This window comes from Pleurodeles waltl, chromosome 3_1 (assembly GCF_031143425.1).
Source record: "Pleurodeles waltl isolate 20211129_DDA chromosome 3_1, aPleWal1.hap1.20221129, whole genome shotgun sequence".
Classification (NCBI taxonomy): Eukaryota; Metazoa; Chordata; class Amphibia; order Caudata; family Salamandridae; genus Pleurodeles; species Pleurodeles waltl.
In genome coordinates, this window is record NC_090440.1 from 84,682,939 (window position 1) to 84,755,027 (window position 72,089).

The following is a 72,089-nucleotide window of genomic DNA, read 5'->3' on the forward strand; positions in this document are numbered from 1 at the left end:
ATTCCCAACATCAGCTGTACACATTACCAATGCCAACATCCATATCGTGCCATAACATTGCTATGCATAGGATATGCTACATGTCAACTACATTTAAGTGGATGTGAAAGATCAGAGACTGGGGCAGGTCCAGATTGTCAAGTGTGCTGCCAGTGCCATCAGAACACCCACAGCCAGTGAAAAGTCTCACCATGAGAATGGATGAAGCCAGAGGGTTGAATAGGACAAGAAGGTGGCAATTCACTATTTGGCCTAAAACAAGACTAGAGGAGATGATGCAGAGAAGTCCAATAACTTAATACTATACATGTGACATGCAGATGGGCCATAGGCCTGGGAGACTGCCCATCTGAAAGACTGGAGCAATAAACACAAAACAAGATCACAATGTGAATTCATCACAAGGCAGGCATGTCACATCACTAATGCCACAACACAGACACACTAATTGTACCTTGTTTAATTGCAGAGGAAGATGGATCTCCTGCGGATATGCCTGTCCCAGAATACCTGATGACATGGATGACGAGCTGATAAACATTCCCCAGGAGACCATCCAAGAGGTCCTTGGAACTCTCCAGACCCCACCTTCAGTCACAAGGAGGAGCACAGAACAAGCAGCCATCGCAGAGGATCCACCCAACACCCCAATTGCAAGACCTGCCAGCTCCAATACAGCTGAGGACTCAGACGACACTGGCACCAGCTTTGAGAGAACTGTAGTTGGAGTACAGCGGGAGCTGGACAAGGAGGTGCGGGTGGGGATGCAAACTATGGCAGCCAGCCTAGAGGGGGTGCGTTCGTGCATGATGTCATCTGCAGATCAGGCAGCAGGTATGCAAGCCCTAACATCTATCAAGGAACTGCAAAAAACACAGAAGGAAATCAGCACAGCTGTAATACAGTTGACCCAACACCTACAACAGCAATCCTGTCAATGCGTGCACAAATGCAACATTGAACCCCTCAGGGCTGACCTGGCTGCCTACCATTGTGATGTGGCTGCTATTCTCAAGAACCAGCAGATACTCCTTGCTGTAGTACTGCCCTTAAGACCTTCACAGGGAGCAGCGACCGGGATGTCTGACTCCACATCTTCTAACAGTGAGGTGTGTGTGGCCCCTTCACAACCACCACCAACAAGGACAGAGGAGACAAAACACACATCAGAAGAAGAAGACATGGAACAGATCAGCTTCACACGGAAAAGTACCCGGAAGCACTAGTCCCTGCCAACTATTACCAAGGTCCTGCGCTTTGTAACATGCCAGTCTTACAACAACTCTACTTAATGACTCTTCTGCTTACCACTGTATATCTTGTCAGCCTGCCCAGTGATTGTCTCTCTCTTACTCATTGGCAAATCCTGTCCCTCTGCACTGTCTGAAACATCACCCCAGCATGTCAAAAGCATTTCCTTAACCCCTTGTGTAGGATCACAATGTAAGATGTCACTATAATGGACTCACAATCATGGACAATGTACATAAAGCACTACAGCACTTTTCAATAAATAGCACTTACACAACAAATCTGTCTCTGGGTAATGTGACATATCAACTGTGTAGTAAATAACTGAAATGTGCCTACTGTCAAATTACGTAGCTTGTCAATACAACTGTCCTGATATTATGTAGTCAGCTAATTCTGCACAGTGCCCATCATTGCATCATACTCTGCCCTTCCTGAGGGACATATCTGATGAAGTGAGAAACCATACACCATCATGCTGTGTTGGACAGAATAATGCTTCCTCAAGGGATATCTAACTCATCAAAAAGTGGCCTCAAAATGTTGTCACCATGCAATATTAACACATATAACAGTGCACACAAATCTAAGCAAACACTACAAAAATGAATGAATGAAGCTGTCTGAGTTTACATACAAATAGGTAATCATGCTGAACTGTGTCACAAATGACGTATGTGAGTCATGAAGACAAGAATACAAGAGTGCTTACGAGAACTCATCTTATAAGGGTGTCCTTGATCATCACACTGCAGTCAGACCTAAAACTGTTCCCCCAATACCAAGTCTGGAAGCACTGTTTGTGACTTAGAAAACATACTTATCGACAGAAACACATTGGGATCCATATTAACTGTGATTGGTGGTTGCAACGAATGGTGGAAACTTTGCAAGGTAGCTCAGGGGTAGCTGCCAATCTTACAGCTCAGTTGGGATTTGTTTGTAGCATAGGACACAAATGTAATAGAACAACATTCATGTACACTAATTCCAAGCCCATGATCAAGTAGCATTTAACACATACTGTTAAGGTTTAACTATATATTTATTAAATGCTAATCACAGAAAAGGAAGCTGAGGGAAAAGTCTTACCTACCCTAATCTACCCTGACTACTCATTACCCACAACTGTCCCTAACTAACCTAAGCTAAACTTACTTATCACATGTAACGAAACATTCTAAACATCCACCCCACACCCCCCTTATGAGACGGTACACATGGAGGACAACACATACTAACCTAAACACATACTATACTATCCCAAACAAATATATATTATTTTGTATTTTTTTTTTTATATTATTATTTTTTTTTTAAACATACAAGAACCCCAACATAACCATCCACCCACCCACCCATACACGAAATAAGTAAAAATAGAAAGAATCAGGACCCCCACCCACTAACACTAACTAAACTAACAGCCTATACTAACCTAACACTAAGCCCCCTAAGCCCACTAAGTATGAGAACAAGGAAAGAGGAGGGAGGAGAGGGAATCATGTCCATTGTTACATCAGTCTAGAGGTTGGCCCTCCGGAGGGTCCTCTTTATGGACTTCACATGCCTGTTAATGAGGCGAACATCCCGGCTCAGATGGCTTAACTTTCGCAACACAGGGTCCATCTTCCGTTCCATGTTGTGGAATGCTGCAGGGTCAACTGATGGAGCTGGGGGCAGTCTGGGTACCGGTGGAGGAGGTCTGTGCGTGTGTGGAGCCAAGGCCAGTGGTCTGTCCTGCACCTGCAGCAATGCTGGGGCCTGGAAGTACGGCAGATGTAGGGACAACAGTCCCAGCTGTGGGTGGGGCCACCTGGCTTGAAGTGGTGGTTGTGCTGGTGGTGGCTGTGGTGGGCAAAGTAGGGCCACCCTGTGGGAAGGCCCTCCATGCCCCGGAGGCCCGTTCATGGTGGTATCGATGGGCCATCCTCCTGAACCCCGACTCTACCAGCAGGATGTGCTGGTATCTCATGGCCCGCCGCTGGAACTCACGGACCTGGTCTGGAGTCATGTTTGGAGCTGTGAAGACAAATGCAAATAATCTACATTAGGAACTGCATTGTGTGAAATGGAACAAGAAGTCAATCAGACAATACATCTACAGAACTTGTAACAGCTCATATCACAATACAGATCATTGAACGTCCCTGAGTAAGTACATGGCAGGCCAGCCTACAAAGGTCACATCACACATAGCACATCCAAAACCTACAAGATGGGTAACAACTGGCATGACTTGCCATCTGAGTTCTGCCAGTTATCAGCTAACAATCATGCTGCATATCCTCCACCAATAACTGGGCTACAAATGTCAGTGTACGGAATGCAAAACTAAAGCCACATGGTCTGCAAGTTGTAACAGGTATGGTACCCATGTGCCATACCTGAGTGTGTATACTAGGTTCCGACCAAACAGTCACTTATTCACATGTATGTGTAACATACTGGTAGCATCAGTCCTAGGTACCCTATTCACAAACCCATGCCTGTGTTTGAGGGTGGGGGTGTGGATAAACAACTAACAACATGGACATCGAGGAGTGTATAGAAAACTCCACACGTGTTTGGCTCTGCACACACACCACAGGTAAGGTCTATCAACAATTAGGAGTCTGCAAACCCTAGACCAATCATAGCGCCACACATGTCAGGAAATGCAGAGCTTGGTACACAACATATACTTCCAGTAAGGCATGACTTACATCGGACACAGAGTTGCAAGAACACCCATGATCATGATTAGCATGCACACCTAGGCCATTGCACTCAAGTTCCACATACTTGTAGCACTACATGTGGAAGTACATGCTGCTAGGAAGTTCTACCTACAGTTTAATAAGTACCTTGGTAAATAGGGAAGCAGAAGTCTGTTGGAAAGCAATTTGCTGTACCAATCTGGGAGAATGTGGGTCTGACAGGCTGACTAAATCTGAGCTGACTTCCTGTGCGACTCTTGTTGATACAAGTGTCATCCACATGACTCACCCCAGTACTCACTGTGGTGCCTACAGGAATGGCCTACAATCCCTAGATAATACAATAGGATACGCATTGGCCAACTCAAAACATTTGAGAAACTAAAATCCCACTCATGAAACAAGACAAATAATTGGCCAACGCATCACACCTTGCTCTGTGTTCAACACACAGGAGTCCATCACACATAACCAGCAAACACAACACATAACATACATATCAACACTTAGTGGAGTGGTCTGGGTCCTCAAATGTAGCCACCTCTCCCACAGTGTATGGTGCCGGTCCACCTGTAAGGCATGCAAGGAAGAAATGTGCTCAAAATCTGTGCACTGACCAACGATTTCAAAGACATATACAATGTGTAGGCTGAATAAGGAAATGGCAGCCATTCAGACATGATGATACTGCATCTGATATATCATGGCCAACTTGTACATAGCATGGGTCTCCTGTGACAGTTACACACATATCTGCACACATGCAGGGCCCTAACTATCATGTGGTGGCAAACATGGCACGTCATTAGTGACCAGAAAAAAATATGGAGCGTAATCGTCTCATCATGTGCATCAGAGAGAGACATCCAAAGCCTGGTTACTAGAGGACTGCATTACCAGTCAAACAGCCTATGTGGCCATGACACATTTATTACACATAGGTACAATGTACAGAGGGACAGGGACTTTTGTAAGCCCTCATGTTGTTACAGTTTCTTCATTTGATGTGGCCCAGCTATGGTGATTAGCACCAACCATGGAGATGTGAACCCATGTGCATACCTTTGGACTGCCATCCCTAATTGGAATGTGGCACAACTAACTCCAAAAACCATTCTAAGATGTTAGCTGAGGGCACCTTACACCTTTTCACAATGTTTTCAAATCCAGATCTGACATGTATCCAAAAAGATGAAGCACCACAATAATCCTTAACATTCATAGAACTTCCGTGAACGCTTTCCTTTCACACTCACCAGACTCACATGAGACATATGTCTGGGCCACTTTGCTATCATCAATTGACGTGAAGCCAGCACTCATTTGCTGCATCATGTAGTGATTCTAAAGTCAGTCTAGCTATTGCGTCAACAAAGTTAGCCAATATGTTAGTACATCTATACTTCTCTGGCAAATGTGGCCTACATAGACATGATTGGCTCCTATTTTGTTTGGTTGTCTGACACAAAGGCAGTACCAATTTACTTAATGAAAAAGTATCCTTCCCATAGTGCATCAATTACCCTGTATGCTTCCCCAACATTACACACAGTCAGCAAGTTAGCTGGCAGATATTGTACAAATCATTTGATGTCACTACAGAGCATTTAATTGTGCACATTTACATGATTAGTACTCACCAACAGGGCCACCAATCATGATTCCCAGGTGGTCCAAGAGATCCTGCTCCCTGGTGATGAGGTCAGCCCACCGGTGCTTCAGCTGGTGGTCACTCCTCTGGCTGGCATACACACGCTGCAGGTGATGCAGCACCTTTCCCCACCGGATTCTGCGTGCCTCAGTGTGATACCCCTGTATCACCCTGCCCCCTGCCTCGATCATCAGTGGCAAGAAATGGCACACAAGCCATAGGAAGCCCCCCAACTCCTCTCCATCCTGCCAAGACGTGGCCTACCAGACATTGTACAAATGAGAAAGGGAATAGGGGTTAAAGAAATAGAAAGGGGGAAAGTAGGTGTACAAATACAGGAGAAAAGTAAACTTAACCACTAAAAGAACCCAACTATCCCCAAACTAGCACTACCCACAACAGACTCCCACAAACAACAAACACACTAGAAAACTGGACAAATGTACACAAAACACAGTAGGACAGTATACACCAACAATATTTATTTCACAAATTGACAATAGAGACAGCACACAGGACACAAAAGCACAAAATCAACAGACACCACTCTCAACACAGCCCCACAGTCTAGAAGAATAACAGACTGCAAAGTGAAAGTGAAAGTACACCCACTGTACATGATCTGTAAACAGGATATCCTATTACATCACTTCCTGAATAAAATGTCCGCCCTTTTTCGCGTTATGCCTCATATTTTTTTCACGCATACAGTTTGTTCGTCATAATTTTCGACGCACAGGAGTGAAAATTAGCCCTCATCCAAATAATAGTAAATAGTCTGTGCAATTATCTGGATGCTGCCTAATTTTCACCCCTGTGCATCAAAATAATGACACAAATTCTGTATTGGTGTTCAAAAAATGACGCATAACGCTGGCAACGTCAAAATTTCAGTGCATGAACTGGTTTGGGGCATTTTTTCTGTTTTTATGTTATGTTACATTTGGGACACATCAGAGATAGGCTGATGGCACCCACTATGGAGTTGATGGTGTATGTTCACATGTGTGACATCATACTGCAGCGGACCATGACCCGCTACTTCTTTCACAGTATTTTGACGGTTGGCTGACACACTAGATGGCCGTATGTGTGGCCTACATATATGTATTGCACAAATTTGGCATGTTTGGCATCAGGAGAGGATAGCAATGTGACGCACATATGTACAATACCTAAATGCCGATGGCTCAATGTCTGTGCTGTGGCAACTAATGTATTTGTTGACCAAGTGTGTGTGCATCACATGATGCATTATTGCACATATGCTTGTATGAATGTGAAGTCCATGTGTCCAAACCTTAGATGCAAGTCATAGTGGAACTGAGAGAGGACATGTGTTAGTCATACACGTAGCAACATTCGTTATGTGAACTTCCAAGATTTAGGGTAACGTAGACACCACATATGACAAAGCATGCACCAGATAGATGGCAGACGCTTCATGTCAATGGTCCACATTTTCAACATCCTGTGTCCTAGATTTTTGGTAACAGCTTCCTAGGCACTTGTTGGTGAATCCCACAGTGAGTCATACACATGCATTGAGGAAGTGGGTGCCATGTTGTTTGCCCAGACAGACAAAGGTGAACCACAAATGTATGATGACGCCACAGTTGAGGTCATATAACTGAGCCACAACTTTCAAGTGGCTGTGGTGGACCAGCAGACGAGGCAGCACGTGCTCACATATTTCCAGTGATCAATTGCACATAGGTGTCTTGTTCATGTGTGTGGTCCAATCTTGAGCCTGTATATTTTTGGGGGAGTAATTTGTCAAAGTTAGGTCCAGGAATCATCATGAGTCAGTGGCAGCTATTCCTGTATCTACTGAGTATCCTTATTTGATCAATGTGAGTAAAGTGGATGTGGACATAAGAACCTACATGGGGATGGTCCCACCCTGTCACTAAAGACGTGTAATGAGGCAGTCAACAGGGCAACCTTGGTGTGCTGAGTGAGATATTGTCTCAGGTGGAATGTTCTGGCAGGTGTCATTACAACATTTGTACACAGGTTAGCCTCTGCAATTCCCACTGCATCTGGGAACATCATAGCCTCTGTGCTGATTATTCTCGCAGCTATTCACCACACACGGCCCATCAATATGTCGTGAGCAATGTAATTCTGTGTGTGAACTGTCAGGGTCCTAACGTGTGGATTTTTCATGGACATTATCAGAGGTTGCTGGTTCTGCTGAAGGCCCCGTACCCAATCCCTGCATACAGCCCTGGGACACTGTCAAACTTTGTCATTCATGCATAAATGAGACCCAGACAAGGGATAGGCCATGGATTTTGGTTTTCACAGAGGATTTAACTCATATGGTACAGTTAAAAGGCAGATGATGCTATACAATGTATTTGGGTATGCATTGAAGAAGCACATGCCCAAATACCCTCTGATGAATGAGAGGTTTGCTAACTCAAGTGTGGTACATATGTAGCCACAGGGATACTTTAGTAGTCAGGCTGACAGGATGCAGGGTGAATCAGGATCCAGCAATTTGACAAGTTACATAATCAGTGGTCTGACTAAGACTGTTTGGAGGACGAACTAGACAGTTGACATGTCAACCTGTGTGTTTTTGAAGGTGGCAAATGAACCCAAGGGCTGTGTTACACTGCTTAATTAGCATCAATGCTTAACGGTGTATTTGACAAAATGGCAACTCCTATGCTGTTCCAGGCATCAGCAGGGGCAGTGCTTGTTGAAAAGGGTGGTGTGCATGGAGGTGATCACAGGTGTGGGCTGCATCTGTTTCTCACAAGTCCTGTAGGTGAGATTTGCATTCTAATGGCCAACAGACATTTTCACATGGGAAGCAATCTACAGGTGCTAACAGGGCTTGAAAACTAGAAGCAAGTGTATTAATTGACCTGACGTCCATGCAGTCAGATGTTCTATGACAATGGTATACCATAGGAAAGGGTGTAGTACACTGGATTGCTATTGACAAGCTGTGTGTGTAGAGGAGGGAATATCAGGGTACACATCTTACTATTCCAGGGACCTCTTCAGACAGGTGGGTTGTGACCAGGTGCATGGGTGTGTCAGGAGTTAGGAAATGGGCTGACATGTACATGGAATTTCATGTGCGCAATGCTGCTCATATGTGTGGCACTTGTGCTGTCTATGTACTGCTTCTATGGAACTCTGGTCACAGATAGTCCTTGCAAATATTGGATGCAGTTGGACTTACTGCTGTCAAGGGTCTGGTCAGACATTCCTGTTACTGATGCAAAAGCACATCCACTGCTTCATGTATGAGACTTGTTTTCCCCTTATTGAGTGATGGTGTCTTAGTTGTGAGCCATATGCTGCGATGAACCATGATTTCAACATGTATGTGTGAAATGGGTGTGGTCCTCTGCTATTGCCCTTCAAAGGTGAAATGTACAGGATATATTTCATTTATAGTGTGTGTGTATGTGACCATTATATGATATGCATCACATTTGCTCTGGGATTTTCAGTGTCCTAATCGGTATATCAGCAATACTCCATGAGGCAACACTCTTATTCTGATAGTTAGAGATGAAGGTGTGCAAAAATGAATAGCCAAACGATGGTATGGTGATTATTATAGGTGCTCATTTAAACTAGTTCTTAAAGTGGTGATGGTGATTATATTTAAAAGCTATTTTTCACGATATGTTGCCGCATGCGTAAACCAGCGGCCGTGTTCTGTTGTTCCCCCTCATGTTGCAGGCCACCATCCTTCTCTTCCTCCTCTTCAGGAAGGTGTGGCTCGGGTTCCAGGAGGGGAATGTTCCTTTTTATGCAAATGTTGTGCAGAATAGCACATGTTAGGATGATCTTACAGACCATCTCCGGGCAATATAGGAGGCTACCACCAGTGATGTCGAGGCACCGGAACCTTGACTTGAGGATGCCGAAGGTCCTCTCGACTATGTTACGTGTCCTCCTATGTGCGTCATTGTAGGCACGCTCTGCTGCAGTACTCGGGTAGCCAATAGGTGTCATTATCCATGGCTGGATGCCATACCCCTGATCAGCTGCAAGAGAAAATGAATGGGATCATGTTGATGTAGCTAGCCCTATTGACATCACCTTTCATGGCAGTAGTTGTCTTGTGTTGTCTGTGACTCTTTTGTGTCATTATGTCGCATCCTAGGCTTGTAGGATGTACCATCTGCATTGTGTTGTTTCCTTGGCTGAACGAGTGTTTGGCTGCTAACCGGTTGTCAGCAGAATGTTTTGGGATTTGCAGTACAGTGTGCCCTCCCTAGTATTGTGACTTGTGCTACAGGTGGCCCTGTGTCTTCACTGGGGGTGAGATGATAGTTCCATACTCAGGTTAAGATTGACAGTGTTGTTAACACGTTCATATCAATGTACCCTAGACTTATGCAATGGATTAATGTAAACATCATTGAGACACTTAGGCCCATATTTATACTTTTTTAGCGCCGCGTTTGCGCCGCTTTTTGACGCAAAAACAGCGCAAACTTAAAAAATACAATTGTATTTTGCAAGTTTGCGCTGCTTTTGCGTCAAAAAATGCCGCAAATGCGGCGCTAAAAAAGTATAAATATGGGCCTTACAATTTGCAAGGTGACATTTAGGCAACCCACTCCAAACGTTGTGATCTTTGACGTTTTAACATTAGACTGTACACTAATTTCAGATGTGTGACAGGTTCAATGGTGACCTAAGAAACATGGCTAGCGGTGTCACAACTTCAGTGTGTTCCTGTCGACATGTTGCTGTTGTGGTGAATGTGTTGTGTGTCCTAGAGGGTTGCTATGCAGTGTGTATATAAGTAGGTTTCTGTACTTACCAACAAGTAGTCCATTGCCATAACGTCCATCCTGGAAGTGTTGATTGATGGTGCTGTCACGGAAGATGAATGAGTCATGGACACTCCCAGGATATTTAGCCACGATGTTGGTGATCATTCCTTGGTGATCGACAATGGCATGCACATTGATGGAATGTGTGTGCTTCCTGTTGCGGTAGAGGTGTTCAGTTGCAGCAGGTGGCACAAGGCGTACATGTGTGAATTTGATTGCACCAAGGACATGTGGGAAGCCACTAATGAGGTAGAACCCCTGTTTTGTTTCCTGCTGCTTCTGCAGTGTGTTAGGGAAGCAGATGTGCAATGATGGCATCCAGTACTTTGGGCAAAAAGGCAGAGAATGATGGCTGTGATATTCCAGCAACCAGGGCACCAGTTGTTTGAAAAGAGCCACTTGCCAGCATGTGAAGTACAGCAAGCAGCTTGGTTTCTGTTGGGATGGTGCGGGGTGTCAGCAAAGTGGGTGCCAACTGCGGCTCAATGTTGCGCAGCAGCTGCTGAATGGCCTGCCAGTTAAACCTGTACCTCTGGATGATGTTGTGTTCCCTGACGCCATGAAGGGTTGTTCTGGGGCAGAATATCCTCTCCTGCCTTCTGCGCTGCCTTTGGGGTCCCTGCTGGTATTGTGGTAGCTGCTGTTGTAGCTGCTGGGCTCTGCGCCTGCGTGCACGCTGGATAAGAATCACCTCCATGTCTCCCTTTTGCTGCTCTGCTGTTGCTTCTGTGTGTTCTGATTAAATACAGGTGTGTTTGCCCCATTTTAATGCCTGCCCTGACCCAGGCGTTACATTTTTACACAAATCGGGCTGGTCATCATTTTCCGGCTCCGTACATTTTTGCCTGAAAGCATAAATACGACGCATGGCCGTTTAAGTAATTTTTTGGACGGGAACGCCTACCTTGCATATCATTAACCCAAGGCGGGTTGCCGCATCCAAAAAATGACACACACGACGGGGCAAGGTTTGCGCTGAATGTGCATCAAAAGTTTTTATGCACATTCGGCACAGACGGAGTATAAATATGCCCCTTAATATTTATATGTGTAATAACAAAAACAATTGTGTTTACCTTCCAAGAGTGAGTTTCCATAAAGGCCATCCTAAAACACTGTTTAATGAAGCAGTACCTTAAAATATATGAATCATGCGCATTTTCAGGATATTTTGCTACAATATTCGTAAACTGAGCTTCGTGGTCAACAATTGCCTTCATGGTAACAGCAAAGTTGTGCTTCCAATTGTGGTGTATTTGGGCTCTATCTGCAGGTGGCACCAATTGCACATCGCTACAGTCAATTGTTCCAATATTAAGTGGGAAGCCTTCAATTTCATAAAAGCCTTGCCAGAAGGTAATTTGTTCTTGATTGAATTAGAAAACTGGAGAATTTGTGGTATGAGACTGATGCTGGCATCAAGGACAGTTGGCAGGAATTATGAAAAGGCTGGCTGCGAAATACCAGCCACCCTAGCTGAAGTGCTCTGAAATTATCCTGAGTCCAACATTTGCAGTACTGCTATTAATTTGACATGTGGTGGAATGGCATGGGACTGAGCTGTTAATGGGACTAGAATTGGAGGAATAACCTGCAGTAATTGGAAGATGATGTCCTTGTTCAATCTATGTAACTGTATCCACTCCTCCTCCCTCAGAGCAATGAGGCTGAGCCTTCTGCGAAATCTGCACTCTTTCCTCCTTGGAAGATGATGTCCTTGTTCAATCTATGTAACTGTATCACCTCCTCCTCCCTCAGAGCAATGAGGCTGAGCCTTCTGCGAAATATGCACCCTTTCCTCCTTCACTTTAGCTGACGTTGACGATGACTCATTCTCATAAAAACAACCTCTATGGCTGGAAAATCCTTACAAATGAGTGTTGTGTGGTATTTGTTTATGTAGGGAGGTCATTGTGTGATTTCTTGCCAATGCAAGAAGCATGCGTTGCATTCTGATGCATTTCCAACATTGTAAACCACTGCGTGGGTCTGCGTCACACTTTGTGCGTCGAAAATACTATTGTGTAAGTACTACTTTTTGATATGCGTGGGAACTCCCTTCTTGCATACATTGAAATCTGTGTGACGCAAGCCAACAGAGCACTTGTGCCACATAGAGAAAGAAAAACAATGCATTTCTCCACACTGCGTGCCTTTGCCCATATTACTTTAGCCGTGAGCTGAATTGTGAGATGTACAGTGTTAGAACTGGGGTTTCTTGTTGTCAGAGTGTGCACCCTGTACAAGCAGGAACCACCACTTCAAATGAGGGTAAGCTAGATGCATACTTAGAGATAACCTGGGCTCACCCTATGGTAGCTTGGCACAGAGCAGTCAGGTTTACCTAAACAGGCACTGTGTAATGCATTTGTGCAACACACCCCCACAGTACCACCATGGAAACATCACAACAAAACTCCACACAGGGTTCATAAAACAGAAATTAATCTTCTGAGTAAATCAAGACCACAATGAAAAAAATCCAATAACTAGAAGCAGAATTATGAATTTTTAAAAAATAAACCAAAAATAGTGCTTAGATGTCAATAGCACTGAAAGGTTACTTGAGGTCATGCTAGACTGTGGTACATCCAAAGTTCAGGCTGACTGCAATGGAGGGTAGGCCAGCTACATGACTCAGGCAGAGCCAACTGAAAGAGTACGGTGGATGGAGTTGTCGAAGACTCGATGTGTTGGTTCTGATCCACCCAGTCGGGTTGATGAGTCGGTGTTGAGCTTCGCAGTCCGGTCCCGCGTAGGCATTAAACACTGCTCAATTCAGGTGATGTGTCATCATCGAACCTCACAGTCGGCTCCTGTGTCATGGTCGAATTGCACTGTGGCCTATATTTGTACATTTTTTGCATCACATTTGCGTCATTTTTTTAAGCAAAAGCGGCGCAAACTTTAAAAATACAGGGGCATATTTATACTCTGTTTGCACCGAATTAGTGTCATTTTTTTTTACTCTAATTCGGTGCAAAACTAACTCCATATTTATACTTTGGTGCTAGACCCCTCTAGCACCAAATTTATGGAGTTAAAGTAATTTTTTGAAAGTGGAGACCTACTTTGCCTTAATGAGATGCAAGGTAGGCGTTCCCGTGCAAAAAAAGACTCTATGGCCTTAACGCCATATTTAGGGGCATATTTATACTCTGCGGCATATTTATACTCTGTTTGCACGGAATTAGCATCATTTTTTTTTTACTCTAATTTGGTGCAAATCTAACTCCATATTTATACTTTGGTGCTAGACCCATCTAGCACCAAGACCCTGAATGAAACTTTTTTTTGCACCGCATTAACGTCATTTTATGAAGCAAAAGTGGCGCGAACGTACAAAATATTGGCCCTCATTTATACGTTTTGCTGCAAAACTGCACTAACTCAGTTTTGTACCAAAAAGTTTAGCACCGGCTTGCACCATTTCTGTGCACCAGCCGGGCCCCATATTTATGGAATGGTGCAAACCAGTGCAAAGGGTAGGCTAGAATTTAAAAAAATTACTTTAGTAGGGTGGGGCTGGCAGTATAGAAGAAGAGGGTTTAGCACCAAAAACTGGCTTTAGGCAGGTTAGAGTAAAAAAAAATGACTCTAACCAGATTAGCGTCATTTTATGGTGCTAAACCTACCATGCCACATGACTCCTGCCTTAGAAAAGGCAGGAGTCATGCCCACCACCCCAATGGCCAGCACAGAGGACAGGGGTCCCCTGGACATGGCCATTGCACCCTGTGCCATGTATGGGGGCCCATTTCAGGGCCCCCTATGGCACTTTCAAAAATAAAATGCACTTACCTGTACTTACCTGGGATGGGGTCCCCCATCCTCGCAGTCCCTCTAGTGTGGGTGGGGGTGCCCCTAGGGCCTAGGGAGGGCACCTCTGGGCTTATTCCATGGTGTTCCACCATGGAAATAGGGCAACAGGTCCCCTAAGACCTGCCCTGACCCTGGTCTTAAAAAATGGGGCAAAGCAAGCTTTGGCCCATTTTTTGACCCCTCCTCCCTCCCTTGCACCATTTTTACATGGGAGTATAAATATGGTGTTAAGGCCATAGAGTCATTTTTTTGCACAGGAACGCCTACCTTGCATCTCATTAAGGCAAGGTAGGTTTGCACTTCCAAAAAATGACTTTAACTCCATAAATTTGGCGCTAGACGGGTCTAGCACCAAAGTATAAATATGGAGTTAGTTTTGTACTGAGTTAGAGTAAAAAAAAATAACGCTAAATCAGTGCAAACAGAGTATAAATATGCCCCTTAGCGTCAAAAAATGATGCTAATCGGTCAGAATCATTTATTTTGACTCAAAACTGCCTAACGTCATTTTTTTTTAAGCTAGCCTACCCTTTGCACCGGCTTGCACCATTCCATAAATATGGTGCCCAGCTGGTGCTAAAAAATGGTGCAAGCCGGTGCAAAACTTTTTGGGGCAAAACTGCCTCAGTGCAGTTTTGCACCAAAAAGTATAAATAAGGCCCACAATATTTTGTGAGTGAGTTTGCACCGTTTTTGCATCAAAAAATTACACAAATGTGGCGCACAAAAAGTATCAATATTGGCCTGTGTCTGCAGTGAAAGGCAGTGCATCTGCTCTGAGTCGTGCAACGGCCCAGATGCATTCATTCTTGCAAAGAAACATCTTCAAAACCCAGTTTTGAGGTGCAGGACTGGATTGGCACTTCATTGAAGAGTAGGAGTCACAGATGGCTGAGTCCAGCAGCAGGAGCAGAGTTGCAGGCCTTCTTTGATGTCCCTGAGACTGCAGGAGAACAGGGGGGCAAGACAACAAGCCCTTTAACCATGCTGGGTCAGATGAGAGAAGTCCAGTCCTTCCTCTGCAGGGCAAAGATCAGCAGGCAGCAGGGTAGCTCATCAAGGCAGAGAACAGTCCTTCTTAGAAAGCAGTCCAGCAGCCTGGTAGTCTTTGTAGCACAGCAGACCTTACTCCTGGCAGAGTTCTTAACAGGTCCAGTAATGTATTGTCTTGGTAGGGTCAGAGCCCCAGTACTTAACCCAAATGTACCTTTGAAGTGGGGGTGACTTCAAAGAAGGGTCTTTGAAGTGAACAAAGATCTTTTCTTCCTAGCCCTGGTTCCCAGCTATCAGTGGGTGTAATCAGCTCTGTGTGTGGGGACAGGTATTCCCTTTTCAAGTGTGTCAGCTCCCCTCCACTCTTCTTGCCCAGGAAGAGCCATGTGAATGCAGATGAATGCTTAGACACACCTAACCTTTCTGTGTGTGTGGCTGTCTAGAGGAAATGCTCAAAGTGTAGTTGTCACCCACCCCAGAATGGTATTGGAGACAGGCTGCAAGGCATGCAGAGCAGTAAGAGGAGAAAGGTCCACTTTCTAACAGTGGCATTTCTAAAATAGTTATGTTAAATCTGACTTTACCAGTAAAGAGGATTTATCATTGCCATTCCAGTGATATGAAACATGATGTAGCTATTCTTTTCTGATCAGGAATTACAGATTAAAAGTATATTAAGGAATTCCCAATACTGACCTATGAGAGGAGAGGAGTAGGCCTCACAGTAGTGAGAAATGACTTTGGGAGTTTTTCACTACCAAGATGTGTAAGACTTAAAAGTACATGTCCTGCCTTTTACTTACATAGCACCCTGCCTTATTGACTACCTAGGGCCTACCCTAGGGGTAACTTATATGTAATAAAAGGGGAGTTTAAGGCATGGCAAGAGGTTTTCAATGCCAAGTCGCAGTGGCAGCAGAACTGCACACACAGGTCGTGCAGTGGCAGCCCTAGGACATGTTTGGAGGTCTACTTAAGTGGATGACGCAACTAGTGCTGCAGACACACTAGTAGCATTCGATTTACAGACTCTGGGTATACGGTATACCACTTTACAAAGAACTTACAATTAACTTTAACACTGGTCAGAAGTGGTAAAGTGTCCAGAGTCCTAAGGCCAACAAAAAGATACAGCACAAATGGGAGGCAAACAGGCAAAAGATTTGAGAGAATACCACCCTAAGGCTGAAATTTCTAACAAACACATGACCCAAGACCTTAGTAAATCACCCCCTAAGTTTGGTGAATGCTATTAAAGATGCTCAATCTACAGTCCATAGAGACCATTTAGAAGCATTTGTTGGGAACATGTGAGTATTTTATTTACATTTTTGCATAACTTTGCAATTAAGACCGACCTATATTGAACAGCTTCTGAGTGTCATAGTACTAATCAAATGTTTTTTAATGTGATAAAGCTCCATGGGTGGTGCATGAGTGTTCACACACACCCACCCATGTTTTTGACTCAAAGTCTTAACTTCTAACATCTGTAAACAGGGCTTTGTGCCAAACAATTGCACTTCCTTGAGGTAGGCGCAAGGAAGGCAAAAAGCTATCTTTTCTTCAAACTTTTCTAACTTTGCATGTGTGATGTAGTGTACTTTATGCAGTGTGACACATTTAAAGTAGGCCAAAGTATTGTGTACTGGGAGGAGATGTACCCTTCCAGTACAAAAAGTATCCTGGACTCATGCAGCCACCCTTGCATCATAGTGCAAAGGCGTGTGTGCATTAGGGAACCTGAAAGTGTACCAGCACACAGAAGATCAGCAGTACCACATCTTCTTAGTAGATAGTGCAATGTCCTGCTCTCTCCTTTTCACTTTTGTTGCATCAGAAAATAGTAAATTGCCCAAAAGTTTATAGTGGCACATGGCCCATACATTATGGTCAGTGGAGCAAATGTGCCTCATACTTGATAGTAGGGGGTATATTTGTTCAATAATCATGCAGTGCAGCAAGCCACGTTGCTGCACAGCGTGAAAAGGAAAGGGAACGAATGTACTGTACGTATCCAACTTAGAAAGGTTGTCAAGCTAGAATGTGATCGAATGAACTCAGAAACCATCTTCTCACGTCGTCATTAGTCAGAATATCGTACGTTCACAATAGAACCAATGTGCTTCAATTTCTAAATCTATGATCTAACTAGGCAGTCTTTCACACGTCGATGTTTGGCTCCTCTTCTCCCTTTCCCATCCTCAGCTTCGTCAGGTAACTTTTAAGTTCCAATCCTAGCTGCAGTCAGTGCATTCATTGTTGGCTCCTGGGAACATCAAGGATACTTTTGTAACGATTCATAGTACCGGCCGTTTCAGCAGACAGTTCTCACAAGAAAGTTTAAGACATTTACAAATCGCTTGGTCAGTGAGTGAGCGCACCTGGCCTAATTTGGTCTTTTATAATTTATTTGATAAGGGGACGCATGAGAGATTTGATGGGCTTTTGACTGCGCTTAGAGTGATTCCACCATAGCTCATAATTTCAACAGCAGTAGGCACCACATAATCAATAAACACCATTTATCTTTTGTAGTCAATAATCTTTACACACCATGACACATTTGGCCATGAATAACCATACCTTTTAGTAAAATTTTGTATGTTTAGTTCCCTAGATTAACAAGCTAATATCATGTAGATTAGTCTAAAAAACAAATGGTAAACGTATACAAACAATACGGGCTGACCAAATCGTCTAAAGAATCTCAATTTAGCTAAAGCATACAGCGTAAATTTTAGTTTATCTTCAAATTTCGTCTCATTATAGTGTTTCACATTTTTCTTTTGCAATTTTCATCTATTTACTTGTTTTCAATTCTAATTTAATTTTGTCCCTCCTCTGATCATTTTTCAGTTTCTGTCTTTTGATCACTGTATACAATTTATGATTTGCCCTTAAGCCAAGGATGCAAATTACAACAATGCGTATTATCTGTATTATTTTCATGATTATACCTTTCCCTAGATTGCCCAGCCAATTTCCCACAGAAGTAGAACCTTTGCCAACCTTTTCCCAAATTCCAGGTTCTTCCAAAACCTTTACATCAGAGTTAGTATTTGTCAGATTGTTAATAAACCTTCTAATTTCTTTAATATTCTTTACTAATTTCTTTACTATCGGTAGAGATAAATATGCAACAATATTGCGATTTCAGTATTTTACAAACTTCACCCTCTTTTGCGAAAAGGATGTCTAATGCAAGGCAGTTCTGAGGAGTCATAGACCTTACCACAGCCATCTCAGTATCTCCCTTTTCAATTAGGTATTTCACCTCTGTCTGACAATACTGTAATTTTGCCGGGAACACTTTGTGCCCGTTCTTTCCCAAATGATTTAATAAGGCCATAGTATCTTGTCTGCACTCTTTCTTCGTCTTTGAAGCAACCAACACATCATCACTGTTTTAGACCAATGTTGATTGGAAAGTCATTTCCAATGACTCCAGGTTCATTTTTAGTATCTGGTTGAAGATAGACGGTGACTCTAAAAACCCTTGAGGAATTCTGCACCAACAATATACATAGTCAATGAATTTAAAACAGAAGTGAAATAGGCTATCTTCTTGAAGAGGTACAGAGAAGAATGCTTGTGATAGGTCCACTTCGGTGAACCATTCAGCATTACATGGAATCTGAAACAATATAACTGCTGGATTGGGCACTACTGGACAACTTTTAATCACAATATAGTTGATTTTCCTGAAATCCTGAACTATTCGAAATTTCCCATTTGGCTTTCTCAATCCCATTAGAGGTGAGTTACACGGGCTGCTCAATACTTTGTTTAAGATGCCTTGTCTTACAAATGCTGCAACTATAGGTGCAATCCCTTCAATAGTATCCTGTATCTTGTGGTATTGGGGAATCTGGGAAAAAATTGCATTTGCAATTGACTGGGACTTTAACTGGCTCAACTCCTCTAATTAGACCAATGTATTTTCCTGAAAAATCCCAAACCTTCATCTTAACAGTTCCCTGTAAGTCAGAAGGAAGATCTCATACTGTGAAAACAGGAAAGAAACTGATCAAGGGGTACTCTTCATTTACAAGGTTACAGTCTGTTGTCTCAAATTGGTCATCTTCATCATCACTATTTGTCTGAATGGCAATCCCATCATTTGAACATAGCAAACCTCTGCCCAGTCAGGAAACCGGACTCCAGTCACAAACTACAAACATGTGTAGTCCTCTGAAATTTCCAATTTTAACTGAAATTGGTTCTGTAATTGGGTTTGTCAAATACTGTGTAAGCGCAAATCCCTTTACATAATAGATGGACTACAGGCTCTGATTGGGTTGTCTGCGTATTATGTTTGTTTCTTGAGTATGTTTTTGGATAAGATAGTTTCTACATATTAAAGGTCCTTTTGTTTTTATCTTCTTTCTTTCCTCTCTAGGTGATGTCTCTGCTCCTCTTGAGTCGCTTCCTGCTTCGACCAATGTGCCTCGGGAGGAAGAAAGAAGAAAAACCAGGTTTCAGGTAGGTTATAGGATGGGTCACCAGGGAAGGGAGTGAGCGTGGACGTGAGGAGGGATCACACAAGTGTCACCCGTGTCTGGCATGCATAGGTGCTCATGACAAAGCTTTCTTCCTTTTTCCCTCTAACCCACTTCTTCTCCACAGGGTTAGTTCCCCTGATCATCCCCTCTCCCCTTTCCTTCCCCTTTCTCCGCAATGGGAGATCCTGTAAAAAAATAGGACCGACCCTTGAGGAATGTGGCAGGGCTTTTGGGTGTCAGGCTCCTCTCTTCCTTCCTCCGGTCTCGCTCTTGTCCATCCTCCGTCACCTCTGCTCTCTCTGTCCTCCTCCTTCTTCGTGTTGCCTCCTTCCTCATGTCACCTCTCTGCTCCTGTTCCTGCTCCTCTGTGTCTCTTTCTTCCCTTATGTTGCTGTTCTTTTCCTCCTCCTGCCTCTGTGCGTTTCCTTGTTCCTCTGCATCGTCTTCTTGTCTTGGATTGCTGCTCTCTCCTTGCTGTCACCGTCCCGAGTCTCCTCGCTCTCTCTCCTCTTCCTCCTCACACACTCCGTCTGTGTCCTCTTTCTCCCCGTTGGCGTAGTCATGACCCCGGAAGTGTTCCGAGGTTGCCTAGTCTTCTTGTTGGAAGGTGCACCGGGGGCAGTTTCTAGTGTCGTTGTCAGTGGTTGCCTCGGCAACTGTTGTTGCTGGCAGCTATCGTGTGATGGAGACACAGTTACAACTCTTACAATTTGTACAGTTTTTCCTGAAAGGGATAAGTTAGGAACTTCTGCACTTCTCACAGTAGAGCGTGTAGCTCCCGGGTCAACTAGGAATTAAACTATGTGAACCATTACCTTTCCCTTCACATAAGTACCTTTCTGGTCTACTTCTAATGGAGCTGCTAACACGCATTCTTCTTCGTCTGAACTCTCACTCACCCAGTCATCATATGTTTTGGTCTCACTGTGTAATAGGTATTGGTGTACTATGTTATTACAGAGGTTAAACCTTTGACCTGTGCCCTGCTGAGAAAGCATCATCTTTTGCTGTTCCATTGGGGCTTGAGTTATCTGTACTTGTTGCGTAGGCACCATCTGGACTTGGGCTTGCATTTGCTATGACTGTCACATGTGCAAACGTGGCAGTTGCATCGGTTGCATGGGCTGAGGACCTTGCACCTGATTCACATTGTTTTGACAACCAAAATGTTTACCTCTCAATCTTGGTCCTCTCATGTTCAGAAAAAAATTGATTACATTTGTCTGTGGGGCAACACTTTCCTGTCCTAGCTTCGGACACTCCCGCTCCCAATGTCTGAAGCCTCTGCAAGAGTGACAAGGTAAAAACCCTTTCATTCCCTGCACGTCAATCTGATTGACTACAGTCAAATCAGGACCACGAGTCATATTTCCATTTCCACCTTGACCTCTACCTCTTATTTGATTCCGTAACAACATGTTGCCCTGCTGTGGCTGCTGCAAAAAACTCCCTTGCATTCCTGTTTGTGCTGCTTTAATCTGCATCACCATTGCTTTGTCTTTCAACTTTCTTTGTTTCAATTCAATCTTGTCACTACAGCATACTCCAATACTTAATCAATTGGCTTCGCTTGCCAACAAATCAAATAACTCTTAATCATCTGGCTAATTTCAGGTTTCAATCCTTCAACAAATCTGAACACAAAGTGAATCATGTCTTTCGGCTCAATAGTTTCTGTACCATTGCAATATTTAAACACCTGCAACAAACTCTCATAGTACGCATGTATGTACTCCTTTCCTTCCTGAGCTGTCCTGTCTATTCTCTGCCAATCAATATTTTTGGGAGAAATCCTTGTTTTCAAGAACTCAATCACTTTGTAATAGTATTTCATTATGTCAGGAGATGGTGCACCTGTTTGCTGGTCTCGTGGGGGCTCTCTCACTGGCCAATCTGTAGTCTTTTTGCATTCCACTAACAGATCTCCTGGCACCACTATTTTCAACAGTGTATTTAAATCCTAGCACAGGCATTTTGCAAGTTTCACAGACCTACCTGTGTGCTGGTACCATTGCACTGGTTTCTCTTTCAATCTGGGGTAGTCATTTGTAAATGGCAAAATGTCACTTCTGCTCCAGGGGACATGGACAAAATTCCATCCAGGAATTTATCTCATTGGTAATATTTTTACTGGATCATCAGTCTGCTGCACGTTAACAGTTAGATTCTCAGATTCCCTTTTCCTTTTGTCTCGTTTCTTTACCCATCTGCCTTCCCATTTATCTAATGCTCCCCATGTTTGAATGCTCTGCATTAATTCCCTAATGTGAATTTTCATTCCCGGGATTCTCATGTTCTCGATATCCTTTGAGTCAAATTCTAGCCTGTAACTTCTTCTCAGATGTTTAGATTTCTCATTTTCTATGTCATATTTATCTGCCAGGTCTTCCAGTCTCTGATGCACCAATCCCGCTTTGTTGGTAATTAGTTTGCACAAAAAGCGCAACTCATCTTCTTGGTATGAGTCAAGTCTATCTAATACAAAAGGTTCCCTCAATCAATTTGTCTATTTCTAATGTAAGCCTGTTCAAATTTGATGGACTTTCTCCACTGGAATCTCCTGGTGGGTTACTCATCTTCTCCAGCTATTTAGTTAATTGCTGGGCCGTTAGACCATGTAATGAGACATGTTTATTACATACACTGGGTATTTGCTGCAACGTTAAACATGGAGCCTCCGGTGTCATTGAAAATGGGTTAGGACCTATTTCTGGTCTCCTTGGATTATTCGTTGAAGTCCTGGGGTAACTCAAATCAATTAACCTGCCCTATCAAATGTCGGTTTCATCGGAGTCATCATTCCTGTATGTTCATTGAACATTTCCATTTCTACACTAGGACTCAGAAATTTCTGCAAACTGCTCTTATTGTTTCCCTGGGCAAATAAGGGTATGACGGGACTGATAGTAACAGGTACTGACAAAGCGTCTGGACCTGGTTGAACGTTCTGATCTCTGGGGGGTGTTACCCCTGTATTCTGACTTATCAAAGCAGATGTTTTTGCCTCTGACATTGTTTTGGGTGTGTATCTTGGGATTGTCTGGGCTTGCATTGGGGACATCAAATTAGGTGTATATTCCACTTGAATCAATGTCGGGTTCTGGTAAACCTGTCTCAATGGGAACTCTTGTCCTGTTGGTACTATTAAACTGGGTGTTGAGTGTATAATAGGGGCATCTGGATACATCCTAGGTATGTCAATCTGCGGTATAGGAGCCTGAAATGTGGAAGTGCTAGGGACAATATGGCTAACCTGTACTTGCCTGAGTATAGTCTCTGCACTAGTACTTGGACCCGTCTCATGTGCTGCATATGGCGGGGGCGACTTCTCAATATTTGCAATATAAACTCATCATCATCCGAGTCTTCATCATAAGTCAAAGAATCTCTAGACTGTTGACTTCTGCTCTCTGTCATCTAAAGGATACGAATCCCTCTTTTTGGTACTTTTTCTAGCCTTGCTCTTGTTTTCTTGTGTAATTGCAGGAAACATCCCTATTCCCTATAAAGTCTAAGCTCTCCAAATTCTCTGCTCACTATCCTATCTCGCCTCACTTAAAGTTTTCTCAGCTTTTCTCATTCTCCTCTCAAATTTCTGTTGCTGCTGCTTTCTGGCCACTAATTCCCAAATAGCCTATGCTTCAAATTGTGCAGGTCTCGGAGGAGGTTTTGAATCATACAGTACTCTCCTCAAATTCTCTAGTATATTCAAATTCAATGTTCCATGAGTACAAAATGCTAAGGTCCCTTCTTTCTCTGTCTCTTTGCACCATTGTTTTAACCAAAGACCTGGAGTTGCACCTTGTTCCACAAATACAATGTATGCGGGTGTACCTTCTCGCGGTGCAATTTCTCCTATTTTAACTGGAATGACATCTCCCCTGAAGGAACTTTTTAATGCTTTGAAAAATGTCATTTCTATTTTTAGTCTATGCTTTCAGTCTAATCAGGAAGTAAGTTTCAATCCCAAAATCCTTTTTGTCCGCCTTTTCAACCAATTACGCTTCAGAGTTGTCCACCAATCCGTTTGTGGCGTTTCTCACTAACTGACCTATCCCAGCGCAGACCTAGTGACGTCACACTCACACATACAGTGGCTGACAAAGCCCTCCGGGTTGTACTCCTTAACTCAGATTCACAGAAATGAATGCAAATATTGCGAGCACTAAATAAAATCAATACACAAACTTGTCTGTCTACTACAGGTAGGTAACACAATCGCTTCAGAAACCTTACTGAATTTTCAACTGCGGCTTTTAGCTCTGACAGCTACTCTTATATAATTAGACACTCAAGGGTTAAAGAATTAACCAATAACATTAATAACTGAAAAACAGAGATATTATACATCTAGGCTCAACAGGTGAACATAATCAATTCTTTGTTAATAACAGTTATCAATCCATTTGGACATACTAACTAACCCTCCAATTCGAATACCATGTTTGGGCTTCATGCAAAACAATTTTAGTCAAAGTTCATTTGGAAAACATCTAACTAGGCCTCTATCAAATATAGCGGTTAGTACCTAAAAGAAAGCCCAAGTATAGCACAGAAAGGATAGCATTTTGTTATACTGTTGTGTAGCCATTTTAGTTATAGCTCCATGCACGTTATTTTAATACACTACGCCGCTGTGCACTTTAACCTAGATATATTGTATTCAGCTTCATCTTATTATTGTTACAATAACCATTTTTACGGTCTTGTTTTATTTCCGTCTATCTAACTGTTTTTGCCTAGGCCAGCACTCTGTTCTCAAACAAGACATTCTTGATCACTCTGTGCTTCTCCCAAGGCCACAGCAAGGTACATTGCCGGTGAACGTGGTAGAAGTTTAATCTCCAACATTCATAGAAAACACATATCCTTACGTAGGGACATTTTTTCAGAACATCAGCTGTGTTATTATAAAAACACTTCTTTGTCCCTTACATGTTAGAGGGAGATTCAAGCCTGGGAACCACCACTGTATGCTGATTGCTGAATGCCTCGCTATAGATGCTAACGCAGACCGCAGGCCTTTGCTCAGGCATGGGGGTTGGTGTCTTCCCAGGGGAAACTGAAAGGCAGAATTAGAGCTTAACATGCTGTGCTCAATTAGAACCTAGATAGGAACTAATCCATTGGTCATAGTGACAATATGATAGCATTGTTTTTAGTTGGAGCAAAATCCGGATTGGAGCGACAAGTGTCACCAGCAGTGGGTTAGACTTAGTCTCCCACACCGCGGTTGATTCTGCCGCTCAAAATCCAGTAGTCTCATTAGAATAATGAGAGCCTCAGCGACATGGCGCCGCCAACGTTTGGTCAGGCTCTAATTTTTGGGTCCTCCGGAGTATCTCTGTCTCATTATATATAATGACGCCTCAATACCGTATACGGAGACGTCCGTGGTACTGAGGATTTCCACCCCAGACCCGTAAGCTAACCTATCTGAGGCTGGAGGTTGTTCAAGCTTGAACTTTAAAAGGAAAAACCCTAATTGGGGTGCCTTCTCTGAACATATAGTACGTCTGTTGTCTCCCCAATCAATAATCCATTGTTCCCAGTAGCAAACCAGACCATTCATACAGAATAGTTTTAGATTACAGACACTTAAACAGTCATACCCACACTTATGCTATACAAAACTCACATAGCACAGCACTAATGAATAATATAGTGCGTAACAAATACAAACCAACACTGGACATTTCCAATGGTTTTTTATGCCAGAATATAGCGCCTGAGAGTAGAGTACACTAGGCTCCCAGAAAAAAATCTGTCGTTTACCTCAGGGCTATAAGAACAGCCCAGGACTGTTCGCAGCCCGGGTGACAACAATTTTGCACGAGATTGATCCTGAAGCATTGTCCTATGTAGATGATATCTATCTTACGGATGATGAATTACTACAACATTTACGACGGGTAGCCCACATTGTTGTAGGATTTGCTGAATTTGGCTACAAATTCAATTTCAAAAATACAAAAATCGCCTTCCTCAGCGTCCTGTTTCTGGGATATGAGCTGTCAAGTGAAGGAAAATGAGTGCAGTTACAACCTCCAAATACGATTAAAAAACTCCAATCTCTATTGGGTTTTCTCAATTTTGGCAGAACTTACATTCCAGACTATGCTACACGCATAAAACCTTTATATGACCTGATACGTCCTGATTTTTCAAGCAAATTCTGGACAATTGAACATACATGCATTCTTCGAGAATTGCAGACAGGCATGCTTGCAGCACAACACTTACATACAAGGGACAACACAACACATTTGGTTATCAGAGTAATAGCTGGTGCCATCGGTTTCACCTATGTGACTTTTAATGAAGATGAGACAGTCCCAATTGCGTATAAATCACACTTATATTCAGCGGCAGAACAACGCTTTGCTCCCACTGAGAAAATTCTCACTGCTGTACAGATGGCTGTCATTAAAGACCGACCCCTTGCCCAAGGAAAACGTATTATTGTCATTTCTCCGATCCCAGCCCTAGAGGCTGTTACAAAAGCCAGCGTTCTAAACGCAAAAGCATTACATCCATGCAGGATACAATGGGCTATGTTGTTGACAGCCACTGATGTAGACTACATTTTTGACCCAAAATTACAAACTCAAGAATTTTTGCGGTATGAAATAGAATACCCAGTTCCAGAAAATACATTGCCTATCGAACAATATCATATAGTCATGTACACCGATGGCTCAGCACAACCTGCAATTGGCACAAAACACCAATATTCTGCTGCTTGCGCTGTTGTAAGCAGCTACATGGAGAGCGATAAATTTTGTCCCCTACATGCATTTACGCAAACCCTGGGGGATTGCACAGCACAGTTAGCAGAGCTAAAAGCTCTGGTGATGGCACTGGAACACACGGATTCTGCATAGCCTACACTGATTGTTTGTGATTTGTATTATTTTGTCCAGTCCTTCAATGAATATCTGCATTACTGGCGCCAGAATGGGTTCAGAGACTCCAAAGGCAACACCATTAAACACAGAGTTCTGTGGGGGAAAGTAGGAGATCTCAAAGAGATGCTACCAAATGTCCATGTTGATACACTTGGACACCAGCGCGTTGGAATACACGTTGTTGGAAATACATTGGCTGATGAAGCCGCAAAGTCAGCAGTGGCGGTGGGCGCTGTAGCTGCAGTAACACGTTTAAGTACGAAACCGGACGCAGACATATGGGCTGCCGTGAAAGCTATGGCTGATGGTACGCCCTATCCTAAAACCTGTCTGGCAATATTCCTACTGAATAGGAGATCGCCTGAATGCTGAAGTTAGAATACCAGGTGTAGGCATGAGAGACATTCCTAACAAAGACATAAGATCAGGGTTGATTAAAGCAGCTCAAGAGAGAGTGGCATCTGCCCATGCTGGTGTGGCGGCTACAATTTTAATATTACAAGCGCGTTATTGGTGGCCTGGCCTCTACAAAGAGACCGAACAGTATGTCCTTTGCTGCGACATCTGCCAACGAATAAAAGTTTCCGCTGCCATACACCCGCCGCAGACACCCCTCTTGATTTCAAACAATACATTACAATGTGTGTACTTGGATCATTGCGGTCCCCTATCACTGGATAGTGCATTTAAGTATATATTAGTCGCTGTTGATTCATGCTCCAGATTTTTATGGGTGTGGCCACAATGCTCGGACTGTTATTAAAGATTTGCAAGTCTTTATTGGAACATATGCAGTTGCACCTTTCCATTCGGACCAGGGCCCTGCTTTCACCTCAAGGACATTCAGGGATGCCATGGCTTCGTTGGGGGTCCAACTCCAGTATTCTTCTCCATTTCAACCTAAGGGAAATAGTGTTGTGGAGCGATTAAACCATGATTTAAAGCAATCTTTACCAGCCAGAGTCTTAGGTACGGGTCGTACTTGGCTTAATCATCTATATGGAGTCCAATAATCTGCCTAGAAGGTCCCTGGGGGGTCGTACTTCATATGAGTGCCTGTTCGGATCTCGAATGTATGTTCCAGATCTTGAGGGGCCTGACGTGGAGGCAGCAGAAACACCTTTTGACATAAATGAACGTGTCACTGACTTACAGGAATTGCAATAGTTTGTGACGATAATTCTTCTATCAGTGCTTCCTCCACAGGAATCAGGGATGTGCCTGTAACACCTACCGGCTGGATTCCCAGAGCTGGGGATCTTGTACGTGAAAAAGTCGCTGTGAAAAAAGAATTTGGCCCTTCCTATCGAGCACCAGTCCCAGTATTGGGGATACACAGTACCAGAACTGTAATTCTACCACCGTTGGCAAGTGCCAAAGAAAATAGTTTTGTCTCCATTGACAATGTCAAATTACACCATGTGGCCGATCCTGCACAGCTGACCAAGAGGAACATCCAGTAGTTCCAGAATCCCTCTCACTACTGGTCAAGACGTCCCTCTACAAGTTGTTTATACCAACACTGACACCTCTCCGAGCTTGGGGAGGGTTGAAGATGATCTTGCATTAGTTCCACTAACATCGAGCACTACAGAAATAATTGACCAATTTGACTCAACTTCAACACAAACGGATGGTGCTTTTTATTGTGTACCACCACAGGAAACTCCAAGTTAGTCCCCCTCCATGCCACTTAAAAAAAAAAAAACATTATACTTACCTGCACTTACCATGGATGGGTCCCCCCATCCATGGGTGTCCTCCAGGGGTGGGTGAGGGTGGCAGGGGGTGTCCCTGGGTGCAGGGAAGGGCACCTGTGGACTGCTTCCATGGTCTCCCGCCATGGAAATGAGCCCACAGGTCCCTTAATGCCTGCCCTGACCCAGGAGTTAAAAAACTGTGCAAATCCGGCTGGACGCCATGTTTTAAGCCTGCCTCCTCCTGTGCGTCATTTTGACCCCGGAGGATAAATAAGGCACACATGCCTTAGAGTCATTTTTTGCACGGGAAAGCCTCCCTTGCATGTCATTAGCGCAAGGTAGATTTTCACGTACAAAAAATTACTCAAACTCCATAACTTTGGCGCTAGATGGGTCTAGCGCCAAAGTATAAATATGGAGTTAAGTTTGCGCTGAATTTGCGTTACAAAAAAATTACTCTAATTCGGCCCAAACAGAGTATAAATATGGGCCAAAGTCTTGTGATCTCTGGTGTGCACCTCATTTCACCACAGAAATCTTTTCAGACATTTGTAAGGCTTGTAACAAATCATGGATTCTATCACCATTTCTAACTGGCGACCCAGAAGAGGTCATGAAACCTCTCTGTGACCATAGCTGACCGAAGTCATGGACTATTCCAAATCCGTACTGGCTGTCTGTATAAATGGTCATTGTAAGCTGTGCCGAGACATGGCATGCTCTAGTAAGAGCTACCAATTCAGCCACTTGTACAGAATATACTCCCCGAAACCAGGAAGCCTCGAGTATACCAGAAATTTCATGCTTTCAATGTTCCCATGTTGTCTTCCAATCGGGTATGTCAAATGTCAGGTCTAGGTTATTTGCACAAATCCATAACTTCCGGCAGTCATGTTTAACATCTTTTAATTTGTCAATTTAAATATTTTCTTTTGGGAGAAAGGTTGCTGAATTTAAGCACTGCACACCTTTTCAGAGTATCATTTGGTGACCCCAGAATTATAGTTTCATTTTGGGTCAGTCTTGCGTTTTTGAGGTATTGGGTTTTCGTTCGGGTAAGCAAAACTTCAATGGAATGAGGGACCAAAACAGTTGAGGGGTGTCCCATCACAATGCTCTCACTCTGAGTGAGGCTCAAACCAACCACTGCCATAGTTCACAAACAACTGAGTAGAGCTGCTGCAACTGGGTCCAAAGTAGTTGAAAAATATGCTGCTGGGTGGTTTACACTACCGTGTACCTGAGTCATGACAGACAGAGAACATGGATATTGCTCATGACAAAACATAAAAGGTTTGTGTAGTCAGGCATTCCCAAAGCCAGAGCCTTTCACAGCCTTTTTCTCAGATCAGTAAAGGCTTTCATACAAATTAGATGTAACTTTAAGGGGGCAGTAACCTCTTTGTGTGTCAACTTCTGCAGTGGTTTTGAGATGATTGAAAAATTGGAAATCCACTGTCAACAATTGCTCACCATTCCCAGAAACACTCTGACATCTCTTTGAGTAACTGGGGTATTCATCTGTAATATGGCAGTAATTCTCTCTCTCTGGAATTTTTCCTAGCTCCCCTTTAAATTAGGTGTCCCAAATATTTCACTTCTTTCTGGCAGTACTGTAATTTTGCTGGGGACACTTTGTCCCTCATTATGACATTGGCAGTAAATTCCGAATTCCGCAGTGGTGACTGCCACCAACATACCACCGCAGAGGCGAACATCCGTCCGCCAGAATATTGCACACACACACAAAACCGAAAGAAAACAGCCACAACCACAAATCCACCAGACCCACTGAATGTGATAAACTGATGGAAATACCGCCCATACCGTTACGCCACCAATACTACGCCCTCCAAATAATGACCCACAAATCACCACAGCAGACATTCAACAACGGTAAACCATTGGCGGTGAACACCGCCTCAGTGGATATGGCCACTCAAATACAAAATAAGACAATATTGGCCAGAACAAAAAAAACACACCTGACATAAATACATATACCTCACACACCCACCAACAACACTATAAAACACCAACCCACAATCCTTTGCAAACACGACAATACGGTTACACTTAGCTACGCCAATCCAAGATAGAACTGCACACACATCAGAACTACCTATACATCTGTCACGGACCATATACCACACACCCCACATCCCCCCTGCACAACCTACACACACCACACAACACCCATGTACCCACAAAGGTTTCCCTGAGGAGGAGTTGTGGGTCATGGTTGAGGAAATAGTCAGGGTAGAGCTACTGCAGTTTGGAGCACAGATCCAGTAGATATCCATTGCCAGGAAGGTGTAGCTATGGCGGAGGATCGTGGACAGGGTAAACACCGTGGGACAGCATCCACAAACAAGGGACGACATCAGGAAGAGGTGGAACGACCTACGGGGGAAGGTGCATTCCATAGCAGCAAGGCACCAGCTCAATATCCAGAGGACTGACGGTGGACCCTCACCTCCTCCCCCTCAGCTGACAGTATGGGAGGAGCAAGTCTTGGCAATCCTGCATCCTGAGGGACTTACTGGAGTTGCTGGAGGACTGGACACTGGTGAATCAACATTTACTACTTATCACCCCCATACCTGCATGCCACCACCACCCCTCACCCTGACACCCATTGCCCCACTCCATCCCACACAGTGCACCACCACAATTAACAAACCTAAAAGCCAAGCCCTGCATGCCATACCCACCTCATGCACATCCCTTTTAGCCCTGCATGTACACCCACCACCAATGCATGGACAGCATGTAGAACTAGCAATCCAACAATCCATCACTATACACAAACAAAGGTGGAATGGCAACAGCAATAATATAGGGGAAGCTAGGGATGCAGAATATTTCACAGACATGTAGCATAATACACCATTTACATCCCCACAGGTGCCCCAGCCAATCTCAGCGGCGAGGAGGTACCACAGCTACACAGTCCCCCACCAGAAGATGCCCCCAGTGATGACAGCAAATCTGGAGTTCTGGATCTGGATGAACTCCCTGGCCAATCAGGGACCAATGGTCAGTCGGCTACCCCAGCCCACACCCAGTCCACCACAAAGCCTCCCCCCTCAGTATCCAACTTCACAGCTGCAACCCAACATCCCCAAACCTCTGTTCCCAGGACACGTCAATCAGAAGTGTGCCCACCGGTACAGGGACCCTATTCCACACCTCACAGGGTGAGGGTCCTGGGGTCAGTGGCAGTGGCAGTGGGCACACCGTTCAGGGGACATAGGCACAGGAGGCCAGGGGCGGTCGGAGGACAGCTGTGCACCGGGGGGTGGGGGGCGGACAGGCCCAGGGAACCAACTGACCAGGAGGCATTCACTAATGTCCTGGACAAGATGGGTCAGGTAATAAACATCATGCAGGAGAGCCTGCGGCTGCAGGAGGAACACCACCAGGAGATCAAGAAAGAATTGAAGGCTCTGAATACCACCATGGTCTCCATTGCAGGGGTGCTGGGTGATATGGCCAACATCATGAAGGACTACATATCACACCAGCGGGCCCCTTCCGCTAACCAGTCTACTGACCAGCCCTCCACATCTGCTGGACCCACAGGCCACCAGCACCCCTCCCCCCTGCAGAAGGTGAACCACCACACAAATGGCCCATGCGACCCAGACAGACACCAGAGACACTTGCCAAGACAAAGACCACCACCGGAAATGAGGCCCTCCTGAATGTCCCCCTGGTGTTTCACTCCGTCACCGTGTCCACTTTGAACTGCCATGCTCCCCTTGCTATGGCCCCTTGGACACTGGACCTGTGCTACAAACAGACTGGCCCACTACACTGGACTATTCCCAACCATCACATCACTCTATTGCACTTACCATTGTATAAAAATTTTCAATAAACACCCTTGGAGACAACTTGAGTGATAGTGCTTTATCTACAGGTAATATAATGTATTGAACTGTAATGAACTGCATGATCCTGTGTAAATGTCCAGTAACATGTTGAACCATCCAACAAATTTGTCTCAGCAGTCTGTAAACATCACAGCAGTACACTGTTGGAACAACACCAATGTTTGCAATAAGGGAAGACATAGGTGACAGTCAGGTGGGATGCAACGGTAATGACTTGCATTATGCTGCAGTCACACAACACAACACTAAAATGTAGAAATGTTTAGTTCAACAGTCGTACCTGAACGTCATTGGAAGTACTGCAGGATCAAATGTGACCTGTTGTCCACATCTTCCTCCTCTTCCTCCTCCTCCTCACTGTCCTCAGTGTCCACTGCTGCCACAGCTGCATTGTCACCCCCCTCCTCCTGCAGATAGGGTACATGCCGTCTGAGGGCCAAATTGTGCAACATGCAGCACACAACAACGATGCTTCAGACTTTCTCAGGGGAGTAGCATAGAGATCCACCTGTCAGATCGAGGCACCTTAACCTAGCCTTCAGGAGCCCAAAGGTCCTTTCTACAATCCTCCTGGTACACCTATGAGCATTATTGTACCTATTTTCAGCCCCTGTTCTCGAATTTCTAACATGGGTCAGGAGCCAGGACAGGTTTGGGTAGCTGGAATCACCTGCAAGAAGTAAGGGACACACATTAGCCCTGCACAAGGGCCTGGGCTATGACTCCTGAAGGCATACACTGACAGACATTGGGTGGGGACTCAGGCTCACCTACTAGCCACACTCTGTGCCTCTGTAGTTGTGCCATCCGCTGTGGGACACTGCTATTCCTCAGGACAAAGGCATCATGCACCAACCCTGGATACTTGGCAATGATGTGGGAGATGTACTGGTGAGCAAGGCACACCATCTGGACATTGAGTGAGTGGAAACTCTTCTGATTCCTGTACACTTGTTCATTGGCCCTGGGGAGGACTGAGGCAATATAGGTCCCGTTGATGGCACCAGTAACATGTGGCATGTGTCCCATTGCATAGAATCCAGCCTTCACAGTGGGTAAATCACCTACCTGGGGGGATGCGATGTAGCTGCACATGAGTTTGAGCAAGGCTGTCAAAACCCTTGCAAGCACAATAGAGAACATTGGCTGCGACATCCCTGCAGCCAAGCCCACTGTAACCTGGCCAGTTGCCAGGAAATGGAGCACTGAGAGTACCTGCACAAGATGGGGGATTGCTGTGGTGCTCAATAGCAGGTTTCAGATCAGGCTCCAATTGTTCACACAGCTCTGTGATTGTGGCCCTGTCCAGATGACAGGTGAGTATGATGTGCCAGTCCTCCTATGTGTAGCCAAGTCCACAAGAGGTCTGTACACAGGTGTTTGCCTCCTCCTATTCCTCCACAGTGGTTGGTATCTAAGGGACCCAAATGTAAGAAAGGAATGACAACAGGAAGCATGAACACACTACAGCAGTGTACACAGATCATGCTTGTACGTTAGACACTGGAATTGTGTAAGTGAGTACATTTGACTACAACAACACACTTATCAATCTGTACATGTGCACCAGCATTATAAAATGGCACGCGCCTGTCCTGTATTCATGGACAGGTGGAGGTCACCTCACCCCGCTGGCATTGCGTCATGGTGGGTAGCAGTGTGCACCGCAGTGCAATTCCTCATTGGCTAACATAGCCCTCTATGGAGAATAGATACCAATGATGATCACTGCCAGCGGTGACGCTGTTCATCGCCGCGGACGTGATCGCCATTTCCTTTCTGCCACTTCACTTGATTCCTGACTTTTCACAGGACGACATCTCCACTGCATGTGCTGCTGTGACCTGTGTCTGGAACCTGCCATGGCTTGTGCAACAGGGGAAAGGGCCCCAGTCTTCACGACAGAGGAGTTGGAGAGCCCCGTGGATCAGGTCCTACCCGAGTATGGGCAGTTGTATGGGCCTCCAGACCAACAGGTGAGTACACCTTGAGTACGTTGCATGTGACATGGCATGGAAATGTGTGTGTGCTGGCAGTGTGTCAGATGGGGGGTTAGGGCTGGTGGCAGCGTTAATGCAAGGGATGGGTCATGTGTGTACCTGATGAGGGAATAATGCTTTTTGTGGGCCATATGTGTGACAGGCTGGATTGTCTGGTTAATGGTGTCCCACCTTCTGTGTGCCCTCTGCAGGTCAGCACCCATCAGAAGAAGGGTTTGTGGCGTGCCATCGCCAAGGACATGCGGACCCTGGGGGTCTATAGCAGGCGGAGCAACAACTGCAGGAAAAAGTGGGAGGATCTGAGACTCTGGGCCCGGAAGGCCGCAGAGGCCCAGCTGGAGACAGCCTCCCAACGAGGGAGGGGTGCCCATTGGAACCTGACCCCCCCTGATGGCCTTCACACTGGCGGTGGCCTACCCAGAGCTGGATGGGCACTTGAGGGCATCACAGCAGCCACAAGGGGGTGAGTACAGTGTTTGTCAACCAACTCTGTTGCCTGTCATGGGATTTGGGAGCAGGGTACTAGTCAGTGGGTGCCCCAATATGCCAGTTCAGACATTGCTGCGTGGTCCAGCTCAGGTTAATGGGGTGGAATGCATATATTAGATAGCTAGGTAGGTGGCTTCCCATCTCATACAGGGCTTAGCTGGTCCCAGTTGGTGTGTAGCTCACAGTGTTTGGCTCCTACCTGCTGTGGTAATTAGCCAATGGTATGCCAGTGTGGTCCATTCGACCCATTCTCAGTCTCAGTGTATGACAGTGATGTGTCTGCCATCTGTGCTGTTGGTGCTGAGATTGACCCTGTGCTCCCTTTCTCTCTCTCTCTCCTTCTCTCCTTTTGTCTACCCATCCTTGTGTGCATTAGCATAATCTGGAGAAGGAGCAGGAGTACCGGTGAGTGAGGGAGCTGCATTCCACAGGACCTAGGAGGCAGAGTCCACTGACACCGAGGGGACCAGTGGGAAGGAGGGCGAGGGGAGCACCACATTTGGGACAGGAGGTGATACCACTGACTCTGATTCATCTTCGATGGGAGCTCTCTGGTGGTGGCGGACCCTCTGGGACCACCCCAGCTAGAGGTTCCACAGTCATCCCCCATGCCAGCACCGCCCTCCGGGTAGCCCCCAACCGAGTTGCCCGTGCCAGTTCACCCAGGACGGTGGGCGTCTTCTTCACCCCAGGCACCTCAAGTACTGCCCCAGTCAGCCCTGCTGCCCTCAGTGACGAGGATATTGACCTCCTGAGATCCATCTCTGTCAACCATAGTAAATGCCATCCAGGAGCTGGCATCACAGATGCAGCAATGCAATGCCTTCCTGGAGGGAATCCATGGTGGCTTGGCAGCCCTACGGAGATCGTTTCAAGCTCTGGCCTCTTCACTGATGGCAGCTAGTGTCCCTGTTTCATCCGTCCCCCCTCCATGTACCACTACCCAGTCCCAGTCTCCTCACCCCCAACCCATCCCAAGCACACATTCTGACAAGCATGCACCCAAAACAACACACAAGACTCCACAGACAAACACAGGCAGCACACTTCAGTCAACAAGCACTCCCACAGATGCACACACATCATCCACTGCCTCCAGTGTGTCCCCTCCTCCTCATCCCTCACAGTCACATACTCACTCACACCTGCATGCACTGCATCAACAGTCCTAGAACCTTCCACCTGCCCACAGTCACCACAACAGCAGACCCGCAGACATGCACCCCACACATCACATGCGTAGTCATCACCATCACCACCTCACACAGCACACCCAACTCACTTGCAGACACCACCACAAGATCCATCTACACGTCCTGTTTGTCCTTTCCTCACCCTGCCTGCTCCCCCTCCAGAGACAAACACACACACTCCCAACAGCCATCCACCTCACACACCCACACTGTCCAGGCACCTGCACCCAAGTCCAGCACACCTCCTACTTCTACAACCAATCCCCCTACCTCCACTCCCATCACTCCTCCCTCCCCATTGGCCCTAAGAAGCTTTTCCTTGTCCCCCTTGACCTCTTCCCTCACCCCCCATCCTGCCCGTAAGAGGAAGGTCCCACCACCCCAACCCACCACCTCAAGCACCCAGTCTGACACACCTCCACCCCAAAGTCTCCAGTAGCCACTAAGGGGCACATGAGTGCGACGCCAGCCCCTCACACCAAGGACACTCCCCCCCAAAACAGAGGGCTAAAGTGCCGCCCCCTCCCAAACAGACTGGCAAGACCATGGAACCACCTCCAAAACCTAGGGCAAAGGAGGCCCCACCCAAATCCCAGGACAAGGAGGCCCCAACCAAATCCAAGGCTAAGGACGCTACACCAAAATCCAAGGCCAAGGAGGCTACACCTAAATCCCAAGGACAAGGAGGCACAACAAAACTCCAAGGCCAAGGAGGCCCCACCAAAACCCAAGGTCAAGGAGGCCCCAGCCAAATCCATGGCCAAGGAGGCCCCAGCCAAATCCATGGCCAAGGAGGCCCCAGCCAAATTCAAAGCCAAGGAGGCCACACCAAAATCCCAGGCCAAGGAGGCCCCACCAAAATCCCAGGCCAAGGAGACCCCACCAGAATCCAAGACATACAGGAATACAGTGGTTAGAACGTTGTATGTGTCCTGGGTTTATTCACTCCAGGGTTCTGTTACTGTTATTTTCCTCTGCATCTAGTTCTGGGTGTATGGTGTGTGCATGGTGGGTGTTGTGCGTGTGTGTATCACTCTCCCTTCCTCTCTCCCTCCCTTGTATGCCTGGCGGCTGTACTCACCGTCGTCGCCTTCGTCGGCGTTGGTGCTCTGGGACGGCCATCACATGATACAGCATCGGGAAGACTTGCAGTTTAGGTTCCATGGCGGCCACAGACTCCTGTGTGTCCCTGGAGGTGAGTGTCTCCTTTTATATGATGTGTTTCTGCCAGTCTTTTGGTGGCGTTGCTAATGCCCCGGAAACCCTGGCTGTGTGCTATGTCATAATACGGTGCACGGATCCTTGTCTTCCGCCTGCCTGTAGGTGGCTATCGCCATGTTCGTTATTCGTACCACGCTGGCGGTTGGTGTGGTACATTGGCTGTCTATGGGAGGGCTCCCCGCCATGGTCATTATTTGGCGGTTATTACCGCCAGCCTGTTGGCGGTGATACCGCCACATTAACCCTGGCGGACAGAAGAACGCCAGGGTCATAATGACCACCTTTGTGTCTGTTCTTTCCCAAATGATTTAATAAGGCAATAGTATCTTGCCTGCACTCTTCCTTTGTCTTTGAAGCAACCAACAAATCATGATTGTATTGAACTAATGTCAATTGGAAAGGCATTTCTAACGACTTCAGATTTTTCTTCAGTAGCTGATTAAAGATGGACTGTGACTCTGAAAACCCTTGAGGAATTCTGCACCAACAATATACGCGATCAAGGAATTTAAAACAGAAGAGAAATTGGCTATCCTCGTGAAGGGGTACAGAGAAGAATGTTTGTGACAAGTCCACTAAGGTGAACCATTCAGCATCACATGGGATCTGAAACACTATCACTGCTGGATTTGGCACCACCGGACAACATTTAATCACAATGTCATTGATTTTCCTCAAATCCTGAACTATTAGAAATTTCCCACATGGCATCCGCAATCGCATTAATGACATTTGGGCCCTCATTACAACCCTGGCGGACGGTGTTAAAGCGGCGACGGTAAGACCGCCAACAGGCCAGCGGTAAAAAATTTGTAATTACGACCGTGGTGGAAACCGCCAACAAAGACAGCCACTTTAACACTCTGACCGCCACGGCGGTACAAACAAACAGCGCGGCGGTCACCGCCAACAGACAGGCGGAAGACAATGTACCACCCACACTATTATGACAGGCCAATCCGCCACCTTTTCCGAGGCAGATTCACTGCGGATAAAAACACGGCGAAAACAGGAATTTCGAAGGGAAAACGCTCACCTCTACACACTCCAACGAGGAACGAGGACACCATGGACCCGGAACTCCAAATTCTACCTGCAATAGTGTTCCTGCTCCTGTACCAGGAGCACGAATGCCGGCGGCGAAGACCACAGTGAGTACTGCACCTACGACACAGGGGAGGGAGAGGCAAAATACAGGGACACACACATGCAACACCCCCACCCCCACCCCCACCCTCACCCACTACAACACACACACTAATACATATCTATATATTATAGTTACACCCCCCAAACCCCCCGGAAGAATGCAAAGACCAAAGGAAATGATTGTAACCATTGTTATCTATTAAAATACAGTACTATCAAATATATATACACTATAAACAAATATATACAACAATAATACAAGTAAAGGTATTGCACCATTTATAGTCCGTGGACCACTGGGCCCAAAATGCATGGGCGAGGCCCACACTCGATACCAGATCAAAACAGAGAGAACACTGCAGGGGTATCAGATAGAAATACAACAGGCACCTCAGGGGGAAGGGAAGGGGGGGCACCTCAGCCGGATGAGTGCACAACGCCAGATGCACGAGGGGGCTAAAGGCCCACTGTTCAATCCTGGGGAGTGCAAAGCCACAGTCTCTCAAGTCTCTACAGTGGGTGGTTTGCCCACTATTCAATCCTGGGGAGTGCAAAGCCACAGTCTCTCAAGTCTCTACAGTGGGTGGTTTGCCCACTGTTCAATCCTGGGGAGTGCAAAGCCACAGTCTCTCAAGTCTCTACAGTGGGTGGTTTGCCCACTGTTCCATCCTGGGAAGTGCAAAGCCACAGTCTCTCAAGTCTCTCCAGTGGGTGGTTTGCCCACTGTTCAATCCTGGGGAGTGCAAAGCCACAGTCTCTCAAGTTGATAACAGTCTCCACTGGTTCTGGAGGGGGACTGGTGCCCAGAGTGCTTCATCCTGTGAAGGACAGAGGTAGTGGATGGATGTCTCCACTGGTTCTGGAGGGGGACTGGTGCCCAGAGTGCTTCATCCTGTGAAGGACAGAGGTAGTGGATGGATGTCTCCACTGGTTCTGGAGGGGGACTAGTGCCCAGAGTCCTTCATCCTGTGAAGGACAGAGGTAGTGGATGGATCTCTCCACTGGTTCTGGAGGGGGACTGGTGCCCAGAGTGCATCACTCACCCTGTGATGGTCCCAGTTGCGTCAGTGCTCCTGCCGCTTATGGGCTATCGGTGCTTGATTTGTCGGTGCCCTGTTCAGCAGTGCTTGATTTAGCGGTGCCCTGTTCAGCGGTGCTTGAGTTGGCAGTGCCCTGTTCAGCGGTGCTTGAGTTGGCGGTGCCCTGTTCAGGGGTGCTTGAGTTGGCGGTGCCCTGTTCAGCGGTGCTTGATTTGGCGGTGCCCTGTTCAGCGGTGCTTGAGTTGGTGGTCCTTCATGGCCCAGCGGGTCTTGTGCTGGCGGTCCTTCATGGCCCAGCGGGGCTTGTACTGGCGGTCCTTCATGGCCCAGCGGGGCTTGTGCTGGCGGTCCTTCATGGCCCAGCGGGGCTTGTGCTGGTGGTGGCCTCCTGGGCAGCTGGGCTGGGACTGGCTGGGCCCTCCTGGGCAGCTGGGCTGGGGCTGGCGGTCCTTCATGGCCCAGCGGGGCTTCTGCTGGCGGTGGCCTCCTGGGCAGCTGGGCTGGGGCTGGCGGGGCCCTCCTGGGCAGCTGGGCTGTGGCTGGCGGGGCCCTCCTGGGCAGCTGGGCTGGAGCTGGCGGGGCCCTCCTGGGCAGCTGGGCTGGAGCTGGCGGGGCCCTCCTGGGCAGCTGGGCTGCTGGCAGTGGCCTCCTGGGCAGCTGGGATGGAGCTGGCGGGGCCCTCCTGCGCAGCTGGGATGGGGCTGGCGGGGCCCTCCTGCGCAGCTGGGATGGGGCTGGCGGGGCCCTCCTGGGCAGCTGGGATGGGGCTGGCGGTGGGCTCCTGGGCAGCTGGGCTGCGGCTGGCGGTGGCCTCCTGGGCAGCGGGATGATGGCGGTCTTCTCCGCCGTGCTGCTCTTCCCAGACTTGCCGGGTTTCTTGTGGCCCTTCCCCACCTTGGGAGGTGTCACAGCTGAGTCCACAGTCCCACCGGGACCCCTGGGAGCGGCTTTGGTGGCTGGAGTCTTCCCCCTCTCCCGCCGGGCACTGGCCAACTTCTGATGCTTCACAGGGGGGGGAACTGGCTGTGCTGTGGCTTCGTGCCACACTGGCTGTCCTGGTGGCCGGTGCACTCCGCATACCTGTGACTACAGGCACCACTGGTCCCGGAGATGTTGTGGCTGAGGTGCTAGTTCGGGACCTATGAGATGGACGGGGTGGGGGAGGTGTGGGAAAAAGGTCAAGGCTGGACAAGAAAAGATTTTTGGACACACTGGGACGGGTAGCTGGAGGGGGTTTGGGAGTGGAGAAAGAGGTGGTGGTAGTAGGAGGTGTACGTTTGGTGACTTTGGGTGCAGGTGCATGCACTGGAGGCTGTCGTGAGGTGGATGGCTGTTGGGTGGGTGTGTGCCTGCGTTTATATATCTTGGGAGGGGGCATCACAGACACACTGGGAGAGGACACAGGAGACATGTGAATGGTAGTGGGGGTGGTGACTGCACGTGAGCAGGGTGTGCTTGTTGGTGTGCTGGTGAGGGATGTAGTGGCTGTAGAGGTAGTGCATGCAGGTGTGTGTGTAGACGAGACTGGGAGGGAGGAGGGAGACGACGACGAGGGGGACACAGTGGAGGCAGTGGATGTTGGTGTGTCTGCATGTGTCTGATGCTTGCTTGAGTGCCTGTGGGATGTGTGGTGCTTATGTTTGCCTGAGCTTCCCTTGTGTGGTGAGGTGTGTGCATGCTGGTCTGATGGTGTGCTTGGGATAGGCAGAGGTACAGGGGATTGGGTCTGGGTGGAGGAAGTTTGAGGGGGGAGGCTAGACACAGGGACAATGGCTGCCATCAGTGCTGAGGCCAGAGTTTGAAAGGCTAGGTGAAGGGCCGCCTGACCAGAATGAATGCCCTCCAGGAATGCATTAGTTTGTTGCAACTGCCTTTCTACACCCTGGATGGCATTCAAAATGGTAGACTTCCCAACAGTGAGGGACCTGAGGAGGTCAATGGACTCCTTACTGAGGGCAGCAGGGGGGACTAGGGCAGGGCCTGAGGTGCCTGGGGCGAAGGTGATGCCCACCCTCCTGGGTGAGCGGGCACGGGGCGAAGGCTGAGGGGTTGCTGGGAGGGCGGTGCTGTCAGGGGGGGTGGCGGCTGTACCTGTAGATGCGGGGGCACAGATGTTGCCGCCACTACAAGGGAGCTCCCATCAGAGGACGAGTCCGTGTCGCTGGTCTCAGCTCCTGTCCCCGCCGTGGAGCTCCCCTCGCCCTCCGTCCCACTGGTGAATTCAGAGTCCGTAGTGTGGCCCTCCATGGCCATGTGGGATGCAGCTCCCTCGTGCTCCGGTGCCACTGCTCCTCCGCCTGATGATGCTAATGCACACAAGAACAGGGAGACCACACAAAGGGGGGGGGAAACAGAATAAAGACATGTTGAGTGCATGGATTACCGCTACCGTTGGCGGACAAGACAGACACAGAAGCCCCCTGCACTACACCGCGCTCTTGGGCTCTACAGTGCAATTCCTGGGAAATGGCCTACAAGGCTATGGACGACATCTGCACACATAGATGACACAGGGGCATGAATAGCTGTACTTGTCCTCACCCACCCAGACAACCCCACTGCGCGCAAAGTCAGCTGAATGAGAGTGTACTCACCCCCTTGTGTCTGCTGTGATGCCCTCAAGCGCCCATCCAACTCCGGGTAGGCCACCGTCAGGATCCTGAACATCAGGGGGGTCATGGTTTGACGGGCACCCCTCCCACGTTGGGAGGCCATCTCCAGCTGAGCCTCCGCCTTCTTCTTGCTCCAGCGGCGAATGTCCTCCCATCTTTTCCGGCAGTGGGTGCTCCGTCAGTGGTAGACCCCCAGGGTCTGGACGTCCTTGGCGATGGCACGCCAAATATCTTTCTTCTGGTGGGCGCTGACCTACATGAAATGTACAGGGGAAGAAGAGAAGTCATTACCAACTGCACCGTCAAAGTGAGTGGCCCCCATCCCTACCGTTGCCATGTGGCACATGCACCCACCGTCTTTCATGCATGCAGAACTCTGCCCCCTTCCTTCTTACATACAGCCCTCTCCACACAGGCATAGCCCATACAACATGCTCCCTGTGTACTTACCTGTTTGTGTGGAGGACCGTAGAGTAGCGTGTAGTGGGGGAGGACCCCATCAACGACCTTCTCCAACTCCTCCGATGTGAAGGCAGGGGCCCTTTCCCCAGACGCACGAGCCATTGTCTCTTCCAGACTAAGGTCACAGCAGCACTTGCAGTGTAGGTCCTCTCCTGTCGAAGATCAGGTATCGAGTTATTCAACAGATAGAAAATGGCGGTCACGTCCGCGGTGGTGTGTACCATCACCGCCGGCGTACATCGTCATTGGCTCCTGGGACCCATAGGGTCCAATGTTAACCAATGCAGCATTGCGCCGCGGTCTCTGACCGCCTACCGTGACGGTGTACAACTCTAGCGCAGTTACCTCACATCCCATTGTCCCACTTTAGAGGTCAGGCAGCCGCCATTTCATGGGCCCACATGGCCTAATTTCCAACTGCGTCACACATACCTAGGCCTAGTCTCAACACACATACAGGCCACCTTTTGTGTATGATTGGTGTTCTCGGTTTTTTGAGTCTATGGTCGCTGTTGTCCTTCATAGGCACCGTCCGCTGAGACATGTGAGGAGATGGCGGCATCCTCCGGTGTATCGACCACTGGTGGACCTGTCGACAATGGAGGAAAGACATTTGATAATCACCTACAGGTTTGACCGTGCCACAATCCAGGAACTGTGTACCCAGTTGGAGCCAGACCTGATGTCAGCAATCCGCCATCCCACAGGAATCCCCCCTCAAGTGCAGGAGCTATCAGTGCTCCATTTCCTTGCAAGTGGGTCATTTCAAACAACTGTGGCCATGGCATCAGGGATGTCCCAGCCTCTGTTTTCCAACGTATTGTCCAGAGTGTTGTCTGCCCTGCTGAAACACATGCGGAGCTACATCGTTTTCCCTCAGGTGGAGGATTTGCCTACAGTGAAAAGTGACTTCTATGCCCTTGGACATATCCCCAACATCATAGGTGCCATTGAGGGACCCATGTGGCTTTGGTCCCCCCCCCACAGGAGTGAACAGGTGTACAGAAACCGGAAGAGTTATCATTCCATGAATGTACAGATAGTATGTTTGGCCGACCAGTACATTTCCCATGTGAATGCCATGTTCCCTGGCTCAGTGCATGACGCCTACATCCTGCGGAATAGCAGCATCCCTTATGTGATGGGTCAACTCCAGAGGCACCGTGTGTGGCTATTAGGTGAGCCCCTGGAAGCAAGACAGTGGGAATGGTTGTCTGGGGTTATCCCTACAGGTTAGTGTGTGTCTAACAGTTGTCCGTCGCCATTTGCAGGTGACTCTGGGTACCCCAACCTGTCATGGCTACTGACCCCAGTGAGGAATCCCAGGACCAGGGCAGAGGAACGCTACAATGAGGCCCATGGGCATACTAGGAGGGTGATCGAGCGGACCTTCGGCCTCCTGAAGGCCAGGTTCAGGTGCCTCCACATGACAGGTGGATCCCTATTCTACTCAAAGAAGGTGTGCCAGATCATCGTGGCCTGCTGTATGCTTCACAACTTGGCTTTGCGATGACAGGTGCCTTTTCTGCAGGAGGATGGTCCAGATGGCGGTGTTGTGGCAGCTGTGGAGCCTGTGGACAGTGATGAGGATGAAGCAGAGGAAGAAGACATGCAGAACAGGGACTCAGTGATCCAGCAATATTTCCAGTGAAACACAGGTGAGAATACATTCCTGCCTACTACATGTACTTTTACACTACTACCTCACTACTGTCTGTCGTTTTCACCCAGTGTATGGTCACTGAGTTGTCACTTTCCCTTACGGTTTCACAGATGTGGGTCCCAATGTGTGTCATCTGCTTAGATTACTCATGGACTAGAGCTGTGTGACATAGGTATGTTGACATTACTATTTCAAGAACATTTGGTCACTGTAATTGCAAATACACTATTTCGAAATCACAGACAGACTCCAGATCATTTTGTGCTTCAGGTGTGTTTATTTAAATGCAAAATATTGGAGGGGGAAGTTAAATGGTGAGGGGTGATGGCGGAGGAGTGTCCATGGCAGAGTCCAGTCTATTAGTCTCACAGGTGCATTGCCCATATGGGCATAGGAAGTGGAGCTGGGGCAGTTTAATTATGGACAGGGTGACAAAGTGGGACAGTGGGATGACAATCAGAGTGGTCTCATTTCTTGGCAGGGGTCTTGGCATCGTGCTCTGTCTTGTTCCTGGATCTCAGGGACCGTTTGCGGGGTGGTTCTCCCTCTGCAGGGGGTGGGGTGCTGGTGTGGTGGTCCTGTGGCGGGGCGTCCTGTCCACTAGCGCCGGCGGAGGTGGTGGGCAGTTCATCGTCCATGCTAGTGTTAGGGGCCCCTTGGAGTTCCACAGTGTCCCTCTCCTGGTGTTAAATAGTTCCTTCAGCACCCCTACGATGGTGCCCAGGGTGGAGCTGATGGTTCTGAGTTCCTCCCTGAAGCCCAAATACTGTTCCTCCTGCATGCGCTGGGTCTCCTGAAACTTGGCCAGTACCGTTGCCATAGTCTCCTGGGAGTGGTGGTATGCTCCCATGATGGAGGAGAGGGCCTTGTGGAGAGTGGGTTCCTTTGGCCTGTCCGCCCCCTGTCGCACGGCAGCCCTCCCAGTTCCCCTGTGTCCTGGGCCTCCGTCCCCTGGACCGTGTGCCCACTGCCACTGCCCCCAGGTTCCTGTTGTTGGGGTGGTGGGTTATCCTGGGTTCCCTGTAGTGGTCGACACACAGCTGATTGACGTGTCCTGGGGACGGAGGTATGGGCCTGTGCCCATACCTCCAGAGGGGGGAAGGTCTGTGGTGGCCTGTGCCTGTGTGAGGGGAACCGACTGTCCCGAGGCCCCCGATGGTCCGGGCTGGTCATCTAGATCCAGTTGGACAGAGGTGCTGTCATCACTGTGGGCCTCTTCTGTGGGTGGAGTGGACATGTCTGGACCCTCCTGTCTGGTGACGTTGGGTAGGGATCCTGCAGGGGTGGAAAGGCATGATTATTGCATCTGTGTGTGGCATGGTGTGCAATGGGTGGGTGACCGTGTACCCCAGTGCTGGCATTCCTGTGTGGGAGCTTATGTGATGATGGTTTAGGGGGGTGTTTGGCTATGTGCAGTGTGCATGCTTTGGTGATGGGCGTCCATGCTTTGTTGTTGCATGCAGGGCTTGGTGTTGGGATGTGTGGTTTGTGATATTGGTACATTTGTGAGGAGTTGGAGTGATAGGGGTGGGGGCGAGGGTGGGGGTATGTGATAGCATGCAGGTAGGGTGGGGGATGTAATAGTTAAGATTTGACTTACCATAGTCCATTCCTCCACCTACTCCTGCGAGGCCCTCAGGATGCAGAATCGCCAAGACCTGCTCCTCCCATGTTGTTAGTTGTGGGTGAGGAGGTGGGGGTCCGCCGCCAGTCTGCTGAACCGCCAGGTGGTGTCTTGAGACCACGGAACGCACCTTCCCCCGTAGGTCGTTCCACCTTTTCCTGATGTCCTCCCAATTTCTTGGGTGTTGTCCCACTGCGTTGACCCTGTCCACTATTCTTCGCCATAGCTCCATCTTCCTTGCAATTGAGGTGTGCTGCACCTGTGCTCCAAATAGCTGTGGCTCTACCCGGACGATTTCCTCCACCATAACCCTGAGCTCCTCCTCTGAGAACCTGGTGTGTCTTTGCCGTGCCATGGGGTGGTGCAGGTGATGTGTGGGGTGGTGTGTGTGGTGATAAGTGTGGTGATATGTAGTGGTGTGTTGTGTGAGGTGCGTGGAAGTTGTGTGGGTGATGGTGTTATGTGCCTGTGGATGCTGTTGTACTTGGTGGTGGTGTCCCTCTCTGTGCTTCATTCTCAATTTTTGTCGTAGGGGTTTGTGGGTGATGTGGGTGTGTGTTTTATATCGTATTGGGTGTGTGGGAGTGGTGTGTGTATGTGTATCAGGTGTGTGTATTTTGAATTGTCCAATGTAGCTGTGTTTTGTAAGAGTGTGTGTATTTTGAGCGCGGCAGTGTGTACCGCCAATGGAATACCGCGGTTGAAAGACCGCCGCGTGGATTCGTGTCGTGATAGTGTGGGCGTATTTCTGTTGGCGTGATGGTGGAGGTTTTGTTTTCACCTGTTTATCACTGACCTTTGGTGTGGCGGACTTGTGTGGGTGTCTGAATTTTGGCGGGTTCCGACATGTGGGTCATAATAGCTGTGGCGGAATTCCGCAGCTGCGGCGGTGTGCTGGCGGTCTTCTGCACGGCGGTAAGCGGCTTTTACCGCCAATGTTGTAATGACCGCCTTAATCACAATGTCATTGATTTGCCTCAAATCCTGACCTATTTGAAATTTCCCACATGGCTTCCGCAATAGCATTATCGGTGAGATACATGGGCTGCTCAATACTACCTTTAAGACGCCTTGTCTCACAAATTCTACAGTTATAGGTGCAATCTCTTCAATAGTATCCTGTGTCAGGTGGTATTGGGGAATCTGGGGGAAATTCACATTTGGCTTAGCTGGGACTTTGACTGGCTCAACTCTTTTGATTGAACCAATGTCTTTCCCTGAAAAATCCCACACTTTCATTTTAACTGTTCCCTGTGAATCGGCAGGAAGATATCAAACTGTAAAAACAGGAAAGAAACTGATCAATGGGTATTCCTCATTCACTTCAAATGGGTCATCTTAATCATCACTATTTGTCTGTATGGCAATTCTATCATTTGAACAGGTAATTGAACATCTCGTTTTGCATAGCAAGTCCCTACCTAGTAAGGAAACTGGACTTGAGTCAAACTACAAACTTGTGTAGACCTCTGAAATTTCCAGTCTTAACTGAAACTGGTTCTGTAATTGGGTTGGTCAAACACTGGTTTGCAACTCCTACAATCTGTACTGTTTTCCCTGAACGAGGTAAGTTAGGGACTTCTGCACTTCTCGCAGCAGGGTGTAGCTCCTGTATCAACTAAGAATGAGATCTTGTGACCCATTACCTTTCCCTTCACATAAGGGCCCTTTTGGTTGACTTCTAAAGAAGCTGCTAACACACATTCTTCCTCATCTGAACTCTCACTCACCGAATCATCATTCGCTCCACCCTCACTGTGTGATGGGTATTGGTGGACTGTGTTATTATTGAGGTTAAACCTTTGTCCTGTCCCTGCTGAGGAAGCATCATCTGCTGCTGATCCATTGAGGTTTGAGGTATCTGTATTTGATGCCTAGGTATCATTAGAACTTGGGGTTGCATTTGCTGTGCGTGTGGAATCTGCAAACGTGGCTTTTGCATCGATTGCAGGGGCTGAGGACCTTGCATCTCATTCACATTGTTTGGAAAACCAAAAAGTTGACCTTTCACCCTTTGTCCCCTCACGTTTGGAAAATATTTGATTTCATTCATCTGTGAGGCAACACCTTCCTGTCCTAGCGTTGGACACTCCCGCTTCCAATGTCTGAGGCCTCTGCAAGCGTGGCAAGGTAACAATCTTTTCAGTCCCTGCACATCATTCTGAGTGATTACGGTACTCAAATCAGGACCATGGTTCACATTTTTATTTCCACCACGACCTCTACCTCCTGTCTGGTTCTGAAACATCAGGGCTGATATTTATAGTTGGTATGCACCGTTTTATCATCATTTTATTTGACGCTAAAATGGCGCAAACCTAATACCATATTTATACTTTCACACTAGAACCATCTAGTGTCAAAATATTGGGCTTAGCGCCAATTCTAGGATGCACCAACCCACCTTGCATCAATGAGATGCAAAGTAGGCGATCCTATCCTAGAAATGACTAATCCCGTAGCCACATATCTATACTCCATTACGGGAACAGCGCTCTTAGAGTAAGCGGACCCAAATAATGGTGCTCTGCCTGTTTAGCACTATTATTTAACGTCTGGGTCAGACCAGGCGTTAGGGTAGCTGTGGACCCAGTTCCATGGCCAAATACCTTGGAATGGGCCCCCAGATGCCCGCCCCAGCAACACCCCCACCCACACCAGAGGGACCCCATCCCAGGTAAGTGGAGGTAAGAATTGTTTTATAATTTTAGGTGTGCGATTGGGGGGACCCTCGCATGGGGCCCCCTGCCTGGCACTGGGTCTAATGGCCTTGCTCAGAGGACACTGGGCCTATGTGCTGGCCATTTGGGTGGTAGTTATGACTCCTGCCTGCACTTAGACCGGAGTCATGAATATTGCTGCTTGTGCATTAGAAAATGACGCTAGGCTGGTTAGCGGCATATATTTTGCCGCTAACCAGCCTAACGTCATTTCAGACCCAGTAGTGCCCTAATCCCTAACGCTATCCCTGACCAGCTTACGTCTTTTTTCTAGACGCTAGCCATTCCTTAGCGCCATCTTGCATTGTTCCATAAATATGACATTAAGATGTCTCCAAGGAATGGCGTTAGCTGGCATGTATATTTTTGACGTGAGTGCGTTAGCGCAGTTTTATGACAAAAAGCATAAATATGGGCCCAGGGTTCCTGGTTACTGCTGCTGCAGGAAACTCCCTTGCATTTCTGATTGTGCCGCTTTAATTTGCATCACCATTGCCTTCTCTTTCAACTTTCTCAGCTCAATTCAATCTCATTACTACAGTACTTAGCATATTGCATTACTTCATCAATCGGCTTTGCTTGCCAAAAAATCAAATTACTTTTAATCACCTGTCTAATTTCAGGTTTCAATACTTCGGCAAATCTGAACACAAAATGGATCATGTCTTTCATCTCAATTGTTTCCGTACCACTCTAATGTTTAAATGCCTGCAGCAATCTTGCATTGTATGCATGTATAGACTCCTTTCCTTCCTGAGCTGTCATATCTATTCTCTGCCTATAGATATTTTTGGGAGAGATTCTCACTTTCAAAAACTCAACCACCTTATAGTAATATTTCATTACATCAGGAGATGGTGCACATGTAACTGGATCTTGTGGATGTTCTCTTGTCAGTCAATCTATGCTTCTTCTGCATTCCAGTCATAAATCACCTGGAACCACTGTTTCTGATAGGGTATTTAAATCCTCCCACAAGCATTTTGAAATCTTCACAAACCTATCTGTTTGCTGGTACCATTCCACTGGTTTCTCTCTCAACCTCGGGTAAGCGTTTCTGAATGACAGAATGTCACTTCTGCTCCAAGGGACATGGATAAAATTCCCTCTGGGAATTTCCCGCATTGGTAGTACTTTTACAGGATCCTCAACCTGCTACACATTAACAGTTAGATCTGTATGTTCCTTTTTCTTTTTGTCTCGTTTCTTTACCCATCTGTCTTCCCATTTGTCTAATGCTCCCCATGTTTGAATACTCTCTAATAATTCCCTAATGTGAATTTTCATTCCTGGTGTTCTCATGTTCTCAATACCCTTTCTGTCAAATTCTAACCTGTAACTTCTTCTCAAATGCTTCATTTTCTCAATTTCTATCTCATATTTATCTGCCAGATCTGCTAATGTCTTATGTACCAATCCTGCTTTGTTTCTAATGTGTTTGCACAAAAAGCGCAACTCATCTTCTCGGTATGAGTCAAGTTTGTCCAATCCAATTGTTTCCTCAATTAATTCTTCTACTTCTAATTTAAGCCTAGTCAAGTTCAACGGATTACCTCCATGTCAGAGTCACCAGATCCTCGGGGTCTGTGCACGTTCCCAACACTTCCACCACAAGACAGCTCCAATACTCTGATTAGATTTATCACAGAGTCTAAGAGAGTCCAAGTGGGGAAAAGGGGATTAGGACGGGAACAGCTGGGAAGGAGACCTGTAGGAAGCAAAAGGTTAAAACACAACATCAAAATTATATCTCATGAAATCAGTACCATGCTACAACTCTAAGCTTCGTCTTTTCCGAAAAAACATGAACAACCCTAAAATAGTCCTAAAACTGACTAGGCTTTAGATGACCGAATGCCTGAGGAGGAAACAGGAAAAGTTAAATAGGACTTTCAGATTCAAGTACTTTCTTTAGCATGAGAATCAGGAAACACTCTGAGCAATTTCTAAACAACCATATGAATCTCCTTTTAAGAATATATATCAGGAACACACAGCATTACATCTAGAACTCTGGTATTGTTGTGTTCATCTCAGAAAAAACATTGGGAAGTGAATTGCGCACATTGCAGATTTTTATATGAGTATTAAACACCATAAAGGATTGTGCACCATGAAATCACACAACGTAGATTCAAGGAATAAATCACGCAATGTGTCAACTTGAAATGCTACCAAGAAAATGTCTCAGAATAGTAGCGCACAGTAATTTACATTATTTATACACGAAGAAAGAATTGCGCGTCTTGCCGATTCAAATGCCACCATACAAATGCCAAGAAATGGTAGCGCACAATGAACAACATGAAAAGCACTCAGGGAAAGAATTGCGCGTCTTGTCGATTCAAATGCCACCATGCAAATGCCAAGAAATGGTAGCGCACAATGAATAACATGAGAAAACACTCAAGGAAAGAATCGCGCGTGTTGCCGATTCGAATGCCACCATGTAAATGCCAGAAAATGGTAGCGCACAATGAACAGCATGAATTACACACGAGAAGTGAATCGCGCGTTTCGCCGATTCGAATGCCACCATGTAAATGTCAAGAAAAGGTAGCGCGCAATGAACAACAAAGTTAAATGCTCATGATACGAGTTGCACGTCTTGCCAACTCGTAAAACATCATGTAAATGTCAAGAAATATCAGCACGCAATGAACAACAATGTAATAACGAAGTCAAATCTTTATGGAATAAATTGCGCGTCCTCCTTATTTGCAAACCACCATGCAAATGTCAAAAAATGGCAGCACACAAGTAATCTGTTATTCATTTAAGAATTAAAATCAAGAAAATGAAAATTCTCAATTACGGTGTTGGGAAATGTCCAAACACCGTCTTACCGCCTGGAAACAGTGATCACCAATGAGAGATGAGTGCAGAAGACTGAAAAATCCAAATAGGCCACCGGGACAGGAGCTCAGGAAGAAGCTGCTGCTCTGCACCGGGACCTCTGAATAGTGAGCACTGGAAGTTGGGCTGACTCTCTTTTATAGAGTCTTGGCCCAGCCTAGAACCACACCCAGGCATGTTGCAGGGAAAGTCTCTAGAAGGCCCTGGAAAGGGACCACACCCTAACACACTCTGAATGTCTGCAGCAATACATTGCAAATGTACAGTATTTATAAGCACCTTAAAAATGAATCTTTTGGATGGAATTCTGCAATGCAAAAGGTTAAACAATAACATATCATCACAATGCATAAATTACATTATCTTGCGAGTGTTGGGTTTTTGCATTCTAGATGCCTGTAGAGCGCGCACTGTCCTGGTGTTGACACTCCATTTGAATCTCCTTGTGTGATATTCAGCTTATCTAGCCATTCAGTCAATTGCTGGGCTGTTAAATCTTGTAACAATATCTTGTTATTGCTTGCATTGGACACTTGTATCGTTAGAAATGGAGTCTCTAGTGTCAATGAAAATTGGTTAGGACCTATTTCTGACCTCCATGGATTATTCCGTGGAATCCTGGAATTACTTAAATCAATTAAGGGACCTGTCTTGTCAAACGTCTGCCTCATCAGAGACATAACTCCTGTATTCACGATGAATCCTTCCATTTCTACACTTGAATTAAAAACTTTCTGTTCCCTGCTTTTATTGTTTCCCTGGACAAACAATGGTATGTCAGGAACAATAATAATGGGGACTGCCAGAGCATATGGACTAGGTCGGTTGGTTTGGTCTCTAGGGTACATTACTCCTGTAGTCTGACTTGTCAATGCAGACATATTTATCTGTGACCCTGGTATGCAGGTGTACCTCGGGATTGTCTGTGTTTGCATTTGGGGCAGCAAGTTTGGTGTAGATTCTAACTGAATCAATGTCGGATTCTGGTAAATCTGCCTCATATGGGCAGCTTGTCCTGTCAGCACCATTAAACTCGCTGCGGTGTCTACAATATGTACATCTGGATAAATCCTCAATATATCAACCTGCGGCATAGGTATCTGTGATGTGGAAATGGTAGGGACATTGTGACTAACCTGTACTTGCCTTGGTGTAGACTCAATTGTTACCGGAGATGTAGGATCTGCGCTAGTACTTTGGCCTGTCTAATGTGCTGCATATGGTGGGGGACAACTTCTCAATAATTGCAAAATAAACTCATCGTCATCTGATTCTTCATTGTAAGTCAAGGACTTTCTAGACTCTTTTGACGTCTGCTCTCTCCCCTCAGAAGGACACAAATCCTTCCTTTTGGTATTGTGTTTGGCATTGCTCTCTTTCTCTTGTGTAATTGCAGGAAACATCTTAAATCCCTGTAAAGTCTCAGTTCTCCAGAATTTCTGCCCACTATCCATCTCGTCTCAGCTAAACTTTTCTTAGCTTTTCTCATTCTCCTCTCAAATTTCTGTTGCTGGCTGGCCTCTAGCTCCCATGATTTAAAACCTCCTGCGAAACCTGCACAATTTGAAGCATTAGCTATTTAGCTGTTTAGCTAATGCTTCAAATTGTGCAGGTTTCGCAGGAGGTTTTAAATCATACAGTACTCTCCTCAAATTCTCTAATATTCTCAAATTAAATGTTCCATGGGAAGGAAACGCTAAGCTCCCTTCTTTCTCTGTCTCTTTGCACCATTGTTTTCTCCAAAGACGTGGAGCAGAACCTTGTTCTTCGAAAACAATATATGCAGGTGTACCTTCTGGGGGTGTAACTTCCCCTATTCTGACTATTCTTAACACATCTCCCTTAGGACACTCTTTAAAGCCTTGAAAAATGTAATTTCTGTGTTTAGGCTATGCTTTAAATCAAATCAGGAAGTGAATTTTAATCCCAAAATCCTTTTTGTCGGCCTTCTCACCCAATAATGCTTCACGGTTGTCCACCAATCCGTTAGCGGCTTTCTCACTAACCAACCTATCCCAGCGCGGCTCTAGTGACGTCACACTCACACGTACAGAGGCTGACAAAGCCCTCCAATATGTTTTCCTTAACTCAGATTCACGCCAATTAATGCCAATGTTGCAAGCACTAAATAAAATCAATACACAAACTTGTCTGTTTACTATGGGAAGGTAACATACTTGCTTTAGAAACCTAACTGAATTGTCAACTGCGGCTTTTAGCTCTGACAGATACTCCTTCTATCTCAGTTTCCCTGACTCGCAAGCAAATTTCGACCAGCAAATTATACCCTCAACTGATCATTGGGTCCTCCTGGTGCACATAGAATTCACCAAATCTCCATCAAAACGAACACTCTCTATAACATGCACTCTGAGTTTGTCAGCCATGCCCGATTGACATATTAAACAGACAAATTACAACACCAAACCAAAGTGTCTCATACACTTGTAGAATACTCTGGAGTCTTAGATCACTGAGGGTCCGTATACCAACAACCATGTGGGCAATGTTTGAGCACAAGGCGCCACACACATGTGAAGTTCGACGGCTTCCCTACACCCACTCTTTGGAGTATGCAAACTCCCTAAACAACTTAATTGGAGTACGCAAACTCCATATTACTCACAAACATCACAATTCACCTGCGATTTTTTTAAGCAGTGCAAGCGTAAAACACTGAGAACATCTTCAAACAAGCATTGGCAAACTCCAAGGTTCTGAGAAAGTCATGGTAGGCTCTTAGGGCGACATAACCTTTTACTTTATCATCTACTGGAAAACCATGGGGTTTCTTAAGGAGCCGTAACCATCCGACTCTGCTACCAAAATCTGTGAGCACGTCTGGCCTTATTTGGCCTTTTATAATTTATTGATAAGGGGATGCGTTAGAGGTTTGATGGATCTTTTGACTACGCTTAGAGTGATTCCACCATGGCTCATAACTTCAACAGCAATGTACCAACCTAATCAATGAAACACCATCAATCTTTAGGAGTCAATAATATTTACGCACCATGACCCATTTGGACATGAATAACCACACCTTTTAGTAAAATTTAGAATGTTTATTTCCCTATATTAACAATGCTAATATCACGTAAATTAGTCACAAAACCAAATCGTAAGTGTATACAACACAGGCTGACCGAAACGGCGGAAGAACCTCACTTTTACTAATGCATTAAAAATTAAACATTCCAAGGTTACAGTGCAGATTAATAACATCAATAACTGAACAACAGAGATGGCATGCATCTAGACTCAACAGGTGAACAAAATCAATTTTTGGTTAATATCATTTATTAGCGCATGACATGCTAACTGTTGGAAATGGCCTTTCTGCAGGGTCATCCCCAGACTTTTTGCCTTCCTCCTCCTCTTTTTCGGACCTCATTTTTGCTGGCTTTAGGACTCTGCGCACTTACCACTGCTAACCAATGCTAAAGTGCATTTGCTCTCTGGATCACATTGGATCACACCCAATTGGGCTATTTAATTTACTTATAAGTCCCTAGTAGAGTGCACTATATGTGCCCAGGGCCTGTAGATTAAAAGCTACTAGTGGGCCTGCAGCACTGATTGTGCCACCCACTTAAGTAGCCCCTTAACCCTGTCTCAGGCCTGCCATCGCAAGGCCTGTGTGTGTAGTTTTGCTGCCAATTCGACTTGGCATTTAACAGTACTCGCCAAGCCTAAAACTCCCCTTTTTCTACATATAAGTCACCCCTAAGGTGTGCCCTAGGTAACCCCTAGAGCAGGGTGCTGTGTAGGTAAGAGGCAGGACATATACCTGTGTAGTTTTCATGTCCTGGCAGTGTAAAACTCCTAAATTAATTTATACACTACTGTGAGGCCTGCTCCCTTCATAGGCTAACATTGGGGATGCCCTCATACATTGTTTCAGTGGTAGCTGCTGATCTGAAAATAGTAGGAAGGTCATATTTAGTATGGCCAGAATTGTAATACAAAATCCTGCTGACTGGTGAAGTTGGATTTATTATTACTATTTTAGAAATGCCACTTTTAGAAAGTGAGCATTTCTCTGCACTTCAATCTTTCTGTGCCTTACAATCCACATCTGGCTGAGTTTAGTTGACAGCTCCTGGTGCATTCACTCAGACACACTCCAAACACAGGATACTCAGCCTCACTTGCATACATCTGCATTTTGAATGGGTCTTCCTGGGCTGGGAGGGTGGAGGGCCTGCTCTCACACAAAGGACTGCCACACCCCCTATTGGGACCCTGGCAGACAGGATTGAACAGAAAGGGGACCTGGTGCACTTCTAAGCCACTCTTTGAAGTCTCCCCCACTTCAAAGGCACATTTGGGTATAAAAACAGGGCCTCTGCCCTACCACCTCAGACACTTCCTGGAGAAGATACCTGAACCAGAACCTGCACCCTGACAAGAAGAACTGCCTGGCTGCCTGAAAGACTCACCTGACTGCCTTCTGAAGAGAACTGCTGCCTTGCTGTCTTGCTGCTCTCTTGCTCTGCTGCAGAAGTGCTCTCCAAAGGCTTGGCTAGAGCTTGCCCCCCGTTCCCTGAAGTCCCAGGACCAAAAAGACTTCTTTCCTGCAGCTGAAATCCCCGTGCGGCACAGCCTGCTCATGGTGAAAATGTCACTGCACACAGAGTCTGGAACGACACAGCCCGACTTCACAACAGAAGATCGACGCAGCGGCAGCTACGCCACCGGAACTCCAACGCACAGCCCTACTGGATCGACGCAAGCCAACTCAGAATGACAACGCCTGACTTCCTGAGAGGAAACGACGCAGCGCCTGCCGTCTGGAAGAAAATTCCTTGCATCACCTACTGGAATCGACGCAGCCGCTGTGACTTCGCTCCGCAAGCCCCGGATTCCCTGCATCGTCCTCGGGGCGTCCGAAAACGCCGCAACCCAAAGAGGATCCAAGTCCGCGCGCCACAAATCGATGCAACATCTTCCCTGTGTGAAAAATAACGACACAAGTCCGTGTGCGAAGGGGCAAAACCGACGCACACTCACAGTTTTCCGCGCATCTCCTCCTCTGTGGTCTCTTGCGAGGAATTTTCTATGCAAACCAGGTACTTTGCCCTGCAAGAGACACTTGGGCCCATATTTATACCTTTTTAGCGCCGCATTTGCCCCGCTTTTTAACGCAAAAACGGTGCAAACTTACAAAATACAATTGTATTTTGTACGTTTGTGCCGTTTTTGCGTCAAAAAGTGGCGCAAATGCAGCCCTAAAAAAGTATAAATATGGGCCGTTTTGTTTCTAGGAGAACTTAAGACACTTCTTATTGCTTTTACAGTAATCTTTTAACTCTAAAGACACTTGGGCCCATATTTATACTTTTTGACGCTAAACTGCGCTAACGCAGTTTAGCGTCAAAAAATTTAGCGCCGTCTAACGCCATTCTGAAGCGCCATGCGGGCGCCGTATTTATGGAATGGCGTTAGCCGGCGCAAGCAGACCGGCGTTGCCTGGTGTGCGTGGAAAAAAATCACGTAGACCAGGCAGCGCCGGCGTTGGGCAAAAATGACGTTAGGGCGTCTTAAAATGGGGCAAGTCAGGTTGAGGCAAAAAATTCGCCTCAACCCGATTTGCGCCATTTTTTTACGACGCCCAGACGCCATTTCATGACTCCTGTCTTAGTAAAGACAGGAGTCATGCCCCCTTGCCCAATGGCCATGCCCAGGGGACTTGTGTCCCCTGGGCATGGTCATTGGGCATAGTGGCATGTAGGGGGGCACAAATAAGGCCCCCCTATGCCACCCAAAAAAAATTAAAAAATATAAAAAATTATACTTACCTGAACTTACCTGAATGTCCCTGGGGTGGGTCCCTCCATCCTTGGGTGTCCTCCTGGGGTGGGCAGGGGTGGCAGGGGGGGTACCTGGGGGCAGGGGAGGGCACCTGTGGGCTCATTTTGAGCCCACAGGCCCCTTAACGCCTACCCTGACCCAGGCGTTAAATAGTGGCGCAAATGCGGGGTTTTTTGACCCGCCAACTCCCGGGCGTGATTTTTGCCCGGGAGTATAAATACGACGCATTTGCGTCGCCGTCATTTTTTTAGACGGGAACGCCTTCCTTGCATCTCATTAACGCAAGGAAGGCGTTCACGCAAAAAAATGACGCTATTTGCCAATACTTTGGCGCTAGACGCGTCTAACGCCAAAGTATAAATATGGCGTTAGTTTTGCGCCGAATTTGCGTCAAAAAAAACGACGCAAATTCGGCGCAAACGGAGTATAAATACGGGCCTGGATATCACTTTCAGTGGTATCCCTACATTTGCTTATTTAATCTTTAATCGTTTTGACCTGCATTTATTCATATAAATATTATATATTTTTCTAAACAACGTGTGGTGTATTTTTGTGGTGTTATATTGTAGTATTGAATGATTTATTGCAGAAATACTTTACACATTGCCTTCTAAGTTAAGCCCGACTGCTCAGTGCCAAGCTACCAGAGGGTGGGCACAGGATAATTTGGATTGTGTGTGACTTACCCTGACTTGAGTGAGGGTCCTTGCTTAGACAGGGGGTGACCTGACTGCCACCAAAGATCCCATTTCTAACACTAACTAACCCTCCAATTTGAAATGGCATGTTAGGACTTCATGCAAAAATATTTAAGTCAAAGTTAATTTGGAAAAACATCTAACTAGGGCTCTAACAAAATAGCGGCTAGTACCTACAAGAAAAGAACAAATCTATAACAGAATCAATATCATCTTGTTATACCTCTCCTCAGTAGGTCAGCAAGCTACGATTTCTTTGTCACTTGGACATCCGTCTGGTCAGCATCAGCAATGGGACAGTGAAGGGGATGTCTCAGCCACAGTTGGGCTTTAAGTCAACTGAACCAACTTAGAAAGGTTGTCAAGCTAGAATGTGATTGAATGCACACCGAAAAAATGGACTAATGCAGTCAGGTTAGGTTAAACTCCATAAAGTATCTTCTCATGCCATCATTGGTTAGAATATCGTACGTTCACAACAGAATCAATGAACTCCAATTTCTAAATCTATAATCTAACTAGACAGTTTTTCACATGTCAATGATTGGCTCCTCTTCCCTCTTTGCAGCTAGGATTGCAACTTAAAAGTTACTTGACGAAGCGGAGAATGGCAGTCAGCGCATCCATTGTTGGCTCCTGGAAACATCAGTTTCTTACGCATCAAGCATACTTTTGTAACAATTCATAGTACGGGGCGTTTCATCAGACAGTTCTCACAATAACGTTTAAGATGTTTACAAATCACTTGGTCAGCGCTGTGTGAACAGTGGTCAAATACCACTACTTTGCTTTCACAAAACATGTTGTCTTTGCCGAGAGCTACAAGTGACACAAGTTTGAATCCTAGCAGGGCCTACACACCTATGCTCCTTCCATTGTCAATACACAAAGGGGAATATTCATACTTTTTGATGTAAAACTGAACAAACGCAGTTTTGTATCAAAAAGATTTGCACCGGCTTGCGCCATTACTGAGCACCAGCAGGGCACCATACTTATGGAATGGCGCAAGGCAGTACAAAAGGTGGGCTACTGTAAAAAACATTACGTTAGCCAAGTGGGGGTGGCGGTATGGGAGAAGAAAATGATGTTAGGCTGTTAAGAAGCAAAAAAATGCCTCTAACCAGCCTAGCGTCATTTTCTGACGCAAAACCATCCATACCACGACTCCTGTCTTAGAAAAGACAGGAATCATGCCCACCACCCCAATAGGCAGCATAGGGGACCGGTGTGCCCTGGGCATGGCCATTGCATCCTGTGCCATGCAGGGGGCTCCAGGTTGGGCCCCCAATAGCACTTTAATTTAAAAACAAAATACTTACCCTACTTACCTGGGATGGGGTCCCCCATCCTACGGTGTTCCTCTGGTGTGGGTGGGGTTGTTCCTGGGATGTGAGGAGGGCACCTGTGGACCCATTCCATGGTGTTTAACCATGGAAATGGGGTCACAGGCCCCTAACGCCTGGTCTGACCCAGGCATTAAATAATGGTGCAAAGCAAGCTTTGCACCATTAATTAGCCCCTCCCCCCACCCGTGTGTCATTTTTGGGGCTATGGGTTTAGCACAATTTTTTAGATGGGAACGCCTAACTTGCATCTCATTGACAACAGTTAGTTACATGCATCTAAAAAATTGTGCAAATTCTAATATCTTGACGTTAGACATGTCTAATGTCAAAGAATAAATATGGAGTTATTTTTGGCTGAATTTGCGTAAAAAAAGACACAAATTTGGGGCAAATGGAGTATAAATATGCCCCTCAGGTGCTTATTTACAAGCCCCGTGGCCAAGGGACGGTGAAGCAAGTGTCTTGCTGAGCCACCCTGCGCCACCAGGAAAGGGCAGTAATGTCCTGTATCTACAAGATATAGTGCATTTCTGGGCTCTCCCCTGCGCTTGTGCACAAATTATTGCCTAGCACCAACGTACACACGCTTGCACCATGGTGCAAGGATGCCTGCGTTGCGGGGATGATTATTTTTGTTCATGTAGGGATACCTTCCTTCACAAAAACAATCACAAGAGCTGTTTTCCTCTTTCAATGTGTGCTGCAGATTGCATAGGAGGAAAAAAGGGGGAGAAATAAAGATATTTCGCTCCTTTGCATCACTTCTATGCCACCTCTGAAGTGAGATAGGAATCTGACGCATTCCCAGACTTGTAAGTCTGGGAATGCATTAGATTCCTTCGGGTTCCATGGGTGTTGCACCCAGTTTTATGCGTGAAAGGGGCCCATATTTACAAGGCCATGTGAAGCCACGCAAGGTGGCTTTGTGTGGTCTTGTAAATATGGGCCAGCATACTTCGCCACTGGAGGGTGAAACAAATGACGCTCCGGTGGAGCTGTGTGCGGCTAGGGCCTGGTAAATGAGGCCTTTACTACAGCACTGGTTAATGGTAACACCGGGTATTTGCAGCTCTACCAAACAGAAACTGGGACAGCAAGCACAAAATAAATCAGATTCTTTGCAATTACTATTTAAACGCCTTCTCTTGCAAATAGACCACAAAAGCTCAGAGAGCACATGCCCTTCAGCAAAGTCTGGACAACCTGTCATCTAATGGGTGTGATATCTCTTGCATTCCCCCAACCCCGCCCCTCTCGAGGCCTTGGCTATCTGAAACCACAGAACATATAAACATTTATTGAAATAAAAAGCGTTACAAAGAAATATAATAAGGGTTGATAGCACCATGATGAATGATGTTCTACATCAGTTATTAGTCATTGTCTGTCTCTTACGCCCCACTTCATCTCCTGGCCTGAAGAGTGCATGCATGCTTCGAAAACAATTGCAAAGAATCCTGTGTGCTATCTGGCCTTCAGGTTTATTGGAGGGACGGTGGGTGGGTATCCAACCACCACCACGCGCACTCCCTGTTCTCTAAGATCTGGGCTTCCATGTTGCAAAAGTACACTGCAAAGTATGATGCATGTATTAGCATTTATTTTGCTGGCGGCAGCGATGACAATTCCACTGGGTTGCCTGGCAACATCCGTATTGTGACCTTGACAAAAGCAGCACCGTAAAAGTGGGATTATGCGAGCGTGTGAAGCTTGCCATTGTGTGGGCCATATAAGCGTATGAGTGCAACCCCCGTAGGTTCAGCCATCATCGCTTAGGTGGTCCTAACATACGTGTTTACATTGTTGTCAAACAAATGGCCGCGATACAGTTTTTGCATTGAATGCCTGCTTTCTTGCAAAAACAATAATTTATTTATATAAAAACATATAAGTAGCTACACATTTTATATATATATATATATATACATATATATATATATATATATATATATATATATATATATAAATATATATGAAAATATATAGATATATATATATACACATACATATGTGTATACACACACATATGTTTACATATATATAAATATGCACTATGATAGTGAAATAACTGTGGCCCAACAACTTTATTTGAAGGAACTGCACTAATAAATGGATATCCACACTTTTATTACTACATTGTAAAGTTACAAATTATAACCTGGTGCTTGACTTTTACAAGCACCAGTTTATTACCACAGTAGAGCAAATGAGAAAAACACTGTTTATTATCTCACAGATTGCATATTACAATTATATTACACATGGTGACAACTCTCCTAATTATCAGCGGCCTCTTCAATGTGATTTTATCTTCCTGAATAAATGTAACCCCTTGCATTATGACTTTGGTTAATTCGCAAATTATAAAAATACCACTACTACACTTTGTGTCACGTTTGTGTAGAAAAGTAACGGAAACCCAATGCAAGTGTTTGGAAATCTGGGATATGGTCTGATTTCAATCCTCAGCTGTGCATAGGGACCATGGGGCAAACTCAAGATGCTATTTTAGTGCTTGGAAATTTAGCATGAGTGCAAGATCTTATCAAAGAACAGATGCTGTGCTTAACCCTTCATTCACATGGCCAAAGGACTTGTGCATGAACTATTTCTAATTAGGCTGTGTAACTGCCAAAGCCACATCCTGTGCTCAACTCCCATGATAAACACCCCAAAGGAAAATTTAAATATACAAATATTGTTGTAATCAATGATCCTTCCTTTGTAAGTACGTGTCAGGCAGCCAGTTCATGTAGGATGGAGGTTGTAGATTTTTTTTAAAAGGTTACAGGATAAGTTACACGTTACATAATAAGGAGACCCCACCAGCAGCTGCGTCCTCTCTGCTCAACCTGCTCTCTCTAAATGTCACACTCCTCAAGTCCCTCACCAACATTCCATGACATCAGACACTGACTAAGCAGAGAACAATAGGGGTGTGCACAGAATTCAGTAAAAGCACAGCAGATTATAACACATCTCCTTCCTTTAGAAAATAAACAATGCAAACAGGAAAAGTAAGTGTTAGACATGGGGTCTCTACTTGGCACTGGTTTGCACCCTGTCCAAGTAGGGAATCTCACTCTAGTCAGGATAAGTGAGCCACACAGCTAAGATAACCCTTGCTCATCCCTAGATGATTGGCTCAAGAAGTCAGGCCTATCTCAGAGGCAATGTGTAAAGTATTAGTGCACACACACATTAACACAGTGAAAACACCACCTGAGTAGTCCACACTAGTTTAGTAAAATAGACAATATTTTTATAAAACAAGACCAAAACAACACAAATTCAACATACACAAGTAAAGATATCACCATTAAAAGATTAAATGTAATTTTAGTTCCTTGAAATCAATGAAGCGCTTGACTGAGGCAAAGTACCTGAGATGCATCACAAACAAAGATGATGTAGGCCGCAGGGGAGGTGATCCATAGAAAGAGCCGGACTGAATGAAGAAAATGGCACCCAGAGAAGATGTGTTGATAATGCGTCGAATGTCAAGCCGCGATGCGTAGATCTCACAGCGATGAAGCAGGCGCTGCGTCGGAATCAGGGCGGTGTGTCACGGACTTCGGTGATGTGGCGCTCAAACCTCACGCAGGGGTGGTTCTTTTGATGTGCTACAAGATAAAGCTGGGGCCTGCATTATGAACCACTGGCGATACATCAAACGGGACCCCACACTCCAGTGCAAGCAGCGGTGATGCTTTGAATCCTTACAGCCATGCGTCGGTTCAGAATGACACTGTAAGTCAATGTGTGAATTTTCTTCTTGTAGCACCGAAAACCTTCTTCAAGGGCCCAGAACTGATTTGACACCACTTGACAGGGCTCTCAGCAGAGGAGCCCAGGTGTTGGCAGATGAAGTCTTTTATGTCCCATAGACTTCTTAATAGGCGGAAAGATCAACTGTCATCCTGACCCAGATGTGTATTCAGCAGACAGGCAGAGGCACAGAATGGGTAAGCAAGAAAAAGCCCACTTTCTAAAAGTGGCATTTTCAAACTTACAATCCAAAATCCAACTTCACCAAAATATGTATTTTCAAATTGTGAGTTCAGAGGCCACAAACTCCATACATCCATCTGCTCCCAATGGCAAATAATTACACTAGAAAGATGCTTCAAGGCAATCCCCTTGGGAGAGCTAGGTCTTGCATTAGGGAAAACCACATGTAGAGGTATTTCACTATCAGGACATGTAAACACACCAGTACGTGTCCTACCTTTTAAATACACTGCATCCTGCCAATGGGGCTGCCTTAGGCCTACTTTAGGGGTGACTTACATGTAGTAAAAGGAAAGGTTTGGGCCTGGCAAGTGGGTGCACTTGCCAGGTCGAAATGGCAGTTTAAATCTGCCCACACAGACACTGCAGGGGCATGTCCCGAGACATGTTTACAGGGCTACTCATGTGGGTGGCACAATTTGTGCTGCATGCCCACTATTAGCATTTGGTTTACAGGCTGTGGGCACACATGGTGCACTATACTAAGGACTTACTAGTAAATCAAATATGCCAGTCATGGATAAACCAATCACCAATACAATTTAGACAGAGAGCACTTGCACTTTAGCACTGGTCAGCAGTGGTAAAGTGCTCAGAGTCCAAATATGAAATTCAGCACAGGACCAAATCCAGGAAATCAGAAGCAAAAAGACAGGGGAACCCACACCAAAAGTTGACAGGTCTACTCCGTGTGTCCCCCCCGCCAGCTCAAAGTGGGGAGAACTACCCAACCTCTTGGGAGTTCTCATCAATAAAGCAGAAGGCCCATGAAAGACCACCAACATTGGCGTGTTCCATTCCAGGGTGGTTTTCCATCATAAAGTCCATTCCCTGTAGGAAGATGGACCACCTCAACGGTTTAGGATTTCTCCCCTCATCTACATTAGCCATCTGAGGGGCATGGGATCAGCATGAACCCGGAAGTGAGTCCCAAATCAGTAGGGTCTTAGCTTTTTCAGCGTGCAGACCACAGAAAAAACTTCCCCTTCTATTGCGCTCCACCTCTGTACCTGGGAAGTAACCTCCTACTAATGAAGGCTACAGGTTGATTTAGCCCTCTTCATTTAGCTGTGAAAGCACATCTCCCACACCATGCTCTGAGGGATCTGCCTGCTCTAAAAATTCCTTGGAACAGTCAGGAGCTTTGAGCATGGATGTAGTGCACATGGCCTCCTTCAGGATGTCAAAAGCGGTTTGGCACGCCTCTGTCCAGATCCCCTGACGTGGCTGCTTTTTGGAAGTCTGCTTTGTCAGGTGGGCAACAATGGTGCCTTACCCCTTGACGAATCTCCTGTAGTACCCAGTGAGATCTAAAAAGGATCTAATCTCTGTCTGGGTCTTGTGGGGTGCCCAATCCAGAATGGTGTCAATCTTGGCTTGTGGGGGCACCACCTGGCCGCTCCCTACCTGGTGTCCCAAGTACACCAATGACCCCTGCTCTATCTGGCACTTACTGGCCTTGATAGTGAGGTCCGCAGTCTGCAGGGCCTTCAACACTTCCTGGAGGTGGTGCAAGTGGTCCTCCCAGCTAGTACTGAAAACACCAATGTCGTCTAAGTAGGGGGCACTGAAGTTTTCCAACCCAGCCAGGACCTGGTTGACCAGCCTCTGGAATGTAGCAGGGACGTACTTCAACCCAAAGTGCATAACACAGAACTGATAATGCCCCTCTAGCATTGAGAACGGTGCTCTCTCTTTTGCCCCTTCAGTCAAGGCAATCTGCCTATACCCAGACATTACATCAAATGTGCTAAGGAACTTGGCTGCTCCTAACTGGTCAATGAGCTTATCAGCTTGGGAGATGGGGTGCACGTCAGTCTTGGTGACGGCATTGAGCCACCAGTAGTCAACACAGAACCTCAGTTCAGGTTTGACACTGCGCTGAGCAGCATTGGTGACCAGCACCACTGGGCTGGACCACGGAGTGTTGGAATGCTCAATTACCCCTAATTTCAACATCTTAGAGACTTCCTCTTTGATGTTGTTCTTCACTCTCAGTCAACCTGTAAGACTTGTGCTTAACAGGCAGGCTGTCCTCAGTGTCAATGTTGTGGGTAGACCCCATTGGGTGACCCCAGGGATGAGTGAGAACATCGAGGCGAACTGTCCCAGTAACTGGCGACAGTCCGTCTGCTGTTCTAGAATCATAGTAGGGGAAAGATTCACAACCTCCACTGACCCTTCCTTCTCTTTGGAAGACAGGTGAGAGGTTCAATTTCCTCTTCCATCTCATCATCCATAACCAAGTACTTGGTCAACTCAGACCTCTCAAAGTGAGGCTTGAGGTGGTTCACGTGCAGGACCCTCAAAGGGTTCCTAGGAGTCCACATGTCCACCAGGTTGGTGACATTACTCTTGCGCTCCTTCACCTCAAATGGCCCAGACCAACAGTCTTGGAGAGTACAGGCCTCTACCAGGGCCATCACCCATACTTTCTGGCCAGGCTGAAGCTCAAACAGAGTGGTATTCTGGTCATACCAGCATTTCATGTCCTCCTGGCTAGCTTCCAGATTCTCTTGGGTGAGTTTCCGGAAGTGGGCTGGCTGGTTCCTGAAGCCCAGCATGTAACCGAATATATCCTGGAGTGGCATCTTGGCAGCTTGCTCCCAGCCCTCCTTCACCAAACTGAGAGGCCCTCTCACAAGGTGCCCATACAGAATTTCCTAACAGGGGTTGCGGTGTCAATAAAGAAAATGGCGCCCAGGGACGATCCAACAATGATGTGTAAAAAGTCAAGCCGTGATGCATCAATCTCACATCGATGAAGCAGCCGCTGCATTGGAGTCAGGGGGGTGCATCACGGACTTTGGTGATGTGGTGCTCGAAACTCATGCAGCAGTGCTTCTTTTGATGTGCTGTGACGGAAGCTGGGGCCTATGTTGTAAACCACAGTCGATGTGTCAAGCAGGGACCACGATCCGGTGCAGGCAGCTCCGATGTGTTAAATCCTTACAGTGATGCATCGGTTCAGAAAGAGGCTGTGAATCAATGTGTAGAGTTTCTTCTTGTAGCACCAAAAACCTCTTTCAAGGGCCCAGAACTGGATTTGGCACCACTTGACAGGACAGGACTCTCAGCAAAGGAGCCCAGGTGCTGGCAGATGAAATGCTAGATGTCCCTGAGGCTTCTTACCTGGAGGCAAATTCAACTCAAGACCTTGGAGAACCTTGGAAAACAGGATGTAGAAAACAAAGTCCAGTCCTTCCACTCACAGGACTGAAGCAGCAAGCAGAAGGCACCACAAGAAAGAAATAGGCAGAGTGGGAGTCCCTCCCACAGCATCCAGCTCTTCTTCCTGGCAGAAGGTCCTCAGTCCAGAAGTGTTCCAACTCTGTGGTGTCAAAGGTCCAGTACGTATACTTGTTCTGTCTTCAAAGTAGAAAAACTTCAAAGATAAATCTTTGTAGTGCACAAGACCCTGTCTTGGCCCCAGACACAGGGGGTTGGAGACTGTGTTATGTGAGGACAGACATAGCCCTATTCAGGTGCAAGTGTCAGCTTCTCCCACCATTCTAGCTTAGGAAGACCCATCAGGAAATGCAGGGCACACCTTAGCTCACTTTGTGTGAATGCCTAGAGTGAATTCACAAACAGCCCAACTGTCATCCTAACCCAGATGTGTATTCAGCAGACAGACAGAGGCACAGAATGATGCAACAAGAAAATGCCCCATTTACAAACTTACAATTCAAAAACCAACTTCACTAAAAGATGTATTTTAAAATTGTGAGTTCAGAGACCCCAAACTCCACACCTCCATCTGCTCCCAATGGCAAATAATTACACTTAAAAGATATTTCAAGGCAATCCCATGTTACCCTATAGGAGAGATAGGCCTTGCAATAGTGAAAACATGATTTAGCAGTATTTCACAATCAGGACATGTAAAACACAACAGTACTACCTTTTAAATACAGTGCACCCTGCCCATGGGGCTGCCTTGGGCCTACTTTAGGGGTGACTCACATGTAATGAAAGGGAAGGTTTGGGCCTGGCAAGTGGCTGCACTTGCCAGGTCGAAATGGAAGTTTAAAATTGCACACATAGACACTGCAGTGGCAGATCTGGGATATGTTTACAGGGCTACTCATGTGGGTGGCACAATCAGTGCTGCTGGCCACTAGTAGTATTTGGTTTACAGGCCCTGGGCACACATGGTGCACCTTACCAGGGACTTTCAAGTAAATCAAATATTCAATCATGGATAAACCAATCACCAATACAATTTAGACAGAGAGCACTTGCACTTTAGCACTGGTCAGCAGTGGTAAAGTGCCCAGAGTCCTCAAGCCAGCAAAAATGAAATTCAGCACAAGTGAAACCAGGATGCCAGAAGCAAAAAGACAGTGGAAAGCACACCTAGAGCTGACAGGTCTAACAGTAAGAAACAAAATAATAAAATACAAGCAGAAGACATAATGGACTCTGGCTTCGATATGTCCTATAAATTATTCAAACCTATAATATTATTCACACACAGTGCGACAGTGGTCGCATCCGAAATCAACAACACATCCATATACAGGTCCGATTGGACCCGTTACACACCACCTATTGGTCAACCTAGCAGAAACAATCAAGTGAAGCACGAAACCACAAAATGGGTATCTTTAAACCCTAACTCAACCAGAACAGGGCACATTGTGCATAACACAATGGGTGTCTTTCAGCCCTCAATGTAGCAGCAGGCAAAGTTGTCTTTCAACCCTCATTACTAGAAATTCGCAGTGGGTATCTTTCAACCCTCATCCAATCTATGGCGACTGATAATCTCATGAATTTAGCAATGGGTCTCTTTCAATCCTCAGTCATCTCAAACAACAGGGCATATTGTGAACTTAACAATAGGCCTCTTTCAACCCACACTCAACCCAGAACAGAGGGTATCTTGTGAACTTATCAATGGCTCTCTTTCAATCCAAACTCATCCCAAAACAACAGGACATCTTGTGAATTTAACAACGGCTCTCTTTCAACCCACACTCATTCCAAAACAACAGGGCAGCTTGTGAATATAGCAACCGGTCTCTTTCAACCCACCTTCATCCCAACCCACACTCATTCCAAAACAACAGGGAAGCTTGTGAATATAGCAACCGGTCTCTTTCAACCCACACTCATCCTAAACAACAGGACATATTGTGCACTTAGCAACAGGTCTCTTTCAACCCACACTCATCCCAAAACAGAACATCTTGTACTGCACACACTTGCAGGATCAATGGCACATTTCATACACTCACCCTCTACTGCCTAACCATCCACAGAGCCAGGGACATAAGACACCTGCTAAGCCATAGCCACTTCCATTCATCAAACCTCCTGCACACTCTTACAGGAGCACAAACGCAACACTAAAAAATAGTTTTGACAACTGACATCACCAGTAAAAGTTCAGCTTATCATTGCACAAAATGTCACAATATGACTAGACATAATATGTAACCATTCAGCATTACATTGCATGCAACACATATTTAAAACATTCTCCTGACAACTTCACTCAAAGTGGCACAAATTAAAACATATGCTATGGCAGTAAAATCAGCATGACATTTGTTTTAGAGGAAAAAATGGTAAAACCTCCACAATGGTGAGCAATAGCCCACCAGAATATGCCACACAGAACCTATGACAGTATATGTAGCAGCAATATCAGCATGACATAAAAACATAACCATGGCAGGTAACACAAAGTTCTCCACTCCGGTGAGCAACATCTCACCTGAACTACACCCAACACCTTGGGAGCAGATCTGACACTTAAGGATACATTACAGTTTCCTAGGTGCTCAGTTGAATGTCACAAATGTACACATCAGCTATCCCTACAAAACAAACGAGGATCAGCAAAACTGCATGTCTCTTATATTGATCCTGAAGTCCGGCTTGGCTTCAAATAATGAACACTCCAAGCAACACTCATGAAACACCCCTTTTCACGCAGTGTTATGCGTGAAAGGTGGCCATATTTACAAGTCCATGAAAAGCTACACAAAGTGGCTTTGTGTGGCCCTGTAAATATGGGCTAGCACACTGCGCCATCGGAGCTTTAAAAAAAATGAGGCTCCGGTGGCGCAGGGTGCCGCTAGGGCCTCGTAAACAAGGCCCATAGTTTTTCCATTTATCTTTTTGAGGAGTTTCTAGAAAAGTTTAAAAATTGTATTGAACTATTCAAAATTCCTATAATCCAAGTCTACAAAACCCATGGTGTTGAAAAATTATTGGTGTTTAATGCCAAAATTATTGGAAAGCAACAGATGAAACAAACGCCTGTTACAAATGCAGGAACAAATTATACCACTTGTGGTTTCTCAAGCTATGCAACCAAGACTTTCTCTCTCCAAAGCCAGTACTATACTATCCTTAAGCACCCAAATGACTGTCTCTACCTGGCTATTAATTTGCGAATTGTATAACTGCCCTAAATGTCTTACACAAGGTTCATCCACAATCATCTTCACCTCTTTTGAAACCAATTGCACTACATTGTCTCCAACTCAGGGGCATATTTATGAGAAAGTGGTGCATCGGGCCCGATGCACCACTTTTCTTGCGTCCCCCTTGCCACTCCTAACGACATCATGGTTGCGCTGTATTTACAATAGGATGCACCATGGCAGTCGTAACCACAACAACGTCAACTTTTTTGATGCTGTTGTGGCACCTTGCTGCACTAGAGCCACAAATCTTGGCACTAGTGCTGCAAAGCACAGGGAGGCCCATAGATTATTATGGGTTCATCACATTCACACCTGCCCCGAGCAGGCATTAAAAATAATGGAAAAAATGGCACAGTGAAATCTCGTGAATTTCACTGCGCCATTTTTTGGCGCCTCCCAGTTTGGGAATGCCCGCTTTGCATGCATTATGCCTGGCGCAGGCATAATGTGGCGCAAGGGTTTGCAATGTGGTGCAATGCATACATTGCACAGCTTTGCAAATAAAGCGCAGGGGAATGGACACCTCAACGATGCCTTAGCATCATAAAAATTACAATAAGCTGGTGTTAAGGCAGAGCAAGGGCCTTGTAAATATGCCCCTAAGAACTTTGAGTAACCATGTTTTAGTATTTGTACAGTTTAAGCCTAATTGACAAGCAACGGAGCACTCCATTACACTACATTACAGTTCACATACTTACATTTGCATTTTACTTCTTAATAGTGTGGACATCAAGGGGTAAAGTGATAATACCAACATCACATGATTATTAATCAATGACCAAAATTGGGACTCAAACCTTGGTCTCTCGACAGTTTAGCCACTAGACCACAACTCTTCCCAATGCTTGAGTGTTGTCTGTCTCCACCAACATTTCCACTAGGCAGCTGCGGCTCCTCTGCTATGGCAGAGGCGCGTTAACCACCCTCCCCCCCCACCACAGCAGCTGCAAAATGAAAAATAGAAACGATATGGCGGGCCATAGGGACGACGGCTCCCCTCTGGGTGCATGTGCGTTTGGGCAAGCCGTCTCAGGATGACCAAACACTCAGGCGCACTGAGCTCTCTCCAACCCAGCTGTGCTGGAGACAACAGGCCCAGGCTCCCAGTCTGCCTGGGAGCACCAAGCCAGGGTGCTCCGGCCAATCCTAATGCTGCTCTCATGCTGCCAGCAGCATGAGAGCAGCATTAGGATTGGCCGCAGGGCAGGCTGGAATACTGTACCTGCTGTGAGTGAGGACCAAGGAGCGGTGCAGCGGAGCCAGTTAAGTTTTTTTTCTAATTATTTTTTTATTTGTAATGTTTTTTGTGCCTCCCGCCTGCCGTTACACAGGAGCGCCCCTGCCACTAGGCATTTTGAAGAATAAACCATTAGCACTTCAAAAACCAGAATCGGAAAGCATAAAGTTAAAGAGCCATTCTGTATTGAACTAAATCGTTTAGTACATAAATGCCGTTCACACAAACTCCTTGAGGCTATGGCAATCTACATTATTTTATCACTCCAACTACACGCTTAGTAATCACAAACCACAATACATATTTGCCACTATATTCCCAGTCACAGCTCGCAGGAATTACTTGGGGCGGGGCAGCGCGCGGAGGGGCAGGGAATTCCTAACATTAAAAAAAACCTTACTTCTGTGCCGCACACCGCCGATTCTGCGTAGTCTCTGGGCCAGGCAGGCAGCAGCTCCCAGCCTTGTTTTTCAAATACAAAGTTAGTTATGCAACCAATTTAATCATCGGAGAGGGATGCCAACTCGCATAGACAAACAATTCCTTATGGACATTGTTAGAAATGGGGTTTTTGGTTGGCAGTCAGGTTACCCTCTGTCCAAGCAAGAACCCTCACTCTAGTCAGGGTAAGTCACACACAATCCAAATTATCCTGTGCCCACCCTCTGGTAGCTTGGCACGAGCAGTCAGGCTTAACTTAGAAGGCAATGTGTAAAGCATTTGTGCAATAAATCATACAATAACACAATATAGCACCACACAGTGTTTAGAAAAATATATAATATATATCTGGGTATTTACAGGTCAAAACGATCAAAGATGCAATATGATTTTGTAAAGATATCACTAAAAAGTGATATACAGTGTCTTAAGTCTTTAGAAAGTAAACAAAGTCTCTTTCAAGCACAAAGTACCTGGTTTGGAGTGGAAAATCTCTGCAGAGGGCCGCAGAAAAGGAGATGCGTGGAAAAATGGTGTGTGCACCGGTTACGCCCCTTCACACACAGCCTTGCGTCGTTATTTTTCACGCAGGGAGACGTGCGTCGTTCTATGGGAGGAAAAATGGTGTGTGCGTCGGTGGCGCCCCTTCACACACAGACGTGCATCCTTATTTTTCAATCGGGGAAAACATGCGTTGTTTTCCGGCACGCGGACCGTCTCCTTCTATGGATCGTGGGATTACCAGATGTCCCAGGGTCTGTGCGTAGATTCTTCGGCTTGTTTTCCGGCTGCGCGTCATTCCGGGAGGTTGTGCGT